General features: G+C 49.4%; 2 protein-coding genes across 2 annotated transcripts; one reads left to right on the top strand and one right to left on the bottom strand.

Moving 5' to 3' along the window:
- Positions 1 to 545: 545 nt before the first annotated feature.
- Positions 546 to 2,972, top strand: ELFN2 (extracellular leucine rich repeat and fibronectin type III domain containing 2; the record flags this gene model as incomplete). Its single annotated transcript, XM_082280455.1, has 1 exon — positions 546 to 2,972. One exon carries the CDS (start codon positions 546 to 548, stop codon positions 2,970 to 2,972), a length of 2,427 nt encoding a protein of 808 aa, XP_082136581.1.
- A 50,052-nt stretch (positions 2,973 to 53,024) lies between these two features.
- On the bottom strand, positions 53,025 to 69,986 carry CYTH4 (cytohesin 4; the record flags this gene model as incomplete). Its single annotated transcript, XM_082279602.1, has 13 exons — positions 53,025 to 53,097; positions 53,420 to 53,574; positions 54,389 to 54,460; positions 54,824 to 54,900; positions 55,305 to 55,416; positions 56,430 to 56,578; positions 57,132 to 57,244; positions 57,903 to 57,983; positions 58,350 to 58,468; positions 61,718 to 61,780; positions 62,035 to 62,139; positions 64,075 to 64,157; positions 69,968 to 69,986. The coding sequence occupies 13 exons, from the start codon at positions 69,984 to 69,986 to the stop codon at positions 53,025 to 53,027; spliced, it is 1,221 nt and encodes a 406-aa protein (XP_082135728.1).
- Positions 69,987 to 70,957: the final 971 nt, after the last annotated feature.

Below are 70,957 nucleotides of genomic sequence, written 5' to 3'. Positions count from 1 at the left end.
TCCAAAGCTCTGAAGCTTCTCAGAGGGAACCCAGGAAAGAAGGAAGAGAAGGAGTAGAAACCAAGGGAGCGTGAGCGACGCAGGAGGCAGCCCTGCCTTGTTCTTCCAAATCACATTGTGGAGGGTTGGGGGAAGACTACAGGGGGGAGGACTTGGGTTTATTTTGGGGTGGGTTTGGTGTGGGTGGGGGGTGGGTGGGGGGGACAAAAGTGGAAAAAGTGTGTGAGTTGCTCATGAGCATCAAAGAAGATTCATAATCCTGAACGTGAATTTTTGTTTAGAAAAGAAGCACAAGGTAGTTCTCTTCCAGACCAAACATCCGTGGTCATAGCTCTTGGGTGTTCCGCGAGAAGATTGCATGTGTTCCCCTTCCTCCATGCTCCTGGTTTGACCCAGAGGGCAAGAAGAAACAATGGTGATGACACCCAGTAGGACTGGGGTGCTCATTCCTTTCCATTGCTAAACCCCAGTTCCTGCCCCCTAGTTTCTTTTTTTGCTGTTGTCCTGCATTGGTTTTTGTTGAGGATTTTTTTTCCCCCATCCTGATGAGGGCACCACTGCAGACCATGCTGTGCCTGGGGTTGTGGGCAGCTGCCCTGCTCTGCTTGTTTTCCCCTGGCACCGTGCGAGGTGACTGCTGGCTGATTGAGGGGGACAAAGGGTATGTGTGGCTGGCCATCTGCAGCCAGAACCAGCCCCCGTATGAGACCATCCCCCAGCATATCAACAGCACGGTGCACGACTTGCGTCTGAATGAGAATAAGCTCAAAGTGGTGCTGTACTCCTCCCTCAACCGCTTCGGCAACCTGACTGATTTGAACCTGACCAAGAATGAGATCTCCTACATTGAGGATGGGGCTTTCATGGGTCAGTCAAACCTCCAGGTCTTACAGCTGGGCTACAACAAACTCACCAACCTGACAGAGGGCATGTTGCGGGGCATGGCCCGTCTCCAGTTCCTCTTTGTGCAGCATAACCTAATTGAGCTGGTCACCCCTACTGCCTTCTCCGAGTGCCCCAGCTTGATTAGCATTGACCTGTCATCCAACCGCCTCAGCCGTCTGGAGGGCAACACTTTCACCAGCCTGAGCAACCTGATGGTGTGCGAGCTGGCTGGCAACCCCTTCAACTGTGACTGTAGCCTCTACGGCTTTCTTAACTGGCTGGCTCTCTTCAACAACGTCACCAAGAACTATGACCGCCTCCAGTGTGAGACTCCACGGGAGTTTGCTGGGTATCCGCTTCTGGTGCCTCGGCCTCACCACAACCGCAATGCCATCACCATCTTCCAGTCCATGTGCAGAGGGGGCACCATCCCCTCCCTCTCCAGAGTCAACCCAACTCCTTACACCCCTGACTCCCAGCGAGACCTGGATGAGGGCTCAGCCATCAGCCCTGGGGATTTCCTCTCTGTCAAGCCTCCAGCCTCTTCCACCACTGACTCCTCCTTCAGTCCCAGCATCAAGCTACATGATGTCACCATCACTTCAGCCATCCTGATGGTCACCATCCCCATGCCCTACAGTAAGATGTATGTGCTGGTCCAATACAACAACAGCTACGTTTCTGACATAGCAACACTGAAGAGCAAGAAGGAATATGTCACTGTCAACAAGCTGAAGGCCCACACTGATTATACATTCTGTGTGGCCTCTATCCGCAACAACAGGCGTTACAACCATACTTGCCTGACCTTTGCAACTCGGAGCAAAGGCAGGGAGGACCCTATTTCCAGTACTTCCACCACTACACACTATATTATGACCACCCTGGGTTGCCTCTTTGGGATGGTCATTGTCCTGGGGGTGGTCTACTACTGCCTGCGGAAGCGGAGGATGCAGGAGGAGAAACAGAAATCGCTCAATGTCAAAAAGACCATTCTGGAAATGCGTTATGGATCAGATATTGATACCAGTACCATAGTCCATCCTTCCCAGAAGCTGGGTGAGCCACCTGTCATTCCTGTCTCACGGATGTCCTCCATCCCTTCCATGATTGGGGAGAAGTTGCCCCCATCAAAGTCAATGGAAGCTGGGATGGAGACTCCTAAAGTCACCACTAAAGGTAACTACATTGAAGTGCGGACTGGTGGTGGGGATGGGCTGGAGAGAACCCAGCGGGATGAGGACCTGAGGGAGCTTGACAATGGGCAAGGCTCAGCTGCTGAGATTTCTACTATAGCCAAGGAGGTAGACAAGGTCAACCAGATCATCAACAACTGTATTGATGCCCTCAAGCTGGACACAGCATCCTTCCTGGGTGGTGGGACTGGTGTTGACTCAGATATGGCCTTTGAGTGCCAGTCCATCCCAGCCGGGTCCTCGAGTGGGCTAGAGCGGCCCAGCTTTCTTTCCCCACCCTACAAGGAAAGCTCCCACCACCCTTTGCAGCGCCAGCTCAGTGCTGATGCTGCTGTGGCCAGGAAGACCTGCAGTGTCTCCTCTAGTGGCTCCATCAAGAGCGCCAAGGTCTTCAGCTTGGATGTGCCTGACCACCCACCACTCAGCAAGTCTGACTCCAAATACATTGAGAAGGGCAGCCCACTTAACAGCCCTTTGGATCGTCTTCCCTTGGTGTCTCCAAGCGCCATCCACCACTTGGAGGTCAAGCCTTCTTACCATTGCAGTGAGCACCGTCACTCCTTCCCGGCCCTCTACTATGAGGAAAGTGCTGACACCTTGAGCCAGCGGGTGTCATTCCTCAAGCCACTGTCCCGGTCCAAGCGAGACTCCACGTACTCCCAGCTCTCCCCCAGACACTACTTCTCGGGCTACTCCTCCAGCCCCGAGTACTCCTCAGAGAGCACCCACAAGATCTGGGAGCGATTCCGGCCTTACAAGAAGCATCACAGGGAGGAGGTTTACATGGCAGCTGGGCATGCCCTGCGGAAGAAAGTTCAATTTGCCAAGGACGAGGATCTGCATGACATCCTGGATTACTGGAAAGGAGTCTCTGCTCAGCAGAAGCTGTGACTCTTCCTCACAAGGAAACAATACAAACCAAGACCCCCTTCCAACAACCAGAAAAAAAAAGCCACTTGACTGTGAAAAATAAACCAACAACAAAATACTCCTGAGAAATACAAAACTGACAAAACCTTTTCTTAAAGTTTACAACAACTCTTACACACACAGACACACACACTGACACACACACACACACACACACACATGCCGAATTGTCTCTACTGTGTTACGGGGACCATTGTTCTGCCCGCAGATGGCTGGTAGGAGTGTCCTGCTCTGACACTGTGGTAACAACGTTGGAGTGTGGGTGGGTGGGAATGGCCTGGGAGTGGGTGGCAGGAGAAGGGCAGGGATGGACACTCACTGGGCATGAAACTCAGCTGTGAACTATTCATCTTTCTGTTCCTGTTGAAGGCTGATTTTTCTTTTGGGTGAGAGGGAAGGACTTTGGTTTAGAAAGCTTCCTTGTCCACCTTGTATACCTGCTATGCCAAATCTTCCATCACTAACGTTTTCCCTCATTTTCTTTAGCAGTGGAGGCTTTTCTCTCTCTCCCGTCCCCTTCCAAGACAGGTGGAATTGCTGGAAGAAGTTATTTTCCTTTGCCCTTCCCTATCCCTCTCTGTTAAGGGTCCCTGGGCTTGAACTTTCTGTCTAGATACTTCACGAACCTCCATCCTCCTCAGAGGAAGGAGAGGAGATGTGAAGGACCAAGGCGGGTAGGACCTGCCATATAACAGGCTCTGTGCCCTTGCTGCTCTTCCTTCTTCCCTTCTCCTGCCATGTTGCTGCTGATGAACACCAGCAATTCTGGAATGATAGACATTCTCCGCGCCTTCTCAGAGCCAGTTTTCTGCCAGTTGGTGGGGAGAAACGGGTTGTGAATGTTCTCTTTGTCATGGCAAGCCAGGTTGTCAAGGAGTGGTGGAGGAAAAGACAGGAAGGTCTGGTCTTTCAGAGGTGTATAGGGTTCCCATCTCTCCATGTTACAGGTCAGAGGTCCTCCCCTCCACACACGCCTATGCTCAGGCTGCCCTTGAGTAGTCAGTTTAATACTCTCTGTTTATGTCCTCCTTACTATGAGGAAGGGACCTGGAGAGGACCTCAGCAGAACAAGTTCTCCATGAAGCTTCTGCAGCTCTTCCCAACTGACTTCACCGTGGGCTGTGGGGTGGGTGTCCATGAGAAGAGCATCACCCAACCTCCTCACTTCCAGGTGTGTGTGAAGAACAGGATTTCAGTTGCTCATCTCACTGGGTTGGCCTCACAAAGAGTCTTTCTCTTGAATAGGCCGTGGACGTTCTGGCATGGATAGGGGACAGCCTAGGGCAAAGACAGGAGCATGGGAACAAATGGGGTGTGAGAATGGGGCCTGGGAGTAGCCCAAAAAGGATGGCCTGGAAGAAGCTCCCTTTGTGTGCACAGCTGCGCTGTGTGCGCTGGGATAGAAGAGGACACCAGCCTCTGGATGGCAGGGTTCCTTTGACTACTTAGAGGCCCTCATGAGAGTCAGAGCAACATATCACCTCCTAAATCCTCCACCTCCTCACAGGTGTGACAAACTTTTCTTAGGGATCCTTTCATGTCTTGGCAAAATCCCAGCTGCACTTGCTAGGTCTCAACCTCTGTCTCTTGGGTAGAAGATCTGTCACAGAGTTGGGAATGAGCCTACTGCCCTCTTCACCTAGCCCCATTTCTGAGCAGCCCAACAAAGCACAATCTTGGCACCATCTCCCCCAAAGTTTTTCTGTCAGGAAGGAGTGCTGCCTGCTGAACATGTCTTTATGCAGCACACTGAGCCTTCTCTCCACGATCTGCCCAAAACTTGACTGTTGTTCACCTCTACCAGGATGAGGGTGAGGGCCTATGTTGTGTTGGCTCTCCCTAAGTAGTTATTTCCTCTTTGAGGTGCTCCTTAGAAGACCCAGTGTTTTTGGGGGTCCTGGGAGAAGGATGAGGGTGTAGGAGCTTCTCTGGGAGGCACTTACATGCTGCATGCAGAGAACTTGCCTGTTATCTGCCAGGTAGTAGCACTGCTGTGAGAGCTGGCTTCTATGCCACAGATGACAATTTCACCTTCTGTAAGTGAGGGGGAGCAGTAGGCAGAGTCTGGTGCATGAAAACCAGAGCAGGTATCCCCAGAGTGTAAACCTATGAAGATCTGTGGAGTTTCTTCCTTGTAGGGATGCTGATGGTAACAATCCTAAGCCAGGTCATGACCCCATTGCCTCAGACTTTTCACTGTCAGCCTGCTTTCCCACAGTCAAAGCATTGCTTGCCTTGAGTCCAGAGGTGTTCATGGGACTGACTCCACATGGTAAGAGCCCGTCCCACCCAGAGGAAGGGGTGTGTGCGCACACACGTGTGTGCACTTGTGTGCAGGAGGATGAAGGGAAGATACGAAGGGAAGTCACATCACTGCTGGCAGGCGTCCCTCCACGTTGGGACCATGCGGCAAACCAAGACAGGTAAATGCTGTGAGAGATGCTTAGGCACAACAGAGACCTCCCCAGGTACCACATGGAGCAGGCTCAGTGGTCTTCCAGCATGGCAACCATCCAAGCAGAAAAGACTAATGGCTGGGGCACAGAATTGAACTGGAAAAAGGGGATGACAGGCAAGGGGGGATGGAGTCTTGTTCCTCTCCGCAGCTCTTTCCCCCCGTGCTTCTCTGCTGTATGGTCTTGTAAACAGTTCTGCTCAGTCAATACTTTAAGGAGGAGCATTAACCTGTAAAGGTTTCTGCTTTCTCCCCTCAACACCTCAAAGAGGCAGAAAAGAAAGGTCAGGGATACAGCTCTCATCAGGCCCTTCTTTTTTCTGTGGTGAGGGTAAGGCTGGAGAGGAGGGAAAAGCCATTTCTCTCCCAGCTGTAGCCCCCCACTCCAAACCATTGGATGAAGTTTGCACAAGATGGACTGTTCTGTGGGAGGAAGAGGGCAAGGAAGGGGAACAAAGTGTCTCACCTTCCTTCCTCCTCCCTTCTTCTTTGTCCTGCTCCCTCCCTCAGGAAGAGGGCTCACAAAGTGATGCCAGCCCTGTTGGAGGAAAGCAGATTTAACGTTCTATTTGCATGACAATTTTACTGTATTTTTCTGAGCAAACACCTGTTGTGTATGTGCCAGTTTGTTGGAATTTAACCTCCTCCCTCAAAGTCTCTCCTGTCCTTGTCCCTGTTTTCTCTGCTCCTTTCATTCATCCCTGATGTGATTTTATGAGAGACTCCTATCTCATAAAGAGATAGTTTTGAGTTTGAGAGGGAACATACCCCAAAGAGAACCCAAACCAATCACCCCATAAATGTCATTCCTTCTTCTTCCCAGTGTCCCCCTTGCCCTTACTCCAAATGCGGTCTCTCAGCTGCTTTTCACGGTCACCTGTGTAAAGGGGTATGTGTTATATACCAAAGGCCTGCTCTTCCTAGCGGCCGCCATTTCTCCTAGTTATTGAGGAACAGGAGTGAGGCCCGACAAGATGGATCTCGTAAGAGAAATGCTCACTACCCTCCCTTTGCCCTGGCTGCTGTTCCTCAAAAAGCAAGGTTGATCTTGCGGAAACATGGAGTGCTTTAGCTGAAGGGAAACCTCTGATACAGTGAAAACTTGATGTGGAGCTGGTTACAAACACTTAGAAGATCTCCCACCACCTTCCTCTCACTGATTGCATAGACCTCTGGATTAGGTCTGTCCTATGCATTCTCTCCCCTGGCTGGCCCTGCAGAGGGCAGGACATGATGAAACCTCAAAAGCTTCTTTGTTGGGAAAAAGTGTGGAGAGACTGCCTGAAGTTTCTAAGGCCTCTTTGGCTTGGCTTTGGCAAGTCCCTCAATGCTGCCTTCTCCCAGGGCAAAGTGGAGTTCTAGGGCTGAAGCAAGACCAAACCCTTTCACACTTTATTTCTGGCTTGGTGAGTATTGGCAGAGAAAACAGGGGTTTAATTCACCTCACTGGAAATTGTGGAGGGTGAGGGATGAGGCTGGGCACAGACCTGCCCTCTAGCCCCAGGGACAGCCTTGGGGAGAAGCCTGGGCTGGGGTCCTGCACCCAGGAGACTGAAGGTGAGACTCTAGGCATGCTGTTCCCATGAGACAGAGCTCTTTCCCGTATCTGCTGGTGCTGCCCCAGTTTATGCTGCGGTACCATGTTCCCTTCTCCCCTCCCCACTCTTCCATGCTGAATAAATCCCTCTTGAGGCAGGTGTGAAATATTCATGACTGACAAATGAAGAATTATGTCGGGCTGAGGAGGCCTCTGTGTGTTTGCAATGCTAATCAGCCTGCCTTGCTGGAGGAGGCTCTGCCTGGCAGGCTTGAAGGAAGGAGGGGAAGATGCAGGAGGAAGGTGGAAAAGGAGCCGAGACAGAGAGAGGAGGGGCAGACACAATAGGAGTGAATAAGGTATGGTGGGACCAAGGAGTCACCACTCCTTGGTAAGGAGGCAAGGAGGTAACAGGTAGAGGGAGATGGAGAAGGTGGAGGAAAGGGACAGGCTGGAAAGACCTGGAGAAGAGATGACCACAGTGGAAAGAATGGGATGATAAGGGACAAAGAGAACAGCAAGGAAAAGGGTTGAGTGCAGGGGTGAAGGCTCTCTGAGAGGAAGTGGGGAGTAAGTCAGCAGTGCCTGGAGAAAAAAATCTTGGCGGACTTCATGGTGAGCTGTGACCCCTCTCTGTAGGGCAGAGCTCAGTGCTGCAGGGTGGGTAGCTGCTGTATGGCCAGGAGCTGGACCCAGGGCACCAAAAGCACATTTGCCATGCTTGTTGCTGACTGGAAAGCTCAGCTGCGTCAGGAAGGACACACAGCTTCCAGGAGCCTGGAGAAATCCCTTCCACCGTCACCACCTCCTTCCTCACAAGCTGCAGTCAAGAAGAGCCTCATGGAGCCGTGTCCTCTTGCTGGAGCCAGCCTGCTGCTGTCCCACCACCTGAGCAGGAGGGAGCCTCCTCAGGGTGGCCTGGTGTGGGGCGGGCACTTTGTGCCACCCCCCACCAGGCTATGGGGGTTTCTTGTAGGGCTGGCGGAGGCCACGTCCTGCCCACCCTGTCTGAGCAAGTGTTTTTTGGGTCCTTCCCTGAAGAAGGGGCAGAGGGGAGCGTCTGTTGCGTCCCCCTACACACGCACGCATTCCCAACCCTGTCCCTCAGCCGCTTTGGCCTTGTGCTGTGAGGGGCGTTCTCGGTCTGCCTCCCCTTGACTGTCCCCCCACGCGCCCTGGAGAGGTGTCTCCGTACCTCTCCCTGGCCATCCTACTAGGGCAGCTCTCTGCAGGGCTGCCCCAACCCATGCGTTCCTGAGTGGAGAGAGGGCATCCCTCTGCCTGGCTTCTCCTTCTCCCTCTTCTCCCGCTCCTTCTCCTCCCTGCCCCACCCGGGGGTAAACTCCCTCTTCCCCCCCTTACGGTCCCCCTCCGTATGCCCCTTCCTCGCGCGTTCGGCTTGGCCTTTGCCTCCCCCATAACTACCACCGCCACTGTGAGGCCTTGCTCTTGGGTGGCCTGTCCCCGCCGCCTGCTCTCCGCCTTCCCTGGGGGGAAGAGGAAGAGTCTGTCCGGGTCAGGCCAGACCCTCCAGGGCTGGTACGGCTGGTCCATCCACAAGCACAGCGTCTGGGGTGAGGGGGTGGGAAGGGGCGGGCAGCTGCCAGGCACAGAGAAGGGGGTGTCAGCCCTTGAATGTAAGGAAGGGCCTGGGAGGCAGCTGCTGGGACTGGCTCCTTGTGGCCTCTTTGGTGTTCCTCCTTCCGTAACAACCCTGTGACCCCCCCGGTTGTGTATGGACAAATTTAAGTTGGAGTTATGTTCTTTACTTTCTTCTTTTTTCTTAATTTCCTTTCTTTTCTTCTTTTAGATTTGTATTTCTTTCTTGTTCTTTTCTTTCTCTTTTATTCTCTCTTTCCTTCTTTTCCTGTTTTAAAACTGAATGGCACGAAATCGTTTTTCCTCAACTCGGAGATTCCTGTATGGAGAAAATCAATTTCTATATTTGCAATAAATTTCTTATTTAAAAAAAAACAACAACAAAAAAACCTAAAAAAAAAAAATCAACAAGCAAAAACTATGAAAAGCTGCTTCTGAGTCCATTTGTTCTAGCCTTGTCTGGCAGAGGAGGTGGAATGGGGATGGGATGGGATGGGATGGGATGGGATGGGATGGGATGGGATGGGATGGGATGGGATGGGACGGGACGGGATGGGACGGGATGGGAAGGGATGGGATGGGATGGGAGGAATCTGGGGATGGGCAAAACTGAGAGAGTTGGGTCAGGGCATGGGAAGATTCTCCCAGGCACACAGTGGTCACCTGCTTCCCCCAAACACACTGTTTCTCTGCCCTTGGCTATTGCCTGTTTTGGACACAGCCTCATTTTTACCCAATCATGGGTAACAGTGTTATCAGTTCTGTTGTGATACCAGCCCTTTCCTGCACCAATCAGCACCAGGGTTCTGCCCCACCCAGGGCAGGCAGACAGCGCTCTCCGGGTGTAAGGCAGAGCTTCCTTGCCCATTACCTACACAGCAAATCCTCTGCCTGAGCTCCAGAGCTCTCTGGAGGAAGGCTATCCAAGGCAGGGGATCCAGCCGTGGGTAATGACTGAGCAATCTGTAGCCTAATCCACCAGCAGATATCCTGATCTCAGCTCTTCCTAAGCATCAATATTTAAAGTTAAGAATACAGCCAGCAAATCCATGCCTATTGGTGCATTTATACACATAATTAGGCCAATTTGTGTATGGTGTCATAGCAGCCATTCCCTTGTATGTCTTGTCTCTGCCTCCTGTTTCTTAATGTTTCTAGTTTCTCCTGAGAGTGGTATGGCTCCTTGGCTCTGAGGGTTTCTTTTTTTTTTTGCTCTTGCACATGCAGCTTTGATTAGACTGATTTAGCCATGGCTTCTAGGCTTCCTTATTGAGTGTGCTGAGCTCACAGTCTCTGCTCCTTGTGTAGCAAAGGACAGGAATAAATGGTTCTAGGGAGTTGTGAGTATGGACACAACAGCTCCTGGATATATATGCTGCAGTTGCTGATGACTCTTTATTAATGCTTGAATTGATTTGAGAGCAGTCCTAGGAGCAGATGCTACTACAGGCAGATGCTTCATAGTCTGACATGTTCTCCATTGGGCTTGGGAGGAACGATTGGGTGTGGGAAGGAATGGTGCTGGGCTGTGTATCTCTGGAGGATGGAGAATGGTTCATAACGAAGAGGAGCTCTTCTGGGGTTATTCAGAGCTTCATCTGCTTGGTGGAAAGCTGGATGTTTCAGTCAAAGTGATGTTCCTGGCATCTGCATCTCTGCAGTGCAGGGATACAGGCCTTCTGAGACAGGGCATTTCAGACCTTGGGAGGAATTAATGCATAAATTATAAAGAGGCGTAATCTAATCAGTAGAGAGCCCCCATGCTGTTTATTTTGTTGCTAAATTCGATTTTGTCTCCACAGTCCTTGCATTTCATTTGGTTGCTCTGCCACAGGGATGAGAAAGGACAAGATGTATTTGCAAATGCTGTCTAGGAGGAGCAGGAAGCTTTGGGAAGGGAAGACTGTCAGGGCTGAAGTCGTCATAAATGTCCTGAAGCCAGGTGAGGACTGTTGGGCTGAGGGGACATGGAGGCACTGTAGTCAGCCCTCTGGGCCAAAATGATTTGTGGTGAAAGAGTTAAGCAGTGCTTGTATTTGAGCAGCCTTTGGCTGATTCCAGTCAGAGACCTTAGAGTCCTCTGCTCTGCACACTGCTATGTGAGCTGGTGTGTGTCCAGGGAAGGGGTGAGGTGTGAGCTGTGTCTGTGAGTCTGCATTATTCTCTCGAGTGCCTCTGGACATAACTGTGCCCAACAGACTGCAGTTCCTGCAGCAAACCACACTGACCTCTGCCTCCAGAACCAGCTTGGTGGACCATGATGTCTGCATCATGGAGAGAGAGAAGGGGCCATGGCTGTGCTGTGGACAGTGAAGTGGCTGCAGTGGGCAGTGTGAGAGTGGCCAGAGTGAGCTGGCCTGCAAAGCAAACCCACCCTGGAGAGGAACAGGGGTTCTTTGCACAGCCTCATGCTTGGCTGGCTGCAGACTCGGGAAGACCATTTTGTGTTTCCTTGGGGTTGGTTCATGCTGACGTGGTTCTTTTCCACCCTTGTGAAGTTCAGTGACTTATCCAAGCCGTAATGTGCTGCAGCACAGAAAGACCTAACTTAGCCACAGAGCCTTTTGCCGGAAGTCATACGGGACAGTTGTCATCTCTTTGCCTATGTGTGCATGTGGAAGTGCCTCTGTGTTGTGGTACCGACAGGCAAGTAGGCAACATTGCCCTCTTCTGGACTGACTGTAAGCACTGGAAGAGCGTCTCTGATGGAACGGCAGATGAATCCTGTTTCCACTGCAAAGGTAACAACCTTTCTGGGTGTTGATTTCCCATCCAAATCTTGGTGGCTTTTGCAATAGCCAGCTTGGATTAGAGGATGCTTCTCTGCAGCACTAAGTGCCCAGGCATCCTGAGCAATCATGACTCCTCAGGGTCAGGGCAAGCCTAAGAGAGCAGAGTGAGGAATCTCTCCCCTCCAGGTCATGTTGACTGCAATGGAACCAGTGACCAACAGCTCTGAAGGGCAATGAACGAATGGTTGAGGGTGTGAGGGTCATGCTGCTGACCTTTGTCCCGAGGGATGTCTCTCAAGGGGATGAGAGCAGTGCAGGCTAGGGAATTGTCAGGCTAACATCTTTCCCCACGTCTTGGATGCACTTTCAATTAAAACAAAAAAGGTGTGTATTGTGCAGAGCTGGAGGACTGACTGAGAGCTACACAAAGCCCAAGGGGATTGGGGATTTTAAGTGCACAGGCCATGCTCACCCGTAGCAGGGAAGCAGATTATGTCACTGAACAACCTCTATGCCTCCCTCCTGACCCCTGAAGGAAACACAAATGGAGAGAAATAAAACCCAAACAGCCTGCAAGTGAAGTATTTAGGGGTGAAAGGGTAAGAAAGATGAAACACAGACTCAAATACTTTTATACAGGTTCACATACACTGTTAAAATGATGGATAGATCACTAGCACTGGTGCTCCCCTATAGGGACAAACTTGAGGTTCTGCCACAGGTTTGGTGGGAGCATGGCAGGGTGCAGAACTGCTCCATTCCTTGGCTTCCCGAATATTCAACAGGGATCTGTGTCTTCCCTTCCCTTGTCAGGCTCCCTTGGGACAGGGTCTGTCTCTCACAACATGGTTATGTGATACCTCTTACAGTAGGATTGCCAGGCTCTTCAGTACTGGCAGTTAACATGCATTCCCAAAGGAGAAAGGAATGGCATCTAAAATGAGTCCGAGGAGCTGTATTGGTGACTCCTGCTAAGCAAGGCAGAAGTAAGCAGGTGCCCAGCTAATGCTACTGTGGAAAATGAATCAAAAGCCTCATCACTTTTTCAATAAGAAACACTTCAAAAAAGAAAAGTATTCTGCTCCATTCCTCTGTATACATTGCCAGAAAGGGCATCATTAAGAATTCATTGCAACTTCTGCACCCAATTTTCCAGCCCAGTGCCTTGTCCCACTTGTCTTGCTCCAGCTCCAAAGACAGTGGAGACTCTGCCATGAGTATCAAGGGACAAACGGGACCTGACTAATAAGATGAAACTTTAAGAATGGGTGGGGGGGATCTGGGGACCTCTGGGGCAAAGTGGCTGAAGGGGGAAAAGCACAGCCAGGCAAGAACCATGAGGAAGAGCCAGACTTGCCCACAGATTTGCAAGCAAATAGGCACAAACCTGCCCCAACTGCCTGCTGTTGCCAGATCACAACATGGGCCTGGGGATTTCTTTCTACTCTGTTCTTCCCCTTCCTGAACCTCTGGAGTTGATGACTGGGGATTCCTAAGGTCTGAAAATGGCCTTGCCGGACCGAGGTGCTGAGCTGCAAGATGGTGATGCAGCTGACAAAAATGGCCAAGCCAAGCCAAACTGTCATAGGGTGGATTCATCAGGACAAGGAGGTGCAGGTTAAATCTACAAAGGCTGGAGTGGCTGTACCGCTGTGTATGAGCACCTTCAGATAAAGAAAGTGGCGGCTTAATGTCGTGATACCTGCTTGTCTGGAGGAAAAGGGGTTTCATTTTGGGCCTTGCTCAAACTGGGCATTGGGCCAGAAGATACATGAGATCCCAGGTTCTCATCCCTTTACAGTAAGGTGGGGAGAGAGCTGCTGCCTCTGTTTCTCTGCTGTACATTTTCCTTCTTATGTCACTGTCATCCACAAGATTTCCTACCTGTGACACCTGGTTCTCTTTCTCTCTGCTTCTCGAGTAGCAGCCGGGGAGATAATTGGTATTTTTGACACTGTCTGTTGAGCCCTTTGTGGCAGGAGCTGCCAGACGAAGCTGTGAATTATATAATGAGGGTTAATTAGAGGCTTTTCAGGGCTGTATTACCATAATCCATGAGGATGGTGCCCTCTTTTTTGGGCCATTGTAGGAAATGATGCCTATGGGGGAGAAGAGCAAGGAGGTGTCAGTGGCATTGATGGTGGTTGTGGTGGCCCAGAAAAGGATGTCCTGGCTCCTTAGTGGCACTAGAGGTGCTGGGGTGGAGCACATAACTCAGGAGAGTGAGGAGCAAGGTCGGACACAGACTGATGGGGTGGAGGTGAAGGGTTTTTTAATTCCTATAGAGCTGTGGTCTGATGCTGGGGGGGTAGCTGGGTGACAGATCCCTCACTGGTCCTCATTCCTCTCTCCGCTGCTGCAGGGAGCTGAGGTGGAAGGTAGAACTTGCCAGGGAAATGTCCAGAGAAACCAAGGCTTGAGTGACCTCTGTTAAGCCCTCAACCACCCACGGCTGCCAGGTGACAACTCTGCTCTTGGTTGAGTAGAGTGCTTCTCTAAGGAGGCATCATGGGCCCATCCTGCCTCTCTAAGAAGGTTGTCCTGCCTGTGACTGAGTATGCAGCTGGGAGAGAACACCAGTCCAGTGGTGGAGTGTGAGAAGGAGAGAGGGGATCCTCCAGGTTTTGCTGTTCCTATTGGCTCAGAGCTACTCTGTCTACACCTGCCTTCACTCTGCCTGTGCTGTGTTGTTTGACTTTGGGGTTGATGAGGAGACACTGCTCCCTTACCCCCACCTAGATCTTGTACAGAGAAGGGGGCACTGATTTCTCCTGCCCTGTTGTGCAGTGTGTGTGCCTGAAGGTGAAACTGCCTGAGGCACGTTAGCCAGCCCAGAAAGAAGGTTTAGATGACAGATCTCCTTCCTGCTTTCAATTGTTGCTATGCAGGGATGCTTTGAAGCAGTTGGATTTGCCAGCACAGCCTCTCTACACCCCCATGCCCTCTCAGAGGAATAAGAAACTCATTGTTTGAAGGCCTTGGAGCGATCACTTTGGCATAGTATGGAGTCTTTCCACTGAAAAGTATAAGCTGCAAGGTCATTATATCTGTGAATTCACACAGTTACAGCATAACACACCATCCTGGGTCTGAAGAAACTGAAGAATTTCAGTTTCTGCCTTCTGGCTCTGGAGGAGGAATGGACTTGCCTGGGTCTCTTGGAAAGTGACATCCCTTGTCCCCCAGACGGAGTTCATGAAACACCTTTGGGAAATGGAAGAGATTTATCTCCCTCACATCACTAAGTCCCAAATCTGGTCAGTGTGGTGGATAGAGGGAAACAGCACAGGATGGCAGCCAGACCTCTGGGCTTCTTCTGCCTGGCTACCTGTGAGGACCAACCAGTCACCCAAACACTGTCAGAGCAGAACACAGCTTCTCCTCTCACCTCTGCTTTATCTTCTAGGCCTCCTCCCTCCTCCTGTCTTGCAGATTATGCTTTCCTCACAATTTTTGACCACTCCCTTCATACTCTCCTTTTTTTCTTGTTTTCTCTGTTCTCCACCTTTCTTCACTGACCCTCACCTCTCTCTTCCCTAGGGAATAATGATTTTCTCTATCTCTTCTCCCCTTCATTTTCTTGATGTTTTCTTTCACCATATTCCATCTGTTATCCTTTTCCCATTTCTCCATTTCTTTCCTTCCATTCAATCCCCTCTGTCTCCTCCCAAGTCCACATATTTTCCCCTCTCATATACTGTCTAATGTAATTCCTCACATCTTGAGTCATCCAAACCTGCAAGGAAGTGGTTTCCTGCAGGGAAACAGAATGTGAAAAATATCTTTGTTCACCAAAAATTAAATATTGACCATATGGGGTGGAAAAAAAGCCAACAAACCAGGCAAAAAAAAAAAAAAAAAAAAAAAAAAAAGCCAGCTCATTGCTCAGAAAGGGATGAGGAAAGGAAAAACTTGTCCGAGTAATATTCATCACTGGGTTTAGAGCATTTCTGCATCAGTGTGCTAAGGTTCTCAGGCAGACAGGCACTGCACAGGGCCAGACAGAAGGTGGGATCTGGGGGGAAGCTGAGATACAGTTGGTGTGTGAAACAAACTTAGTGTGTGAGTCAGTTGGATGTTCTCTGCTGCAGTCATTTCTGAGATGATGTCTCTGCCCAAATCATTCCAGTTGTAACTTCCAGAAATGGCTGTGATTGAGGGGTAGGAAGGGCAGGGGGCCTCTTCTAACACGATGCCACACCATCAGACAGGAACCTGGTGAACACTCAAAGCATCCCTGGAAAGGACTTCCAGGAGGGATCAAGCACCTTGCCCTACAGACACATTTCCCTGCCAGATCCCCAGATCTCTCCTGGCTCCTTATTGAATATTTTCAGCTGTAACCAGCTTTTTCCACACCTTGACCCCAGAGATGACCTACTACAGTGCCTGAGCATCACCCACAGGCTGGAATTTCTTAACAAAGACCATAGTACAGAGGAAGTCAAATAGATTTGGGCAGGGGCATCACCTCAGAAATGACTGAAGGAGAGAAAGTAACATACTGTTCTTGCAGGCAGGGGACAGACTCAGCACCACACATAATGACTCAGAGAGCAGCTTTGGTGGGCAGAGAAAGAAAATCTCAATGAATCCCACAGACCTTTCTGTTTCAGTGAACTATTAAACAAACCATATCTCTATGTACAGCAAGTAGAGGCTTAATCCCATGTGATACTGATATTTTTAGCAGCTTGCACATGGATAGGATAACTGGGACTTTTTGCTTCAGTTACAGGAGCCCTGAAGCCAGACTCCAAATATTCCTAATAAATAGGTAGATCTCAGGTGAAAATCCAGGTCTGCAAGTGCTGCAGTGAGAGACACAAGATATTTGATTACAAGAAAAATGTCTTGGGATCTGGCTGAACCAGCTGTTCTACAGCTGGATCTTAGGCTAATTCACTGTGTGACCCTGTTGGGATCCATGAAGATGGGGAGAGGTTGGAGAGGCTGGCATCTGCTTCATCAGTGCTTGGGACAGACCGTTGTGCCGGGCTGGTGGGGCAGTGTTGGATCTTGATGCACAGTGCAGCTGCATACCAACGGGAGATTGGGAAAGGGACTGTGGCAGAGTGGTAGCAATGGAATGTGCCCTCTGACAGAGACCTTGGGAGTGTGTGGTGCTGCCCTGCAGGGCACCAGATCTCTCCCCTTTCCCAGTTTATCGCAGCCCAAGCTGAGTGGTCTGGTGTGGGGCAGAGTCTCCAAGCAGTGCAGAGGCTGTGATGCTGCTGCTGGTTTGTGATGGTCTGTACCATGACCAGGCTCTGTAGCTGCAGCCGGGCTCCTCTGCTGTGTGATGTGGAGCATGTGCTTCCCACCTGCTGTTATAAATGAGGGGGTTTGGTGGGCAGGAAAGGATTCCCCTTATGGGTCAGCTCCTTCTACTGACACCACCTGGAACCATCTGGACAGAAGAGACTCCTTGGATCTGCACCAGGGTTCCTTGGACAGCACACATGCAGAAGGCTCTTGCCAGAAACATTCCCTGCAGACAGCTATGGCATCAGGATTTCTCATCCTCCAGGTGGGGCAGCCCTTGTAGCTGGGATCTTCGGCAGGAAAAAGGCCCACTGGAAGAAGGCACATGTTTTCTGCTCTCTGTATGATCATCTCCAGGTGACCACCAGGCAGAAGCAGCAAATTTATCTTCCCAGGGATCATGGCCTTTCTTCCAAATGAAGGAAATATTTTGTGGAAAAGCAGCAGAAAAATTGCCATATCAGCATGAATCAAAGCAGTCTGCATCTTCTCCTCCGCTGAGGATTCTAAAATTACAAATGGTCTGAAGAAGGCAAGCAGGACAAAAGTACTGGCTATTCCTTTCAAAGTGAGAACACAGAGTACCCTTGAAATGATTAAGCATCTGGTTTAAGAGAAAATTCAAGAAAAAATATCATAGTAAAGAAATAACTGATGAAATTCCTTGCCAAAAGGTTTAAACCAAATTTCTGAGAGTCTTTAAACTGCTGTTGGCCAGTATTAAGGAGACAGACAAAGCACTGGGACAGATGGACCTTCATGACAATCCAGTACACCTGTTCTTCTGCATTATTTGACATCTTATCCAACCTCTGCCAGCCTTGTGCCAAGGTCTGCCCAGCAAGGCTGCTGCAATGGTCTGAAATGCCAGATAACTCTTAGCCTGATACTAAGATCATCTGACAGACCTGATGGGAAAAGAGCTGCATCTGAAACTTCCCAGCATTGCAGCAGTGAGACTCAGAACAGAGTTTCTGCAGCTGCTGTGTCCAGTCCTCCCAGCACACAGCGAGCACTTGCCTAAAATTCAGGTCTTATAACTATTTGGCATGGACTGAAAGGGCAAAGGGGATGAGCAGGTAGGAAAAAGCTTAAATGTACACAGCAGCAATGAGACAAATGAACAGGAGAAGGAACTACATTTAGCTTGGGTTTCTCATTGAATGAAAACATAAACATATAAGGCAGGACACCCCTGGAGACATGCTACCAGAGTGCTCATACAGGCAGGTGTTGTCACCAAGACCAGGCACATCAGATGACATGAGAGAGGGAGAGCCATGGCACCAGGGCGGTGGAATCCTTAAAGCAGCAAAATTCGCCTCATGACAAGAATGCTGATGTCAATGGTTGCTGACACAGGAGTGTGTATGGGAGGTGGTAGGATAGCAAAAACCCAGGATTTAGTCAGTGAAAATAGACAAGGAAAATGTTGAAACATATGGCTTCATGACGTAAAGCCCCTTCTGAACCAGGATAGGTCTTGAGACAGGAAAGTCCCTGTGGGATTGATCCTGGGAGGTGTAGGGCTGTACTAGACGTGCTAATGACCTTGGGGGCAGTTGGCTTCAGGTCCTCTCTGGAGCAGATGGTAGGTACACTCTACACTACTCACCTGTGGGACACAGTGCTGAGTGTCTCTGAGTTAACCTCCAGCTGAGTTCCCCATGACTGTTCAGAACCTTAAAGATCACAAAAATGCAAAAGTATGGAAGGCAAGAGGAAGACTTGGGAAATGCTGGCTGGCTGCTAAATGGGGCAGGTGCCCTGGTGAGACAGGGCATGGAAAACACTGAGGTGTTTGAGTGGCTTCTCCAGATGTCTTTGGTAACGATACTGGCCTTCAGAAATGCCAGGGCCCAGAAACTGGGGGAAAATAGGGAGCAACTTAGCCTGTGTGGAAGAGGATCAGAAAATACTTAAGCAAAACGGACATGTGTAAGTCCATGGGCCCTGATGGGATGCATCCAGCAGTGCTAAGGGAGCTGGCTGGTGTCATTTCAAGGTCAATCCAAATAATCTTTGAACACTCATGGTGAGTAGGAGAAGTGCCTGAGGACTGGAGGAATGCAAATGTCACTATGGAAGTCTCAGTTTATAGGAAGTCATGGGAAGGACTGTGCCAGCTGGAAAGGATGAAACCCCTCTGTGTTCTAGCAGCATGTTAGAACAGAGGGGTGATGCTGCTGTGAGGAATCCATGCATTTCTGATTCCTGCCGAGTTGGAACAATGTTGGTGAGGCAAGGTTTATAGAGGGAGATAAATTGCTTCTTTTGGACAAGCCAAATTAAATGTAAAAATGGACAAGCTCATTCTTGGACTTGCTGCGTTTACTTCCTCCTGTGGGCCTGACACCCTGTCCATTTATTTCTGCTTGTATCCTAGCTGATCTTTCACACAAACCTGGCCACTCCTACCATCTTCAGACATCACACTTAGAGCAGCCCTGAGCTTGAAATATGAATTCCTATTTTCACAAGGACCAAGCTGTAAAAGCAACATTCCCTACACTGATTGGTGAGCTGGGGAGAAAAGGAAGCCAAAGAGTAAGTATTTTCTTGATGATCTCTTTTCATATGAGTACCCTCTGTGATAATCCAGACCTGCAATAAGGAAGAAGAGGATCAGCTGTTCCTCCAGGTAGTTGAACTGCAGTTCAACAGTTAATCTTCCAGAGCTGATCTTTGCTATGGTGTAGCTTGTTCTCACAGTAAGCTCACAGGGTGTTCAGGCTGACTCATGAACCTGCCACACGCTGGAAACATCACTTTCTGACAGGTAATAGAGCCAAACAGAGCAGGGTCTAGAGCAAAACCCTCATGGATTTACCAGTGAAGGCACATCTTGGTGAATCCTGGGAACTGGGGTGTGTTCCTATGTTTCTGATAAGCCATGAGGGTTTGAGCTCCTTGAGGGGAGGGAGCTGAGTCCTGAGCAAAGCAAGTAGTAATAAAGCAAACCAAATATTAATATAGCAAAAAAAAGGGTACAGACTAGCAGGGAATGAGATACTGCAAACAGAGTGAATGACAGAGCCTTGTTCCCTGGAACTCCCACCAATGCCAAAAAGAAACAGACAGAAGAAAAAGAGATGTCTGCAAGCACAAGTGTGAGGGAGAGAGAGAGAGTGTGTGAAACAGACACTGAGGGAGCAGGATCCTATACAATGCTTGAGAGACATGTCCTGTAGCCTTTGTGTTTGTGTTAGAGCTTGTGAGTGTGAGACAGCCTGTGCGAGAGAGCCTGAGACAGCTCCCATGTGTGTGTGAGTGGGGGTGTGAGAGCCAGGCACGAGGAGGGGTGAGCCAAAGTGGAGCCTCTCCAACCTCCTCCCTGCCTGGGAAGCTGCTCAAAGGGCTTGGAGTTGTGGTGGGTTGGCACATCTCAGGTGAGGATGGGGAGCTGTAAGAGCTGAGCACTGACCCTTCTGGCTCAAGTCAATGATGCCACCACATTGTCGTGGGAGTCACCACAACCTCCTGTCTGTACAATGCCTTCCCTGTTGTGGTGCTTGCCCTCCATCCCCACCAAACCTGAAATAGCACCTGACTGGTCTGCAGGGGTGACGGTGGAAGTGAAGGAGACTGGTTGAATAAACCTTTTCCCTTCCATGTACACTGGGAAGCCAAGAAGGACTAGTAAAAATGCCCCGGCAGGTGGTAGCTGCTGTCCTGCTCCCACAGCCTGTCCTGCTGCCTTTGTGTTTGTGCTGTTTGAAAGCAGAGCAGGAGGCAGACAGCTTTCCTCTTGCTTGCAGGAGGCTCCTCCACAGAGCCAAATGGCCAGCACAGCATAGCCAGGTCCTGCAGCTGGCCAGACCCAGTCTGGTCTCACCACAACCTCCCAGTCTTGGAAAGATGGGAACAGTGTTCCTTCCCAGCACCTGTTTGGCTTGAACACGTCCTGCTCCTGCTGCCTCTGCAGAGGGGATTGCTTGCCATCCAGTGCTCAAAGACCCCTTAGTTTTGGTCAGGGCTCAGGCCTTCTCAAGCCTTGCAAGAGTGAGGGAAACATACGTGTGCTGGCAAAACAAGGGTTTCTGCAGTGCTCACGCAGTGTGAAATGCAGCTCAGCTCTCTGTCAGCTGGAGGGACAGCAACGTGGGCCAGGTGCTGGGAGCAGCCTTGCGTGTTTGAGAGGCTCTCCTTAGAGAGAGGAAAAGCTAGGAGAAAGGCATCCCAGCAAAAACTCTGGAGATGGGAAATGGCACCACTGCTGCAGGTCCTCAGGCATCTAGAGGGTGAGATTCTGGTTTCCAGAATCCAGAATCCTCATCCGTTTTTGGTGCCCTGGGTTATCCAAGATGTTAGCTGAGTGCTGGTGAATACTAAACAGGACCTGTGGGAGATATTCTGGAGGAGAACCTGAAGACAGGTGGGTGACCTTGCACCGTACACCAGTGTTCAGACCTCTGATTCACTCCTTGACTGACATAATTTGTGCTAACCCTTAAAACCCAGGACAGCATCAGCACTGCAGATTTTCAGAGGTACCCTGAGAAATCATCTGGCAGAGCTCTTCAAAGCCCTGGTGATGTCATCACTGCAAAGTTCTGATGCAGGGCTGTTGAGCCTGTTCTTTGCTGGTGAGAGAGCAGGTCTTCCCAGCACCTTTCAGCTGCAAATTCCCACCTACCTTAGCACTGCACAGCAATAGCACAAAGTGTCATTCGGTGCTAGCTGGGAATGTGTTTTGTGAGCTTTGACTGAGACTGTGATGACATATTCAGAGACACTGGTCCGCACCAGAGGTATCTTCTGTGTTGGCCAGGTGCAGGTCTTTTGAACATGCCAAGTGTCTGTCCCAGGCTTATGAGCTCTTGCAGGCTATTTATGGCCCGAGGGCTTTAGGACTCCCACCCTGGCCTTAGACAAAACAATGAGGTCATGTGTGGCAGCCCTGAGGGTGGCTGCAAAGACAGACCATCAGTATCAGCTTTTTAAGGAAATGAAAATATCGTGCTTTCCTTCTACATCGAGAGACTGTGAATAGTGACTTCTAACCAAAGGCAGTGATATTGCCCATGTGAGCCTCCAAAGAGACTGAATGATGTCACCAACTTGTGTAGTAGTAAATTGCAAAGTCAGTTCTAGACTCTGAATGCTGAACCACTTGAGCACAGTGTAATGCCCAGCTGACCACTCCTAATAAGTAGGATGTCCCTGCAGGCACAGATAAACACTTGTTGTGATTACTGAATCAGAGCTGGCTGGGGAATTTGAGCACAGCCTTCTCATTGTACTGCAGGGCAAGTGTCTGAATGCACTTACCAGCAGGAGGGCCTCGGGAGGGAGTTACGGTCCTGGATAAATGCCTGTTCAAAGCCTTCCAGAAATCACTGGTCTATGTTAGAGCCATGTGGCTGTAGCTCAGGCCCAGAGAGCCATGTCTCTGGGGCTACACCTCTTCATCCAAACAATCATGGAGTGAAGGAGTCTTTCTTCATCACTGCTTCTGTGAGAATGGACAAATATCCTTAACCTCTCAAGCTGGGCTGTGGGTGGATTCAGCTGGGTTGAGAACTTGAAGAGGCTCTAGGGGTGTGCAGATGCATCTGGAGTGCAAGCTGTGCCCAAACCCTGTGCACAAAAAGCAGGCTGTCTGCAGTCAATTCTGCACGGTGCACACAGGGAGGTGAGGTGCTCTTCTCACTCCCACCAGGCTCCGCTTGGGCAGCCCAGCACTGCCCGCGGTGCCTACTGGAGTAGTCTGCCTTCCACAGCAGCTTCCTGTTCTCAGAGCCAAAAAGCGAGGCAAGCTTCAAATGTTCCCTGTGTGTACTTGCTCTGTGGTGTCCTGCTCCACTACTTCTCCTTCAGTTCACTTCCTCCTCCTTGGTCACATTCCCATGCCCGTGACCTCCATCGGTATTACCTGTCCATGCCCATCAGCCTCTGAGAACTGAGACGACAAGCTGACAGCCACTCCTGATGGAAGGAGGAAGATAGTCCCCACAGCTCTCTCATCAAGAAGCCCCTCTAAAACCATCCTAATGAGATTCTCCTTAGGGCCCCTGTCAGCTCTGCCTTTCTTTGCAGGCTCCTTTGACAGACGGATGTCAGTTCGGGGAAAGCTGTTTGATGTTCTTCATCTTAATGAAAGTGATCCTCCGGCAGGCACTGTCTCCTCTGCCTCTAGGCAACTGTGGTCTAGCAGTGTCAGGCTACTCTGTGCTTTGTCATACTGGATCCTAATTAGTGGCTGGCTCCTGCTGCTTCTGAAGTCAACAGGGAAAACATCCCTCTGGCTGCAGTGGAGCAGGAGGTAGAGGATGGGAATGTCAGCATACAGAGAAATGGCGAGGGTCTGTGTGAGTTCCTTCCCATCCTCCTCAAATATTACTGTTGTCCCTTTTTCTCTCTTTCCTCTGCTCATCCGAAGACAGGGACAGATGTGTTGGCAGCTCTGTGTCTGCTCCCTGGCTGCCATTGACCTGTAGGGCACACACATGCTGCTTTGGGTCAGAGAGAAAGGACAGAGAACCTCCCAGGCCACTCACCTGGGGCTAGCTAAGTGCTGAGAAGAGGTGAAACTTATGGGAGATGCACTCTAGAGTGAGAAAACATAGATTACAGGATCCCTGCTCCAGACTTCTCCACCAATAATGTGTTGCACCCTTTTGATTCAAGTGGTTGGCTGATGTTCAAGCTCCTGTATTTTGTTTTCCGTTAAGGAGGCATATTAACAATAGATCTAGGAAGTTCTCTGTGTCTGTAAAGTGCTGCTTTGGTAAGTCAAAAACTAGGAGGCAATTTCTTTGCTGCCCAAACCCCTTTCTTCAGGCTTTTCTTAGTGGTCTTTTACTGCCTGCCTGCAGTTTCACTGTTTTATCAGAAAACACTGCTTGCTTTCCTCTGTCAAACACAGCTCTTTTATCCTATACCTCTTACTTTTGGGAAATGGTGAGTGCTTATGTTTAGATGATGACCATTAATAGGAGGTTGATTGTGTCCTGGAACCATCTTAAAGAAAGACAGAAGCTAAATTCATCTGATTAAAGGACATTCGATCGGTTTGTTGCAGAACTTATTCAAAATCCAGTCAGATCCTCCATCCTCATCCACAAGCAAATGCAATCTCCCAAGCAATCATTACACCTGCAGCATCTCTTTTATTCAGCGCTGTCAGACACTCACAGCCCTGTCCTGGATTCCTCCCTGCCTTCCCAGTGGGGATGTGTGTGTGGCTGCACAGTCCAGCATCTCTTTGTACTTGTGTACTGGGGCTTTTGAAGTGATCATTATATTGCTGTATGCAGCACAGTGCATGACTGGTTGTTTTCTGTGGCTCTCCCTATCATTTCTCTGGGATATCTGACAAAGCCTGGTCCCATTACAGCTTTGGAGGCAATGTGTACAGTGAGCTGCCTCACCCTTCTGCCCCTATCTTACAGGTCACTGTAAGGCACATTCAGGCTGCAAGAAGACCAAATCTGACTGTGTTGTGGGTATGTGGCCAGTCAATCAATAGGGAAGGCACTGCTCAGCTTTGGTAGGTCAGGGCTATAGCCTGGATAGCTGGAGGGATTTGGTAGCACTGCTGTAAAAGACCAGATTCCTGGAAGCTACTGGAAGGCATAGATAAATACCTTGGGAAGAGTGTGACGCCCCAAACACTGCAGTGTAATGAGAAGTCTTTGGGTTAATACAACTGAGATATGGTAATCAGAATGAATTTTAAATTGTATTTGGAATACTTGCTGGTTTTTGTCTTTGAGCTTTGTTTGTATATGGGCTTCTTAATTCAGCCACAACCTTCCTTTCATTTTACAGAAGCACATAAACTTCCATACATAATTCTCAAAACTCAAAATTGTCCCCTCTTCATCTGACACCAGTAAGTGGTTCTTTAAAGGGGAATGGCTGTTGAGAGACCTGGAGGCAAATTGCTAGGCTTAGCAAGGGTGCTAGAGAGGGGAAGGGTAGAGAAGATTACAGAACAAAATCCATAGCTGCTATTTGGAGGAGATGGAGGGAGCAGGGGGGAGTGGAGAGAGGAAAATGTCTGTCCTTAAAGAAGCACAGAGTCAGGGAGCTGCTGGCCCCTCTGTGGAGGGCTCTGCTTGGCTGGGCAGCTTATTAACTGAAATGGAAAGAAAATGGAGAAGATTCAGGGCAGAGCAGCAGATAGAGGGACAAAGGAAGGCCTGACTGATGAGGGAAGATTAAGCACTAAATGTGTTTATCTTTGCTAAGCGATGACTAAGAGGACGTGTGATAACCATCTTGCCATCTGAGAGACATGAATAACTATGTGCAAGTGTGTGTGGGCATGATTTAGGGTGGTGACAAGGACAAGGCATTTCAAAGAGCCAGACCCCAGTGGTTACCTTGCCCCTGCACAGGCTCAGGGGCAAGCAGAATCCCCTCACAGCACCAAAGAGGGGCCAGTCATGCTGGGAGTCAGAAGAGGTGAGGATAGTGGGTTTGAATCAGGTGGGAGATGGGGTGGAAAATAAGGACATCTTGCTGCTCCTCCTTCAGATACGGTGATCTCTCCTGCATGCCCCTCCATTTTTCATGTAACCATGAAAAACTGCCCTTTAGTTGCTCTGCCTCAATCTCCTCACCTCAGATTCTTCACACTCCTCACTCCCCTCTTTTCTTTGTGTTTCATGTCTTCATTCTTCCTCACTCTGTTCATAGTTTCTTCTCTCTGTTGCACATCCCTTTCTTCTCCTTGTTTTTCCCTACCTTTGTCCACTTCTCTCTCTCCCCCCCACCCCCACCCCTCTACCCTCTTCTTTTTCAGCAGGTAGATCTGCATCTGTGATTGAAGGTTCATTTTCCTTTCATTCTGTGGGTGACAAATTCTGACTTGGATAATGACTTGTGAAAAATCAAGAGAGAAGCCAGCTGCTCCAGTGGCACAGGAACTGGCTGTGATGTTCATGAGGACTGATGGCAGGCAGGGTGAGGGGTGGGAGGGTGCTGTGCAGGGCAGGGAGATGTTCTTCTTTCCCTTCACAGCATGGGAGGGTGGACCAGGAGGGGTGACATGGTTGCTGAACATATCTAGGGCACATGGGAAATTTCTTCCTCAGGCAATTTTGATCCAAGTGAGCAAAACCCGAATGTGTTTCCTGAGCTCTGACCTCACAAGGAAAACTGGGTTTTGACCTTCAAGTTGAGGAGGAAGGATGTAGGGGTTTGGCTGCTTTGAGAGGTGTGGGGCAGACTGTGTATGTCCATTTTACTGGCTCCAGCTTCAATTCATGTGCCCAGAGAGTGCTTAGACAGAGCCCCACCTCGGTGTTGCTGGTACACCATGTGGAAGCAGGCATTTGAAGAGGCCTTGCTCATCCCAGCTGTGTGGACCATGGGCCTGCTGAGTTGTCACCATGCCGGTGACATCCCTTCCACAGAACACCAGCAACCTCATAGCACTTGTGTGAGTAGTTCTGATGTGGGCAGTGGTTTGTATTCACTGAAGTGGCTTTGTCAGGGTTGCCCTCCCGTGGAGCTCATGATCACTCCCTCTGAGGAAATGGCTGGATGCAGAATGATCCTTCCTTCTGCCTTGCGGGAGCTGAGTCAGTGCTGTTTATGTGGGAGGGAACTCTCTGTGTCTCACGGCACAGCGGTGCTCACAAAAGCAGTCATGGCCATGACACTGGGGCTCCCTCAAACAGAAGATCTAGGTTTGCTGGTACACCACAGAGAGCCCCAGCACCATCAAATGTAAACACTTCTGCTTGCTTCTCTATTCGTGGAGCCCACATGGAGTCACCAGGAAGCTGCAAAGTTCTCAATGTGAGCTTATCCACTGAGGTGGAGTGTGCTTGTTTCTCCCACAGGGGTATCCCTTTTGCTTTTAGGCTTTTGTGCTTTCAATGCCGGAGATTCACCGTCTTGCTGTTGGTGAACAGGAAGAGTCAGGTCTGTGGCATTAGGAAACCACAGCAGATCCAGTTTGAAAGATGCCACTGGCCCACCCAGATGTTGTTTTGTTCTTGGCAGCTCAGTCCTTGGAGTTGTCAGCCTGCAGGCCCCAATGGCATGGTGGCACTTACACTCTCAGCACTTCTATTTCTGTCTGAGAAGGCATTCCCCTTTGCTCTGGAGGGAGCTTTCTTCCTGGGACACAGGGGAATGAGTAGTGGGTAAAGACAGATGGTAAGAACAGGCAGACCTTCGGGCTAACCTGCACTGTTCTACCTGGGCTTTCTAATGCTCCTCTCCAGTGCCGTGAAATTCACTATACGGAGAGGTGGGAGAAGAACAAAGGTGTTAGATAAAGAGAAAGAGGCATCTGAGAGTAGAAGGCAGCAGGACTGAAGGAGGTAGATAGAAAGCAGATCTGACTGGGGCCAGAGGTGACTGTGGGACTTGGGCTGGTATATGTGTGGCCAAGCAGAAGACAGAATTGAATGAAACATGGCCATGAGGGAGCCACAGGGGCAAAAACTATGGGAGGTAGAGACAAGCCTATCCTGCAAGGGAGACCACAGTTCCACTGACTTAAGAAATCATTCTCCTTGCTCCCCTACCTCCCTCTCACCTTAACTGCACTGCCATAGCTTCTGGACAGGTGCTGCCCAACTCTTCCAAGAGCAGCACATTTCATCAGCCCAAGCCTCTCCAGCTCTTCTAGGACACAGACTGAGGGAAGGAGCAACGATGCTGTGAAGTTATAAGGTGTGTTAGCACCTGTGGCAGTGAAAGTCACATGTTTGATGGATTCCTGGGGTCCTAATGAGAAATACCAGCACACAAAACACCTCCTGCAGGGGACAGAGGCTGGGGATAGGGGTGGGGGAAAAGGAGGGCTAGCTGATTGCTGAGGGTACCAGAGCTGCCCAGGCAGGGACCAGGGGGGAAGGGGTGGTGTGTGTGTGTACATATGTGATAGGGAAAAAGGCAAGAAAGAAATAACAAAAAAAAACCCAAAAAGGCTGTGTGTCTTTGTTCACTCTCCTTATTGCTTTATTAATGACGAATGACTTAATGCTGCTCTCCCACCCCACTGACTGCCTGGACCTCTGCTCAGCAGCTTCCACTGATGGGGTGGGACAGTGCCACTGAGGATGCCTCAGAAGGGACTGGATGGGCTGCCCTGGCTGTGTGGTTTTCCTTCACTCCTTCAGCCTCCCTTTTTCTCATTCACCAATATGGCTTTGATGCGGCTCAGCGAGAGTTTCCATTTATATTTCAGCCTTGCCTGTGACACCGTCCCTGAGTCCCTGCAGCTCTGACGCATGATTTCCCGCTCTCCCAAATGCTCTGCTTGGCTCAGCTGCTCGTTCCCCTCAGCCTCTTTGCCATTCCTCATCCCGCCATGCAATCTTCCCCTCTCCCTCCAACCGTCCCCTGATGCCGCCACTGACGCCTGCTCCTTCAGTCACTCCATCTTTCCCTGACATGTCTCTGCCCCTCTCCCTGTGCTCCCAATTAGCACAGTCACCAGGTTTAGCCAGGCAGCTGGTGCATCCAAGGCTGAAAAGGGAAAAGATGGGGATTTCTGCTTCAGAGCCAAGCCACATGCAGGCTCTCTGGTACCTGAGGCTGCTCTTACTAATACTCAGCCTTTGGCCTTGCCTTGCAGGGAAGAAGTCACAGCCCAGGCTCCTAGGGGATGGCAAAGTGACCCCCATGTCCCTATTTACACGTCCCCCCAAAAAGTCTGTCCTACGCAGCTACAAGGTGAAACATTTTGTGCCCCTTGCTCAGGCTGGCTGGCTGGGCAACTGGAAGAGCAGAAGATCCCCCCAAGAGACTTGAAGAGTGTAGCCGTGGTGTGTGTACTAAACCTGTGTCCCCCAGATTGAATAGGCCAAGCAGGCACATACTTCCGTGGGCTTTTAAAGTGTACTTTTTTAAAGTGGCTTTGGAATAACCTCTGGAGGATTAGTACGACAACCTGAGCATTAGGTCTCAAACACCCAGAGACTGGGGGCCAGATATTTCCAAGTGTCCTGCACAAGTAGCCCTGCTCCCACCCACGAGAGCCGTGGCAGTGATTCATCCTCTGCACCCAACATCTTGACAGGAGAACAATCTTCCAGTGGTGGCTACCTGCCCTTCTTTGCCAAGCTCCTGTGGTACTCCCTGGGGGAGGATGCTCAGGGATTCAGATGAGGCTGAGAAGCAGATGTTGTCCTCATTAGAAGAGAAAATGTAACATAGAAAAGGAGAGGAGGAGAGAGGGGGGAAGGGAGGTGCAAGACAAATACTCTTACTGTGAGCAGGAAAAATTATCTTGGTTTTGGGAAGAGGTGGTGCCTTCCTGCCCTGCTCCCCTCTTCATTGGGATTAGAGTGGAAAACAGTCCAGGGAGGCAGAGCCTTGAGAGGCAGAGGGGTGAAGCAGGCCGTGCCATCTGAGTGTGGCACTGATTACACATGGCCAAAGGGCATCAGGAGGCAAGGACTTGGAAGGACACGCTTGAGGGGGCAAGCGTGGCAGCATCTCTGACAGCTGGGGGAAGCAGGGGCCGCTTGCTATGTCTCTCCATCCAGCCCTCTGCCCTGCTCCTGCCCTGTTCCTTACAGTAGCCCCCCTGAAGCATACACTGAGGCAGTGCCCCCATCCTGCTCTCTGCACCTTAGAACACAGAAGCCACCTAAGGAGCCTCTGGGCAAGGTAAATGTGGCATCAGGGGGCTCCAGGAGTCCCTTCCTGCTTAAGAACCAGCTAGGGGTCATGCTGGTGTAAAGAAGGGAGAATATCCAACAAAAACAGAGCAAAAGGGAGGACACTGGCGGCCAACACCTTAGGAAGGCTGGGGTTCTTGGAAAATGTCAGAGAAGGTGGAACATGATGTAGTGGCAGACACTTGTCACAGATGGTTTAGCCTTGGATGGAAAGGCTTCCCTTGCCTCAGGGAGCAGTCCCAGCTCTGAGAGGGAGATATTTGGCTGAGAAGACCTGCTGAGCTCTCTACCCACAGGGACCATGCATGGTCCCTCCCTGTTCCCCGATCCCTCAAAGCAGCCACCCAAGCAGAGAAGATCAAAGTCTGCAGTGTTTCAAAATCAATTCTTTCTCCTGTCCTGAACTTGTTTCCCCTTCCCTTTCCCCTTTCCAGCCCCATGCACAGTCTGTCCAGAGGGTAAGCTCATTGGAGCAGCTCTGCTCATCAATGTAGTCAGCATTTAGAAAATAACACAGCTGAAATTACCTTGTGCTCAGGTCGCTTCATAGGAGGACTGATGCCACTGTGTCTGCCAGCAGCCAAGCAGGGAAGGTGTCCTCCCCAGGACCACTTCCACTTCCTTCCCACCTCCAGACCTCTTTTGGTATCTAGCACATCTCACTGCTCTTTTTTAGCCTACCTTCTATGAGGTCTCTAGGAGTCTTACATGTTCCTTTTATTTCAGCAGACCTCCCTTGAAGCACCTGAAGTGCAAGTTATATTCCAGTGCTTCCCTGGCACAGGAGGAGCCTCCCTTCCGCCCTCATGTTTGCATCCCAGTGACAGTAGAGGGCAGTGATTGTGGGAACCACATGGTAAAGATGCTGAACTCTAACTTTGTGTTTCCCCCAGAGAGCAAAAGAGGGAGCGGGAATGGCCACGCAGAGCTCCTGTGGCACAGGACAAGGCTGATGCTGAGTCAGATGCTGAAGGTGAAAGGAGAGAGGACTGGTGGCCACGTTGGGAGCTGGATACCAAAATCACAGCAGGCTTCTTTTGAAAGCCTCAGCCAAAACACTTCTGCAGCTCTGAAGGAGGCATTTGATTTACAGATTTTGACAGTTAAAGAGTAAACTTGGTACCTAATGAGTCCTGCACCTGCAGGAAAAATGATGTGAAGAACAGAAGAGGATTTCCCTGGGGAACGTCAAGAGGAAGAAAATGTGGTGGGAACAAACGGGAAAATACAGTGCCTGGCAGGGGAATTTGAAGTGGGGAATGTAAGGTAGAGAAGCAGTGGCAGAGCAGGGGATGGGGTTCTGGGACTGCAAGAAAAGGTGGATGGGGCACATGGGAGGAGTGGAAGACAGAGGTTCAAAGCAACAGCAGGTGCGAGGCAATTCACAGTGTTCGTGTTTGGTGCTGTGCAGACGTAGGTAGCAGTGTAGCCTGAATGCCAAAGGGTCTGGTCCCAGAGTGGCAGTAAAAAATTGATGTTCACAGGACTGTGGGATGTTCTGACATTGTTTTGCACTTAGATCACCACAGGATAGGAAATAACACCAAACCAGGCAGATACCTATAGAAACCCTTTCTCAGTAAATTAGGCTGAGAAGGGATGAAAATAGGGAGTCAAAGAAAGGCTCTGAGAAGGGCTTAACCTGAACCCAGCACTGGCTGCAGGAGGTTAGAGCCCTGCCTTGGAATAATCTCCCACAATCTTCACTGTGCTGGCCCAGGAGCCCACTCCTTTCTCTGGAAGGAGAGAACATCATTCTCTTCATTCATTTTAGAGGTGCCCTATTCCAAGAACCTCTATACTCATTTGTCTTCTGGCCAAGGGTGGCTTGGCATTGGGCTTCTCCAACAACTTGATGGGCTGTTGTTGACACCACTGACAGCTGAGGAAGCACAACCCTTCATGTATGAACACTGAACAACCTTGTGCTTTCCCTTCTTTTGTCGTCTCCTGACTGAAGAGTTCACAAGCTGAGCATTGCTGCCTGCAGGTCTCCCTGAAGAGTGCCTCTGAACGTTTCAGGCAGTAACCTGGAGAGCACTTGCTTCCTGATTAAAGACATGAGGCTCCATTAGTGGAGAGAGGGAGCAGAATGTGAAGGAGAGTGAGAGGCCTGCCATCAGGCAGGTCTCCTGCTCAGCGCTTTAGGCTGTCCCTCTCTCCGCGCCATCCATCAATTTAACCCAATACGATGCCATGGTTTTAAGTGACTCCAGCATTAGAAACTCTGTCAGGCATGAGATTTATGGGGTGATGTGCCACAAAGCTGCTTCCTCTGCCAAGTCACACGTTTTACTCTTTTTCTTTCCTTCCCAACACTTGTGGAGCTAGAAAATTAGGTCCTCACTGACTCCTCAAACTCATTTGTGAGATGGGAGAAAGAACCAGCCTTTCTGCAGTGGATTAAAGGAAGAAAGGGAGGTTGTGCAGAATGGATCAGTGTGGGGCATGACGGGGCCAGAAAGACTCAGAATAGGCTCAGGACATTTTTCAAGAGTAATTCAGAACACTTTTTTTTTCCCTCTCTTTTTCTTTGCTTGCTCCTAAAGCCCTCTGTAGCCAACATTTATCTACAAGGATGAATTTTATGCTGAGACATCACAGCCCTTTTGGATCTCCTCAGTGGGCTCAAAGCTGTTAGACTTTTCTCCCTTATTCATAGCGGGAGACTCACCAGTGCTGTCAGGAGCCTGTTGGCTCCAAGTTTTCTGTGGTAGCTGGCAACCTGCCTGGCTCTGGGTGTCCCAGGATGGCTAAGGCCATGCATGCTGATCAAAGTGTGGCATCAGCTGAGGATGACTGTAGTCGCCTCTCAGGTTTCCAGAGAGCTGGTCCCAATGACACTGGAAGCTCCAGCTTTCACAGTATTCTGACTGGGTGCTCAGTAGGGTCACAGAGGGAAGGTACTTTGGAGAAGGATGTGGTGGAGGTGGGGAGAAAGAGGAGGAGCAATGGAAGACAGACAGGAAGAGGGGCCCTGAGAAAAGCAGCAAGCATGACATGAGTGTGTATCAGTAGCGCATGAACCAAGAAGCGTGCAGCTCTCGAGTGCTTTGCTCTCTTGATGCTCTTCTGCTTAATGCACTTTGTGCTTGTCCCCTTAGATCCCATTTCTGTCGGATCTAGCAGTGGCCCTGTTAGCCTCACACTAGGTAACTAGTTTGTGGTGAAAACATGAAGACAGAAGCCCCCAACCACCCCTGGCAGAGCAGCTGTCAAAGTAGATTGGCTTCCAGCCCCTTGCCAGCTGCCCCCAGCACCGGCTGTCTGTGCAAGTTAAGAGCCTTCTCCTGAGTTGCTGAGAACTGCCACAGCTAGCCTGTATCATTCACAGCATCCATGAGCATGGAGCTGCTGTCCGGACATCGTGTGCCCTGCAGCTCCTTGGGCACTCAGCTGGTGCAGAGGGGGAGACGTTTGTGTGCACGTGTGCGCCCACACTCGGGGACAAACGCACGCTTCAGCTGCACAACTGTGCAACGGCAGCCCGGGCCAGCACCTCGCAGGCACAAACCCAAGCTGCCACTTAGACTTTCACAGGCTCACACTGAGCAAATGGGCACATGGGGAGGGTGGACAGAGACAGACACATGCACGGAGCCTGAGCACACGGGCGATGAGAGGCCTGAGTGTATAGGGGCACACGGCACGTGAGCACAAAGCCCTGTGCACACAGTGCATGGGCACACCACAAAGTGTCTTCCCCACCCCTCCACCCAGTCACTGTAAGTAAAGCTTGTTTTGTGTGGTATGACACTGTGTCTCCCCTTGCCACATGATGGTTTTTAACATCTACTCTTTCAGCTATATGAAATGGGTTGATTTGGCCCTCTCACACCAAACCTCCAGCCACCTCTGTATGCCCATGCACATGGCTCTGTTCCCCTTCCACACTTCTCATCCCCATCCTCTTACCTTCAGCCAGGTGTGTGCCATGGATGAGAAGACCTGGCTCTCTAGACCTGGATGGGGTTGTTTATTGTTATTCAATTCCTGAATTCATCTGAAAGGGCAAAAAAATCCTTATGTGCTCTGCTTCTCTCTCTGCCCCATAGCCCTGCATTTCTCACTGCCCCTCATGGGGTCTGGCTGCTGCTCTCGGCTTGAAGATGTTATTAACATTACAAAAATGGCTGTCAATTCACAGCAGCGAGGTGAAAACCAAAAAGATGCTGCAATTATGAATTTGTTAGGGAAGCCAGAGGGAGGATGCACCTATAGGGTGATGGAGAAGCAGTAGGCTGCCCTCATTGCCCTGCCTGTCTTCCCCCTTCCCCTCCTCTCCTGCCCTCCTTGTTCTCACACACATCTCTCTACCCTCTTCTCTTTTTATTCCCTGTCTGTTCACTCCCTGCTGATGTCCTGCCGTGGCACTACCTGCCACGGGCAGCATCGCTGCACGTTAATTAGGTCCTGCACAGTTGTGCGGATGAATGCCGCTATCAGCGGGAGAGCAGCTCCAGCCTCCCCCACCTCTGCTCACACAGGCTCCTGCTTCCTCCCCATCCCCTGCTGAACAGACCTGTCCAAGACCGTTTATCCATAATGGCCCTCTGTGATAATAAATTTTTGTTTATGGGTGCACCAAGGAAGAAAAGGCAACAAAAATGAAGATGGCCCTGTGGTGGTGGAAATTGCTGCATCAGGTGATGCCTGTGGGGGAGCTTTCTGGGAGAAAGAGCATGAGAGTAAGGGTGAGTGAAACACATGGAAGGCCCAATGGTTTATCTGCTGATCAAGACAAACCTCGACTGACTTTGTCAGGAAATGCAGCCTTCGCCCCCCAGACCCACTCTCACAGCTTGCCAGTGTCTTGCACAATGATGAAGGAGGGAGGGAGCAGGGCTGGAAGGTTGGGGGAGAACTCCCAGCGTAAACAGGAGGCAGGAGAAATTGTGGTTGTCACTAGATGAGAGGGTTGCACATGGAAGCAGATGTGAAAGGGCCAGGACCCTTTCTGGTGTGTTGGGCACCCACTGATTTTGCAAGGGAACTCCTACTTCTCTCTGGTCTTTCAGCCTGGCAATTGGTGAGGATACTCAGCAAAAAAAGGACTCTACTCAGCAGGTGCCAGGACAAGGACAACACCTCTCCCCATCTCTGGGAAAAGCCCTGGATGGCTCCAGCACCATCACAACAGCCTGCTCGACATTGTGGGTGCTTGTTCTTGCTCACAGGGGAGGCAGCCTGGGAAGATGGATTTCAGCTCTCCTTGTCTTGTCGCTTCCCCTCGCCTGCCCTGTTTTGACCCAGATCCATTACAGTGTAACGAATCTGTGACTTCCCTCGGGATTTCACAGTTGTTGCTGTGCTGCGTACCACAACTGCTCACAATTTCATGGTGGTGGCAAGGCTGCCGCTCATGCCCTCCGCCCCTGGAAGGGCCCCTGGGGACAAAAGAAAAACTCTCTAGGCTACATTAGAGCTTCAACACATGCCAGAACACATCTCAGCTCCTCTCTGCAGTGTGCACCTGTCCTGTGCTGAGCCCATGTGCAGTGAGACCCCATCAACTGTGCCTGCCTGATGTGGCAGGGCAGGGGCACAGGCGGGCGGGCAGCCGTGGCATGCTGCAGTCCCTGGCTCCGTCCATGTGGGATGCGGTTACCAAGGCATGGTGCTGCCTGTCTTTGCAGCTCAGTCTAGATGAAGGAGGGGGAGCAGAACTCCTTTGGATAGCACAACTGAGTCTCACAGGGGACACGGCCTTGAGCCTTCAGCAGAGGCTTATGATGCACAAAAAACCACAGCAGGTTTGCAGACCCTGTCTCTGCCTTTCTACTGAAACTTTCTGTCCCATGAGCTGGACACAGCATGGATGACTTTGTTCAGTTTAAGTTGGACTGTGAATGTGATCCCCTAAGTAAAACACAGCTGGTTAAGTCAGAGGTCAGCATGACCTAGCATAATTATGTGGGAGCACAACTTTTCTTTAGGGTTAAAGGATATCACTTCTGTACTTTGCTCTCCTTTGTCCTCATTTGCCTCCCAGAAAGGATCAGTTTCTCTTTTCAACCTCTGCATCCCTCCTTTCCCTAGATCCCCATCTCATCAAACTCTGCCTGCCTGGACCACATTTTTGAAGCAAGGTCTGACACCCTCCCCTGCCTGCTGCCCTGGTCAGACAGCCATTCACCTCTGGCTGAGGACAGCAGCCTTCACAGCCACACAGGAGTGCTTCCTCCTCATGAATTGTCGACACAACTCCTTGCCTTCACATACCTGTGGACTCCTCACACCTCTCACTGCCTTTCCTCATGCTGACTGTGTTTGGCAATTACCTCTTCATCTAGCCTTTCTTTTCAAAAATTCTTTTTCATCTTGCAGAAGCTTTTTATGTTTTCTTTTCTTCATGGGGAGGGGAGTAGGGAAAGAGGTGTGCAGGGAGGGCACTACCCCAACTATTGCTAGAAATACAAAGGCAGCTTGTGCACAGCCTGGCTCTTAATTGGCTGTACTCTGGGGCTTTGGGGCCCGTCCTCAGTGACGAAACAGAGATGTGCAGTTCCCTTACAGTGGAGAACATTGCAAAGGCAGAGATTCCTGTTTAAGTGGGGGGAGGCAGGGTTTGAGACAATTTGGCCAGAAGATGTAGAGTGACCCCAGACAAACCCAGCTCTCCTGTCCTCCTACTTCACTGGAACCAGCTGTTTGCCTTCCTGGGACTTTTCCCCGTCCACCCCATGCATCTGGTGAATTCTCCCAGGAGGCATCATCATTAAGTGTCAATGTGAGAATGAACAGAGAGCTGTAAATTGGCTTGCTTGTAAAAATAGCTTGCTTTCAGCTGTCAGGGGAGGTTGGACTCTGCATCTTGAGTGTCCAGCCCTGAATTTTGGTAAAGTTGTGGGGGGAGTGAGTCTGTGAGGCCCAGTTCCAGATATATCACTGGAGGGAGTCAGACTTGCCTCCTGCTGCACCTCAGCTTGACCAGAACTTCTAGTGACAGACAGAACTGCTCAGGTGCTGATGTACAGCAGGTATGGAAACCCCCAACCGCCACAGATGGCAAAAAGCTGTAGCAGGGCAGGGTTTAAGACTCCCCTGCCCCTTGCCATAGGTCCTGGATAAGGACAGCCCTGATAACTGACCTGTGTGACCAGCGTGACATAAAGCTCCCACTCGGCTGTGATGCAGCACATAAAAAGTTTATGACAGCTTCCTTCCTGCTTGTGAGAGACAGAGTTTCCCCTCAGTTCTACAAGTGTCCCTTTATCTGCTCTCCAAATTCCCAGACTGGAATTCCCTGTATGGGAGAAGAAGCTGCAACATACCCCTAAACCTCCTTTTTAGCAACATGTGCTACCTGATGGGTACTATGCCCACTGTGGCAGATCCACTATGTAGCTCCCTCAAACCTGTAGTAATTGTTTTTCAGGGAAGTGACTCCAGCATGAGACAACAGGCAAAGTGCTCTTTTGAGTCAGGTGCACACCTGAAATGGAAAAATGAGGATTGGAAAATATGGAGTGTGCCTTCCAGCTGAGGACAGGAGCAAGACAAGCTGTGGGGGTATTGTCTCCCAAGGAAGGTGAAGTTAATCTGTATGCTGATGATGGGGGGCAATTTCAAGTGGGAAAGGGGGAGGGGATGCCTCAGGAAGAGTGAGTCGAAATCTGTGAAAAAAAAAAAATGGGTGCAAAAAGCAGGTGGGACTTCACACCTCAAGGGCTCGAGGCTGGGGTGTTTATATCAGCCCATTTTGCCTGGATTTTATTCTGGTGATGAACGTGTTCTGAAAACAAACAGAACGTTGAGGAAGAAACTTGTGGAGCAAATGACTGTTTTTTTGGTTGCTAAGCCATCTGTTCTGCTCCAGCAGCTCACTGAGGGCTCTGCCGCCGCTCTCGATCTGCGTGTGTGTGTTTTTGCGGGGGTGGCTGGTGCTGGCTGGCGTGGCAGGAGGGAGTATCGGGGCGGAGGGGAGGATGTGTGTGTGCTGGGGAGCTCAAATGCTTCAAGCAAATTTGCTTGGGAGGGGAGGAGGGAAGTTGGCTGTGACAGTGTATGCAAACATATGTGGCAGAGGCCAAGCCTGGGAGTGCGTATGTGTGGCTGTGCCTTCTGTGTGCTGCAAGGTGTGTGAGCATGTGGCCGGGGGTCCAGAATCACAGCAGGGTGGGGTTTGCATCAGGATAAGGAACCACACCTCCACAGCTCTGCAGCTGTGAATTGCAAGCCTGCCCACAGGTGGGGGCAAAGGTGTGTCTTTGTGCACACCACGGAGGGACTGTGAAGTGACACGCACAGAGAACATATGCAGGTGGGCAACAGCAGCATGGAACCCCAGGAGGCCGAGGGATGTGAGGTGGAGGTGTGACCCACTGGGAGGGGATGTGTGGCACACACTGTGAATGATGTGGCTGAAATGCAGAAGGAGATGAAGCCCGTGCACGTGGAGTTTATGGCCAGCCCATCACTGTGCCGCAACCCAGCTCTCCTGTCCTTATGCCTGTCCATCCCACAGCAGTCTCCTCCCCTTCTGCCATGCAGCCTCATTTGTTTTGCAGTGATGAAGGATGATGAATGCATATTGATTATCTTGAACCAGGCTATGGACATCTCCTATCACCACACCCTTTCCCACCCTTGCCCTCATTCTCATCCTTCCCTGCTCCTTGCCAGACAAGGCAGGGTTGCCATAGCAGCTGACAACTTGACTCTCCTACCTCTCAGGAGGACAGGCAGCAGCAGTAAAAAAGATGAGTTGTATGAAGAAACCTATGGCCTGTTTGTGTTCCTGTCTCCTGGGAAAGGCAGCTGGGATGCCTTTGGTAACCTTCTGAGGCTGGTGGTTACCTCAGAGCATCCAGTTGCTGTGCTGGGGGAGAGCTGCTACTGTACTGGGTGTGCATGGTGCTCCTCCACCCACAGCCAGCCTTGTCCAGCTGCTGGATTGGATTTCATGGTGCCCCTTCTGAAAGCTAAACTGTGCTAGCACAGCACTGAATACAGAATGGGTCTCCAAGCTGTCAGTGCAGGCATCCTCCACACTGAGTTGTACCTCTTCAGGCATCTCATGTCACTCAGACAGGCTGCTGCACTGCAGGGGAGCACAGGGCAGCAGGTTCCACCCCAGAAGCAGCTGCATTAAAAAGTAAGCTGAATGTCTGCTCTAAGCAGCACCATTTAGGGAATGCACTCAATTGGTAGCAGTAAGAGACCTGTTTGTACAACAGCTGTATCTGAAAAGATGACATTCCATTTTGAGGATAATATTTTGTATTTATATGTTTTTAAGCATCTGTTCCTTATGACAAAATTCTAGATCTTTGGCTTTTTCAGGGTGTATCATTCCCACATTTTTACTGTGTGCTTATGTCCTGGTGCACCTTCTCACAAACACTTCTGTGGTTTTATTTGTGTGACTCATGGCCTTCATAAAGGATATTTTCCCTCTCCAATACCACAGACCTCACAACCTCCCATCCCCAACAAAAAATCCACCAAGATCTTAGCTCTGCTTGTGGGGCAAACCACACCCCATAGACATAGAATTAGATTTGAAAGAAAGCAGTAGGAGAAGAAAATAAGTGGGGTCTACTGACAGTGACAGGAGGGGAAAATGGAAAAAGAGTTTGGAAGAAGGAAAGTCATGTGAAGAGAGGGAGGTGAGGCATGCAAGTGTGATGGGTTCTTTGTTTAAATGGAAAGCGCAGTAATCTCTCCATATTTTGGTTGCTTTTGAGAGAACCTGATTGGGATTTATTAGAAAATAAAAATGCCCTAATTGAAAGCGAGTAGAGACAATTTGTATTAATAATGGTAGAAATCATCAAATAATGGAATTGTTTAAAATCTATTCGTTTGTTCCATGCAGTGAGTATCTCACAATAGAAAATATTAAAAGGAGAGCCCAGTCTGCTGGTCCTCCATGCAGATTAGAGATACAATTTATTGAAGCAATTTATTTTCTGTTGGGAAGAGGGGGAAAAAATGGAAAAATATGATAAGAGCTGCAATCAAGCCTTGGATTCTTAATTTGAAGACCTACCTCTTATCTGCCTTCTTTCAATCATTAGGAAAAAAATTACTCATTCCTTCATTGGGTTTAAAGCTGCAGGAGCAGAGAGGGTGGCTGGGGAAAAAACCAAGATCTCATGAGGGGGCCTGTTATTCACCTCTTGAGTTTTATGTTATTGACAGCAGTTGCTTCAAATCCAAGGCAAATCAACCTTGGGCTGTCTGGAGCAGCAGCAGGTTGAGCTTAGAGGTCAGCTGCGAGGTGTTGCCTGTCTAATCCTTCCCACGGACTAAAGGAACACGTTGCTAAACTAGAGATTAATTCAGAGCTGCTTCATTCATTCATTCTGTCTGTCTCTGTGCTACACTGGCCCTTACAAACCAGAGTGAAGGAGTGACAAATTACTTCAGTTTTCACAGTTACAGTCCCTTCCAATCAGTGGGAATTCAAGTGCCTGAATAGGAATTAGGCACTCACAGAATCACAGAATATGCTGATTCTGAACATCAAGTCCAGCTCCTGGCCTTGCACAGGACCATCCCCACGAGTCACATCATGTATCTGAGAGCATTGCCCAAATGCTTCCTGAACTCTGTCAGGCTTGGTGCTGTGACCACTGCCCTGGGGAGCTGTTCCAGTGCCCAACCACCCTCTGGGGGAAGAACCTTGGGAGAGGAAAATTTTTGGTCTGTCCCAGGGGACTTGAGCATATCCATATGCAGAAGTAGTAGTTCCAGAATTTTTGTAATCCCAGGGATTTTTCTGCTTGGTGCCTGAACACCATGTTGATAGGAGACATTGCAAATACTATCTCATGCTCCTAAGATAAATAGCTGGATTCCTTCTTTAAAAACAGTAGACAGGGTAAAATGAAGACATTGAATTGCAATTTCAAATATTTTAAGAAAGCTATCTGAGGGTGCAAGATGAATTTAGTACAGCAAAGACCATGGCTAAGAGTCTTGTCTATAAAGATCCATTACATCCTGTAGAGAGGATGAAAGCCATTAGAGAAGGTATAAAGGTAAAAACTAGAGGAGCAGGTTTAAAGCAAGGGAGCCAAAACTAAATGCACACTGCTAAGAGAGTCATGCTGGGTGAGAGTTTGTGGTGTGGATCAGAGGTGGGATCTTAGACCCAGCCTGAGCCAGAAAGTAGGGCTAGGGTTCATGGCAAGAGCCAGCCTAGAGCTGCCATGGTATTGGGGCTGGGATGGAGCTGCCAAAGCACCACCTGTTCTGCCAAGGAATTTCTGTATGAGACACTGATTTTTCACGCCTGGGCTTTGCTGTGGAATTATTTCTAAATAATAACACCTTGGAAAGACTTTGTCTGTCTAGGTGCTTATTTCCTGTGTGCTTGGTACCTTAACACACATTCATTTCTTCTCTTCATTTTGCCTCTTTCTTTTACCTCTGATCTACATAGGGACAAGGTGACAATGTCCTCTGCCGACAGGGAGGAAATTTTTATTTCCTCTATTTCTCACTGTGAGAACTCCCTAGTATATCCTATTAAAGTAGGTCTCAGACAAAAAAAAAGAGGTCTCCCCATCTTCAGGAAAACCCAGTCTTCTTTTCCCACTTCCTAGCATGGCTACAAACTCTTTAACCCCCTGCCCAGCATCTTTCTAAACAGGGGTCACTCAAGCATATTTGTCTATTCTACTACTTGTCTAGGTACAGTGACTAGCAGCTGCTTTGATTCAAACTCAGCCAAATACAACAGTTGAGACCAAGACATTAAAAGGCTAAGGCTTGTCTTGCTGAAAAAGATTATCCCATCATTAATTTATTTAAACTGGGACAATAGGAATGGTAAAAATAACTCACCCATGTTTTTGAGAGCAGACCAGGTTACTGGGGGAGTAGATTGAGCAGCTCTGTCATCTGCAGTTTGTTTTTGCTTTGGGTTCAGTAGTCACACAGCTTTTTATCAGTAATGCACAGATATACTGCGCACGTACAAACCTCTTCCTCATAAACACAGACCTGAATATAACAGTGTAACAGCTGCCCACGTACCCCTGGTGACACTTGCAGTCACCAACACACCCAGGGCATGGCATTCAGTGGTATTAAAAAGGGTCAGGGCCCTAAGTGCACTAGCGAGCCTTAACTGCTCTGGTCAGTCTTACCCGTGGCTCCCACTCACACACCCTGTGCCCAGGCCCCAGAGGTCTGTTTAAGCTCATGCCAAAAGCACCCACTTGTGGTGCACTGTACCTGTGTGGCTCCTGAATGGATCTGAGGTCTGCTTCACCCTCTTTGTTTGTTGGAGGTCATTAACAGTTCTTGGTGCTATCACTACACCTGCTTGGGTAGTGTGAGGTCATGGCCCTGCCCATGCTTACGTTACTGTTGGCTCCTGATCCATCCTTTTTCATGGACTGTTGTTCAGCCTGGAGAAGAGAAAGCTCCAGGGAGGCCTTATTGCAGCCTTTCAGTACCGAAGCAGGGATGACAAGAGAGCTGTAGAAGGACTTTTTACCAGGGCATGTAGTGATAGGAGAAGGGGGAATGGTGGTAAATGGAAAGAGGGCAGGTCTTCATCAGATATTAGGAAGAATTCCTCTGCTGTGAGGATGGTGAGGGACTGGAACAGGTTACCCAGAGAAAGCTGTGGATGCCCCATCCCTGGCAGTGTTCAAGACCAGGCTGGAAAGGACTACGAGCAATCCGCTCAGGTCTAGTGGGAAATGTCCCTGCCTATGGCAGAGGGGTTGGAATTAGTTAATCTGTAAGGTCCTTTCCCACCCAATTCTGTGTTTCTGTAATTCTATGATCCTGCTTTTGGATGCTCAGCAGCCCAAGCTAGTGGAGGCATGACAGGGGTGGCTTTGACAACTCATTTGCACAGTGCCTCAAAACCAAATCTTGGCAGAGGATTCTGCTGACTCCTGCAATACAGCCAAGAGGGAATGCCAGCATTTGTATTTCAAACTTTCTCCTTCCTTTGCTCCATTTAGTGCTTCATATCTGTTTCTTGGAGGCAGAAGGAAGGAAGTTTCGCCTTCTGTCCTTTTCTAGGTGTGTGTCTGGGTATTGGTCCATGTGCATTGTGCAGGGAGACACCTTCCTCAAGACACAAAAATCCTTGAAAATGAGTGGAGTGAAAGATGGAAATGACAGATTTGTTGAACAAGGGGGTCGGACCTGAGATGACTGATGTTGTCAGTACTGGGAAGAGCAGTCAGGCTGGGCTGGGGAGACAAAAGGAGGGATAGTAGGGGCTGAGGCTAGGGATCAGGGATTGAACAGTCCATGTATCTTAGCTAATGCTCTCTGGCAGAGTAGCAGAGCTAATGGATATTAAAAGTGTCAGCTTCAAGATTTAGCAAAATGGTACCTCTCCTGATGCATCTCATCCTGGCACATAGAGCCCAGAGCAGAGGAAAAATTAGGGCCAACAGGCTGTATGTGCTGAGTACAAGGTTGCCCTTTCCTCTTGTCAGGGACCTTACTCCTGTGACTCCACACCTCATGATGACAACCCTGTGCAGTGCTGCTTGCTAACAGCATGCCTGTTTCTATGTGGGGAGCCATTCTCCAACACCCACACAGATCTGCTCCCCTCCTCTATGCCCAGCGGTGCCTCTCCCTTGAGAGGAACAGAGGCAGACATGTCCATCCCTCAGAGGGAAGGAGGAAGCTTGTGTATGGAGCCATCTTCCCTGGCAGGAGTGGCTGGCTGCTGGCTGGAGCCCTGTTGGGTGTTTCCAGCCTGTTCTGGTGGCAGCACCATCCTCGGTCAGGTGTGACTTGCCTCTCTGCTCTGTGGCAGAATTCTGACAAAAAAACACTGTCATTCCCCAGCCCGTGGAGACCCTCTGTGGAGAGGTGGTGAGAGGGATTCACCTGCCTTTCCTCACTGAGCAGATGGGAAACCACTGCACATGGGGTACCAAAAGGAAAAAGGGAAAGAAAAGAGCATTCAGGAAGAGGTAGAGCAATGTAGCCTTCACTAGTTCCATGCACTCCCGTTAATCTGCTCTGCTGTCCCCTTGTATCTGTGGTGGGTCATTTTTGGCACAGCAATGATGGCAACTGGTGTCTGATTTGGGTGCCAGGATGGAAGGATAATGAAGGGGTAAGTAGGATGCCCCAACCCTTTCCTGCTCATAGGAACACTGGGTTTCACTCCCATTTACCCATACTCCTGCCTCACCCTCCAGAGTGCTGAAGAAACTGAGTTTTGTCCTTCTACTGCTTAGCAGACTCAGCCTGGCCTTACAGAGCTGGTCTCCATCTCCCTCTCAGGTTTTCCTTGGCTGCTTTCTGATTTGATCCATCTTTTCCTCGAGTGGCTGACTGCCACACTGCCAGCACTGGAGATGGAAGACCTTGTTACCCAGCCAGCGGGGAGCATTGCCCCTGGGGCAGACAAGTTGTCAGTGACCCAAGTAATGCAGGTTTTTTGCAGGCTTACTCACATCTGAGGAGCAAACCCTCAGGTCCCTTCCTGGCTTCCTCCGGGCCAGAAAAGAAAAATGTGCATAGAAATGTCTCACAGCTTCCTTGGGCTAATACCCACTGTGTCAGAGGTAGTCACCCTAAAACCTCTAAGTTACTAAATAATTGCAACTGACAAATCTTCCTTTATTTAACTCACATCTCTTTCATTTCCAGTCAGGCTCCTCCACACCTGAGCTGCACCCCAAAGTCAGCTCTGTGTGTGACAGAGACCACTGCAATGCCTGAGATCTTCTGATCAAAACCACAGAGAGTAAGGCAGAAACAGAGGTACTATTTGGGCTTCTCCTCAGTCATGCAAACCCTGACACCAGCTTTTGTCTCCTGATGCATAGAGTTCTCAGGCATTTGCCCTATGTGTTCCCCTGTTGCAAAGTCTGAGTCTCGCCAGTAGATTTGAGTGGCTGTGAGTTAGTCAGGACACAGGTTTGGGAGGGAGCCCCAGGCCTTCCCTGTCCTCACCCCTTCAGGGCAGCTGCAGAGCTGGGCAGGTAGCACAGTCCACCTGAGACTTTAGCACACAGACTTGGAGTCCCATGCAAGATGGGAGGGCTCACTCTTGCATCCACCTGTATTTCTCATCTTTTCTTCCTTCTGGGTATTAGAACCTGAACAGGGGAAGGAGGCAAGGGATTAAAGTCTCTGCAACAGTTTCCCAGACAGTGTCGCTGTGTTTGTCCCTCGGAAGGCATTTGACCTCCTCCAGGGCAGAGGATTTAACAAGATGAACTCTCTTAGATGCTTTGCAGAGGAGAAGCAGGTCCAACAGAGCAAATCCCAGATTCCAGATTCCAAAGTGGATTTTCATAAAGGGAATATACCTTGTGGGAAATGGTGCGTGTATCCCCTCTAAATGCCCACCACCCTCCTTGAGCTCACCTGACTGCAAACTCTTGTAGAAGCCCAGTGCCTGCCCTCCCACAACCCCATCTCTTGGGTACTTTTCCTCCCAGACCCCTGTCCACATCCTACTTATTCTGAAGGCATCCCTCCCCGAAACCATTCCCAGCTCTTTCCCTGGAGCATCCCTCTTCCTGGTTTTCCTCCATGCCCTTTGTTCTTGTCCCATCTGACCCTTGGTCTGTCTCTTCCCAAGTGTCCCTTCCACATACAGCTGACCCACTTTCCCAGAAACTCACTTCCTTGCTCCTCTTCCCTAGGGCCAATCCTGCCCTCTCTCCTTCTCTGCTGATGTATTCCCACCTATGAATGATGCTTTGCACATTCCTAAAAGCAGCAGATGAAGAAGCCAACAAGCCTGTGAGACTTGGGTGGTGTCAAGGGGTAAAGTCCCCCTTTCCTCCTGTACAGACAGACATTCCTCCAAAGCCTCAGTGGCTGGGACATGCCCTGAAGGAGCATGGAGAAGGGCTGGAGCAACAAGGAGGTATTGAGAGCATCCCTGATGAAGTGAGGTGCTGAGCTGGTGTGGGTATTCCAGTCACAGCAGCATGCAAAATCACATTATGGCTTTAGTATGGCGAGTTTAATACACTGAACCCTTCCTCGCTCCAGCTGCCCCTGCCAGGCATCTCTGAAATTCACAGCAACAAGTTTTCAATCTCTGAGCAATTCCCATCTCATAGGAGCAGCCTGTCCACTCTGAGGAGGGGAGATATGCAACAGCTTCCAGGCCTGCCTAGAGGACAGAGGCTTTCCTCTTCTCCTTCTTCCCTCATAGAAGAAACCCCCTGGGTTTGCAGAGGGTTCCCAGCACCTCATGGATTCGCCTGCAGTTCTGGCTGCTCAGGCCAACAAGCCTGGCTCTGAAGGGTGCAAGATAAATGTCACCATGGGAAAAGAGAAACATTGGCCTTTCCTTGAAAAAAACCACAAACCAGACCAAAACAAAAAGGTATTTCTGTGTGTGATTGCAAAGGACTAAACAGTGCTGCATGTGGTGCAGAGATGTTTGGGTCAGGTGCAGGGAAACATAGAAGGGCAAGCACTTGGGGGAAGAGATGAGCATAAGGTCACACCTAACAGCAGGAGTAGAGCTGTCTGATGAAAGGAGTGCATGGAAATGATACAGATTCTCACCATTTTGTCCTAAGCATCTTAAAAATGAATAATTTCCTTAAAGCCCCGGCACCTGGAGCCAAGGTAATGAAAAGATAACTTCAATTCTCAGACCAAATATGAAAAGGAATGAGGGAAACAAGATTCTTTCTCTTCTCCAGACAAACACTCTCAAAATATAACTAGGTACCATTGAAATAAAGTCTTGGGATTTTTTTTTTTTAAGTCCAGACTTATGTTTGGGGAAATTGATGATATTTTGATCTAACTTGGGAAAGATGGTGGTCAAATGGTAAATGGATATAACAAAGTACTGTAGTGGAAAAAGAATGTGTATGTATGTGCATGTGTTCATAGAATATTTTGGTTTGAAAGAGATCTTTGAAGATCATCTAATCCATCCCTTGCTACCATGGGCAGGGACATCTTCCATTAGACCAGGTTGCTGAAAGCCCTATCCCACCTGGCCTTGAACAATTCCAGTGATGGTGCATCCCCAGCTTCTCTGGGCAAACTGTTCCAGTGTCTCACCACCCTCATTACAAGAAGTTTCTTCCTTACATCCAATCTAAATCTACCTTCTTTCAGTTTAAATCTGCTGCCTGTAAAGATCCCTCTGGATGTCATTCCTTCCCATGAGTGTGTCAAATTCACCACTCCAGCTCAGTGTTATCTGCAAACTTGCTGAGGCTATACTTAATGCCATTCTCTCTGACATTAATGAAGATATTAAACAATGTGAGTCCCAGGACAAAGACACCACTCCATACTGGGTGTCCACATCCCCCAGTGTGTTGCCTACCATTACCTGCATTCTAACCACATCAGAGTAAAGGCAGCACTGTAGGGACACCAAGCCCTGAGATGTGAAGCTGTGCACATCTGGGGTTTAGGGTCAGCTGGCATTGCCAGGAACCTGGAAGACATGCACTGCTTCCCTGCAGCACGTGTCTCTGAGCTGCTTGCACCCCTCTGTCCCTTTCTGCTGTCTCCCTTGAAGTGTCTCTAGCCTCTCTGTGTGCAAAACACACTTTCTTCTGCTGAATGCCCTCTGGAGAGGGGACCAAGCAGGCTATTAGCTCCTGGATATTGAAATCACAGCTCCAGGTGCAACTGGTGAGGAAAGTGGAGGGCTGCAGCAAGGAAAACAGAATGCTACACAACAGAGCCCCTGTGCTCTGTGATTATGACTTCAGACTTGCCAACCCTCCCTTCTCTTCCCACCCTTCTCTTCCCTCCCCTGTTACCATGCTGTTTGTTCTGGGTCTCTTATTGGCTCCCACTTTTGGGGTTTTTTTTTTCCCCATCCTACCTATATTTGCTCAAGGCCAAGCATAATACCGTGAGAAGAAGGGGATATCTGCAATGCAAATTCTGAGGATCTTCTCCTGCCCAGGCACAAAAAAATCCCCAGGATACTTTCCAAGAAGGGAAAATGTGCAGAACCGTCTCTGTCCCTCTATCTCCACTGAGGGCTGGTTGTGGAAGCCCTGCCGGAATTTGGGGTGTTTTTCTCAGCCAGAAGGCAGCAGGCAACAGGCAAATCACTGTTATCTGTGTGTCTTCCTTTTCAGGGAGAGCCGTGTGTCTTTTTCATTTAGGTAATAACAGGCTTTTGGCAGCACCTCCAGCGCAAACCCAAGCTGCAGGTGAGCAGCAGGAGCAGAAGAGTTTGGCTGAGGTTTAACAGCTCACATTCCACTGATAATAGGGGGTTTTCCCAGAGCTCTGCCAAGGCAGGCTGAGTCTGTCCAGGGAGGAGGAGGGTAGGAGAGGCAGCATCAGGAAAAAGGGGTTTCGTTAAGGCAAGTTCATGGAGAGGGATGAGCAAAGCCCAGAAGGTGGAAGGTACCATGGGAAAGAGAAGCCAGAGGCAGAGGTGAGGTAAAAGCATTACAGCAGAGAGAAACTAAAGGAAGAGAATGGAGGATTCTGGAAAGCAGCATAAATTTGGACAAAGTTGGGAAGGGTCAAAATTTCTGATGAAATTTCTGATGACAGAAAGTCCCCATTGTAGTATTTTTTGAGGAAACAAAATGCTAGCTTTCTGCACACGTTATGCCATGATGGGGGAAGATCAATTACAAGCTCCAAGAAATTCCTGACTGCTATGTGAGTTTTCACACAATTGCAAGGGTTTATATTTCTCTCCCTTTTATTTTCTCTCCCATGTTGCAATAGAAGATAAATGAGAGCACACACACAAAAATGCCCCAACAAACAAAAAAGCAAACAACCAAATCCAACAAAACCAAAAGCAAATACCCAAGCTCAAACTCAGCCATGTGTTGTTTGTTAATATATTCAGACTGTTTCAAGGTGTCTCTCCCCAACAAGTCAATTTTAAAACCTCCAGTTTTCCACCTCTCCAAAAAAGGATTGAACACAATTTTCCACGTTCCCATTGCACATGTGCCTCCCATGTGCTGCTGGACGGTTATACTTTTGTGACCTTTTGCCCCACTGGGAGGTCTGTGACCCCCAAAGGAGGCTCTGACTTACCCGTGAATGTGATCCCAATCAGATGGGGCTTCACTGTCACTCAGAAGCTTGCTGACTAGCAATAAATATTCATAGAACTGATTAGATGTTAATTGCACAAATCACCACCTCTTCAGCCAACTCCGGGAACCTTGCTGCCACCCACCATAGTTAAAGAGGCAGCAGAAAACGTCTCTTCTGTAGGTCCCTTAAGGTCAGTCTGGCACCTCAGATGGAGGAGGTTAAATGACTCACCTTGCCACGTCCCTTAACACAGCCACAGCAGCCCTTCCCCAGTTCTGCCCCAGGTGAAGGGCTGTGCTCCTGCTAGCGTAGCCCCCAGGGGTCAGGAGCCCTGTGGTTCCTGTAGCCACCTCTGCAGTCTGTCCTGCCCCCTCTCCCCACACACTGCTTGCTGTCCCACCCCACAAGGACTGCCCTTCCCTGCTCCTCTGTTATCTCTGTTCTTCCCACCCAGACAGTTTTGCCAGGTCCCTTCAGCAAGGTACACGAGCAAAGCATGCTGTGCTGGCAGGACATATGGTCCTCTCCCTGCACAGGCTGTGCCTTTGAGGGCCCATATGCGATGGCCACCTTGCACCATCTCCACTGTCTCCCTGAAGTGTTGGGCTGGCATGCCTGGTGACGCGACTCTCCGTCCCACGGAAGGGGACAGCTGTGGGACACGAGGCGCCCCTCGCTGATGTGACACAGCGGCTGTGGCAGAGGTTGCAGGCTCCTCAGAGGGTGTTCATACCTTGCACCTTCCTGATATTTGTGCTGCCCCTGCTCTGGAGCTGAGGTGGAAGCCCCGTTCTTGTCAGTGCCAGCCCTTCTTCACTGACAACCCACACAGACCCCGACTCCTCCACCCTCCCTGACTCATTCCTGGCATCCCTCTGCCCCACCATGCAAACCCTCCTTGAACTTGGCCCAGTAGCACCAGCCTTCAGCAGCAAATGGCTGTGTGTATACAGGCTCACACACATGGGAATGTGATAACCTGGGACAGGCAACATTCATCTTCATTGCAGAGAGGCAGCAGGATTGGAAATGGCATGGCAAGATGAGACTGCTGCACGCCCCTGTCACAGGCACTTAGAGCAGAGACACTGCAGATGTGACAGCAGTGACACTCCAAGAAATCCTGGTCAGGTCTCAACCCCTGTCTGCCTGGGCTTCCTCCAGCTCCCCAAATGGGCCCTCTGCCAGGCTGGAGGCAGAAGTGATCCAGAGCAAGGCGCAGCAGAGAGGCCATGGCGCCTTTGAGAACCGTTGTGCTCTCTACCTTTGTGCTCTGGCCTTTCTGCGTGAAATGCATACTCAAAAAAAACTTGAAGAAGGAAGAAGTCCCTCAGTGGGTCCTCCACCCTCAGGTATCCAGTTGCTTTCCAACCACCAAACATAAGGGGTGGGAGACAGGAGGAACTGCTCCTGTTGGGCTCACAAATCTGACCATGCCATTCCAACCAGCTCCAATACAGAGGGGCTGTGCTTCTTTCCGTACAAATAACTGATCTCAGAGGGAGAAGACTGGCTCCCATCCCTCTGAGGCCATTGCAACAGCCTTCCATTCTTATGGATTTGTGGTACTTGCTGACGAAACTGTTTTCCGCTCTTGGTGTCAATCCCTACCCTGCTGTGGAGGGGTGAGGCACAAGTGCTCGCACAGAGGGAGTTAAAAGGCTGGCAGTCCCAGTGCATATAACCCTGTTTAGCTGGCAGAAAAGAGCTCCATGATTTTCCTGTTGTGCTGAAGGCTGTGTGACACACAGCTGAGGAGTTTCAGGCCTGACAGGAATAGTTTCTCTAATGGGTGCTCTCACCTTGCCACTGAACACCACCCCTGGCCAACTTGCATGCAGAGTCTTGCCTCCACTTGCTCCTGAGCCCCCATCACCAAGAGCATTCACCCCCTGGCAAAGGACAGGTTCAACTGATGTCCTTTGATTACTCTCAATCCAAAATTCAGTCCAGTCTGCCTCTATTTGTACGCTGTCCTTCCCCTCCACCTCACAGAGATTTTCTCTACCTAAGCTGTAGTGCATGAGGCTGCTGGCTCTCCTCACAGCTGCTCCATCTATGTCGCTGCAAACAATTTCTAGAATGCCTTTTAAAAATGTATTAGCCTTCCAAAAAGGAGCTGATAAACAGGGGACAGCAGGACAGGAAGGAGTGGGGAGGAGGCAGGATGCAGCAATGTGGTCTCTTCCACATATCTGCAGCATTCTCCTCCTCCCAGCCCTTTTATGAAAATAGATGGACATTTATTATGAAAAGGAACAGCTGTGTGTGTGCAGGAATCCTTAGGCAGGCAGGGAATAAGGGTCAGTCTTCTGTGTGTATGTCTGTGTGAGCCACACACGCTGCCTATGAGAAAGAGAAATGCCTCTACCATCCAGACAGCAATCTGTCAGACTGAGCACCTGAGGTGCTCTGTGTGTGCCTGTCTGTCTGTCCATGTGTCTGCACCTGTGTGAGCTGCTGCAGCTGCCCTCAGCAAAGAGAATGTGTGGTGGTGGTGGTCAGCAACACGTTCCCTGGTGGTGCCATTCGAGCTGCACAAGTTGTTCTGATCATAAATTTCTAAGGGCTCCAAGAGAGTCTGTCAAAGCACACAGACATGCATGGGTGGTTGGTTTTAGAGACCTGTCCTGAGACACCCGGGCCAATACCGAACACACACGTACTCAGCAGGCATGAGGTCAAGGACACCACTCAGAGAGAGCACATGTTGCATTGCTGGTGGGCAACACCATCGTGTTTGTGACACTGAGGAGACTGGACATCCTATAGCAAGGGCTTTAGAAATGCATTTTCTGTGCTGCAGAAACTCATACTGTCTATCTCCCTACCTCAGTTTCCAGGCGAGACAAAACATGGTCCAACCCTTCCTGACTCTTGTGGTTAGTTTGATGGATGGAAATTACACACTTGCCTGTCTCTGTGCATTGTTTTACCTCTCTCAAGTTGTACTTCCCACCCTGTCCCCACTAGGAGTAATTTCTCTCTGCAGTGTGTGGGTATCTAAGGGAAGAAGGGAGGAGAAAGGACATATGCAGCCTGAAGAGAATTAGAAGGGTTGGGGATGAGGAGGAATGGGGAAGAGCTTGGATAGACCCTGCTGTCACAGGAATGATCCAGGTAAACTATAGGGAGGGCTTAGCCTGGATTCCCTCACCCAACAGTAGACTGTGGGTAGAATAGAGATGCCAGACTACATTTTGATGGCTTTTGTCAGAGTATAAGCCTGAGAAGCACCTAGAACAGACATTTCCCACCCCAGTCCTAGGCTCTGGGGCATCTCTCACCAACCAGATGCATATTTGTATTTCTCTTACATATATGGGAGACGTTGCCAAGATAAGGGGCCATATCCTGACTTCTCTTCCACCTCTGGACACGAGCCTGCCTCCCTGCACTAAAGCCAAAGCAGGAGTGAATGTGTGTGTGTAAGCACGTGTGCTGCAGCGCAGTGGGCAGCAAACTCACTCTGTATCACATCAGTAACAAAGAGATTCAGCGCAGGAGACATTTGAAGGCATGAGCAGAAGAAAACCTTCACGTTCCTTCTCCAGGGTGAGTGCGTGCTTCAACTCTGAGATACGCTCCCTGCCTCTTGAAATTAATTCACCATTCCTGTGGCTTGGGCAAAAATAACCGGAATGAATAATGGGGCTGTGCTGGCCCTGCTGCAGACTGCCTGGTAAATACAGCCCTCTGCAGGAAGGAAAAGGCCAAGAGACTGCAGTGGTGCTCAGGCTGCTCTGCTGGGCACAGGAACATGACACTCTTATCTCACATCCTCTGACTTTATCACAAAAATGACCATGTTTCCCTGAGTTTTGGGCTTGTTTTAAGCACTTTTATTTCTTTCTTTACACAAGAGACAAAACACCCAGACTCCAGATGATACCATTGTGTGAAGATGGGAATGAATGCCTCTGTGTGTGTGTGTGCTGGCGTGGGGGAGGCGTATGTACCTCCATTTTTTCATGCCATCTGGCTGCAAAACTTCCAGATACAAAACCCAGGCCTCTGAGCTGCTCAAGGAACCAACCTTTGCTGGGGAGCCATCAGCTGGAAGGAGAGCAAGTGTTTGGGTTTCTTCCCTAAGGAAATCTGTGGTGGTCCATGAGTCTCAAAAAAGAGAGACAAAACACCCAGAGCTGCTTCCCTGGTCTGACAGCATCTCTGTGCTCAGTTAGCCCTTATGTTGAACAGGGACCTTTACCTTTTTCAAATCTATGACTCAGTCACAGAACGGGGACTTACCAGAATTACAGCCCTCACTACAGGCTTTGTGAAGGGGGAGAGAGGGATTTCTTCTGAACTGAGGGCTTCTTTTCTTACCTTGACCTCTGGTTTCACAGTGAGTTGCTAAATATCACTGGCCTCCACCCCACAACCACTACACATCTGTTAATGAAAGAGAAACCACTGGGGCCATTCTGCTCTGCAACTGACTAGACCATGCTCAGCTGGCCCAAGAGAATCTACATAGTCCCTCACAGAAAAATACCCTGACCTGGTGTGACGGCAGGAGGGGCTGGAGACACAGTGCAGACATTCCTGTCTCCTCTCAGATCCTGTCCCACATGTCTGGGGCTACATGGGAGAACCCAAAGGCCAGCTGCTGTTGAGCCTTTATGTTCAGACATGGGCAACCCCATGCCCACACTTCTGACAGTCCTCAGGGGATTTCATCCTGCGCCTCTGCCTTCAGTTTGGAAAGGGAAGAAGCAGAGAGGGCAAGCTGTCCTGTCAGTCATCTGCCTGCCAAGTGGGAGGCAGAGGGAACCAAAGCTCCCAAACTTCTTCACTGGAAGAGCCCAGCATGAGAGGGAAGCTGTCCAACAACCTACACCTTCCTGATGCCAGTGACCAGGTCACAGTTCAGTTTTTGCTGGCAATCTTTTTCTTACGGGCAGAGACCAGATCATAGAAAGGATCCTGTGTGATGCTGGTCCTGGAAATAAGAGGAAATGAGAGCAAAAGTGAGAGATTTAATGATGGAGAGCAGCACAGACAACTTAAATGAACTTGCACAGAGACACCACTTATCAAAATGTAGGACTGGAGACCTGCAGACTCACAGCAGAGAATTTAGCTGTGGCTATAGATTCTCCAGAAGGGACTTCGAAATTCTTTAAAGTCAAGGGGTACCACAGCTGTTAGACTGAAAACATTTCTTTCCACCCCCCTTTCCAAGCTCTGATAGCCAAATAAACTGTGTGACCATTTGTCCCTGGGGCTGAAAAAAGACAACTCAGGCCTCAAGTTCTCCTCACCGTATTGCCTCAATCCACTCATCACGCTCTGCTGGAGTGGCTGCTGAGATCTTGTAGGACTGATGCTTGCCTTCAACCACCTTCCCATCCCCATCTGTTTTGCAGGCTTTGATCTTCTGCCCTTTGCAGTTGGGATTGAAGAGTTCAAAGCAGTTCTGTCCAAAAGGAAACAAAATGGAGCAGTAGGATAAGACAAGGGGACCAAGGAGACTGCTGCCTTCAACCACAGGTGACAGGCTCAGAGAGCTTCCAATGGGGAGGAGTCTGTCTCCAAAATGCAGCAAACTCCATCCTTCCCCACCCCAAAAATTTCCTTATGAGTTAGATGACTGTCCTTCTTAGGTAAATACACCCTTCATGTGAAGGACTGGACACTAAAAAAGGCTTTATGGAGAGATGGAGCATCAGCACTTACCAAAACACACCTTCTGGGACCTGTCACTCTGCTCCATTCGTGAAAATCCCTCCCCCTTTTCAGTAGAGGCAACATCCTCTTTTTCTGCCTGCCACCACACAGATAGAAGGCACTTTTCCCAGAGCCATGACACATCGAAGAGTGGGTATCCACAAAAGACACACAGAAGAAATGTGTCACTTCCTGGGCAAGTTCCCTAACACCAACAGCTCTGTTTGGTCTACATGTGCTGTAACTCATTGTGGAGAGCCCCGAGGAGAGAAATTAAACCCACATCTCCGGGTGCAAATCAAGTAGGAAGTCAGCTGTGTGCCCCCCTACGCACACGTACACATGTGAAAACATACAATACAGTCAGCCAAAGGACAGCTCTCTACTCACACCAAAACCATAAATTAAAAACAGAGTTGTGTTGAGATGGGGGCACAAGGCAGTTTGGAATGGCACTTTCCCTCTGAGAAGCAAGTAGAGTAGGAGTGATTTGTGTGCATCTTCTCTTCCCTCCAACCATCTGACAGCCTGTGTTGGCAGAGTGCCAACCAATGGAGACTTACTGGCTTTTTGGGATCATTCACCTTCCGGACTGATAGGTTCTCCAAGGGGATAATGCCCAGAGGCTCTTTGTCCTGAAGGCAAGGAAACATGAATTAACACCCCAAATAGCTCCCCAAATCTATGCCACTGTTTAGAACCTCTCTGATTTCCCCTGTGTGGGCCTTTGTGGAGGTGACAAGGGCAGAGTATGGCTGGGGAGACCCCTTCCATTGACACAATGGGGAGTTCAGTCAGACCACAGCTGCAGCGTCCAGCCTCTCTCCTCCTCCAGACCGGAGGTGAGGATACAGCATAGGAGAGAGTGGAGCTGTGAGCTCAGTCTGGGAGCACGGGGTAAAAGGGAGAGACTTGCCCCCTACCCTCTGCTCCTCCCTGGCCCCTCAGAGGCTCATAACCACCCAGGACAGTTTCCCAGCCATGAGTTCAGCCTTTACCGTGGTATATTCAAAGTAATACAGGCAGTTATCGGTCAGAATGAACCAACGGCGTTTCCAGGTTTTCACACGTCCTCCTAAAGGCAGTGAGGTTCAGAAGCCATTAGTCACACATTTTTCTGTCCTTCCCCCAAGCCACGCACACCCAGTCACACCCTCCCCGCTCTCCCGTAGGTGAGCCCCAAGGAGACACCACTGAGGTGATGCCGTATGATAGACACACACACGGAGCCAAATTTGCTCGGATGGGGCTGGGAATGGGGAGGGATATGTTTCTGAGTCCCTTTTTGAGCAGACAGAGCCTGCAGGAGCTGGGACGAGGGAGCAGGCAGCCGGTTTCAACAGCAGGTGTCAGCCTCAGCCCATGGTAGCAGACAGGAGCGAAGGACAGCGGAGATGACGGTAGGTGCCCAGGGGAGATTTGTGGTGGGAGGTAGGCAAACCGGGAGATCAGAGGAGCTAGGGGAGTCTTCCCCCTCACCTAGTTTCAGCAGCCAGCCTTCACGGTTAGGGTTGAAGAAAGTGTGGGTGAGGTCGTTGCCATCGTCCTCTGGTATGGAGAACGGCTCGTTCTTTATGCTCTCAAACAGATTCTGCCCCAGAGCATTGGTGGGGAAGGAGAGAGAGAGAGCAGAGAGAGAGAGGGAGGAAGAAAGATTGATTTCTGACAAAGCTTGTACACAACTATCCTAGGTCCATCTGGTCCACCACTATTTTTACAAGGGAAGCTGGGTGAAGGGCAGGGGAGCACACAATGAGCACTGGGGGTAAAACAGTCCCCAGTCTGCACCTCACAGGGTCTCGGGGGGAAAGGGGGAGGTCACCAGCTCTTTTCTGCATCTCGTGTCATAAAAAGAGTCTCAGTTTGGAAAATCACAGCCACAAGATGGTGCTCCCATAGCTAGACAGGCTGCAGTGACCAAACCCAGCCTGTCACAAGTGCTGCTGTGGGTAGTATTAAGGCACTAGGATGGGACTCAACACGGCGGAGATGCAGCCCCATTTAGTCCCCGGGCTGGTGGTGCCAAACGCTGCCGGGCAGTGCAACGTAGAGACCAGCACGTAGAGCTACATGCCCACAAGGAGGCACATTTCACAGAGCCAAAGCTTTGGCATTGAGGGGCACAAAGGGTGGCATTCATAACAGCACAGTTACAGTAAGGCAGGTTACTGGCTTTCAAAGGACACTGAAATGTTGCTCACATCATTGTATTTGCCATCATTTATTACACAAAAACCGAGCCAAAGAAAAAAAAAAAAAAGACTACAGGCTCCTGCAACTTTCTTCAAATTGGCTACAAGAAATGACACTCTGGAGAAAGCTCTAAAGCCTCTACCCTGAGGGGATGCTGCTCAGCAAACACAGGTATGGGATGTATGCAGCCTCTCTGACACAAGACAGAAGTTATTCTGCCCAGGCTGGCTGGGTGAAGCCAGACACATAACCAGGCTGCCCACCTCTACTCTGCCTCCCAGGGGAGGTCCCATCCCTGCTGACCCTTTGGGAAAAAGCCAGCTGCAGCTTTGCTAATGGGTGCATCCCCTGTCTCTGCACCTTTGCTTCTCAGTGGACCCCAGGGGACGAGAAAATGGGAATTCTTCTTACCTTTAAAAGCTCTTCTGGCAGGTCCCCTCCATTGTCAATGCCTCTGTTGATGGACACAAACCTTTCAAAGTGGGGTTTGTCTTTCACATTGGGGTTGTGCAGGCTGGTGTTAAGCATGATGATAGAGAAGGAGAGTACATAACAGGTATCTAGCAATGAGAAAGAAAATCAGGATGGGTGGCACTTGTCTTAGAGCACAGATCAATCCACACCTAAGGTGGCTTGGTTTCTAGTCACTGAAGAAGAGAGTCATCCTCTCATTTGCAGGAGAAGGGACCTGTTCCCTCTGCTAGGAGAGAGAGGAACAGAGCCAATCTGCTGCGATAGAGGTGATTCCACGCCCTCAGGATAATGGGGCAAGTTGGGCAGATGCAGTCTAGTAACAGCTCTGCCAGCAGGAAAGTTTCTGCAGACCCACATTTGTCAGGGCTATCCTTGCTGTGATGACATAATACCTCATGTGAGGCTGGGAGCCCTTCTCCAGTCTCTTGCCCATCGGGAGGGCCTGGAGCACAGTAGCAAAAGGAAGACTGAAGGCGCTCAGTTTATTGAAAAGCTTCACAGGAACTGGGCTGCCTCCTTTAGCTCAAGGGGAAACACACTTCCAAGTGATGCTGCCTGTGCTCTGTGAATGGAAAAGGAGCACTCCTCTCCCTGGCAAACAGCACAGCTCAGCTTTACAGGCCTTCTCCCCATAAGCACCTGTGGACTGGAACACTCCCGGGTTACACTTGCAGTACCAGTTGGCAAAGGCCTCCATCATCCGGTCAATCTTCTGCGCCTCCCCAGGCAGCCGGAAGCTCCAGAGGAACTGTCTGTCAGGAGCAGAGTGCCAGAGAGTTAGTCAGGTTGGGCCCAAGGGACGCTGATGCCTCCCCTCAACCCACACAACACCATGAACTTAAGAGAAGTCATCCCATCACACTGGGGAGACAACACAGTGCACGGAGCAGGAGCTCTGCTCCTCCCTACAAACTGCCTGGATACATCAGCCTCAAACACCCCAAATGCAGGAAGCAGAACTAAGCCTCCCAGAAATCACGGCTCTGCTTCCCTAATGAGAGGCCTGCAAGGCAGCAGAGACCTCAGGAGAAAGAGTCCTGCCAGGAGGCGGCCTGTAATAAAACGAGGTGCCCTAAAACAGAGTCACTTTGTTATTGACGTAACGGGCACTGAGGAGAGACATGTTTCCTGCTGTGAAAAATAACTTGTACCATCCCCCCAGACACTGAAGCCACAGTGACCCACTTTTCTGCACATGGCCAGTCCAATCAACGGGCCATGAGAGTGTTTCCACCCCCCCGAGAAGTTGCTGACACCTCACAGAGTAACAGCCCTGGAACCAACACACACAGCAGGGCCTTGGGAAGCTCCCATTTCAGCCCAAGGGAGCTTCCTGACCTTCCTGGGTGGCCAGACCCAGTGGCTGAGCAGGTTCCAGCGCTGCCCCCTGCACCCAGCATGCTCACTCACCTCAGCGCCTGCACCAGGTTGAGGTTGGCAAACTGGTGACATGCCACAAAGGCCTGGAGGATCTGAATGTTTGTGGGGTCCCTGGGAGAGGATAGAGGGGAAAGGTCAGAAGAGAGCTTTGGCCCTGCTCAGTTTGGATGTCCCTTAGTGTGACAACATGCACCTGGCTCCACACCAGTCTCACTTCCCCTCTGACCAAGAAGAAGCCAAGGCGCACACTCCAGTCTGAGAAGACCGATCCCATTACAGGCAGGAGGAAAGGTAGCCCATACAGCCAGCCCTAGTCACACCCCAGAGACCCTGCCAGGGCTCTCCTGCCCACCCAGCCCACGGTGGTTGGAGATATCTTCAGTCCTGGCACCTGGCCACAGGTCATCCAAAATGGTGGTTCAGAGGGCCCAGGCAGGACAGGGCCTCCAAGGGGTCTCCTTACCCTGGGTTGCTCACCTGCCACCCAGGTAATCCCCAATGGCTGTCTTGTTCAGGCCTTCACCCTTGTGGAGGAATCTGGCGATCTCCTGCAGGTCTGAGGACAAAACCTGGTGCTCGATCAGGTACTGGATGCCCTGGGGAGAAGAAGTAGGACAGGGAAGTAAAACAGCTCTGTAGTCTAATGAGAAAGTAGGATCCCATCACTCTGATATCAGCCTTCCTTAGCTTTGATGGACTTGTCTCCTCTGTTACTACCCAGCCTCTTCATGGGTGTGAGAAATGAGACAACTCTTAAAAAGATTAATTTATTGAAAACAGAAAAATTGAAAAATTACAGAAATTAGAAAAATATAAAAATTTGGGATCCTATGGCTCAGTAAATGGTATGCCCCAGGAGCGCAGGGATTTGAGATCTTCTGGATGAGACAGCACTAGACCTCAGGTAGAGAAAAAGAACTTGCAGTGCTGGGCTGACTTTAAAAAAATTACTAAAAGCCCCTTAAAAGGGGTAAGGCTTTGAATGCCCAGCACTGACGTCTACCACAACTAGCCGGCAGAGAGCAAGAGGGGAAAAGAGGCCCCGCCTCTCTGCTTTGTTCTTTTTATAGTGTCTTTGCTCCGCCCCCCCCAGTCCACCCACAGCCCGCCCCTTCGGTCCAAAGTGATCGGTGCTTTCCCTTTGATGGATCATCTCCATCCACCAATGGCTCATCGTTGTCAGAGGGGCAGTATTAGTTGAGATAAGGGAGCTACAATGCCTTCATTAAAATTCAGGTATTCAGGTTGCCATGGAGCTTGCCTGCAGAGTAATGGCCGTGGCTAAAAATAGCTGCTGGCTATTAGAACTAGAACTGGGGTTTTTGGCCTTGGAATCAGAATGCAAGTGAAAACCACCTAAAAAGGTATTAAAATACATCCAACACATCTCAAAACACTTGTAAAAGTATACGCTAAACACAGGAAAGGTAACTCTTATGGTGTACAAGTGGTTTGAAGTTTGAAACGGGAGCATAAGTTGGTGATTTTAACTGGGGAATTTTAACTGGGAAGGGTGCAACTCTCTTAATAAACCACTTTGAACAATTGAAAACACTGATAATGGAACTGGATTTTTGTACCTGGGCTGATGGGTTAATTTTAAGATTCAATTTAAAATATTTAACTCAAAATTAATTAATTAAAGCACTTAATATGCAAAAACCAAGCACAAATAGGGATTTCATGTATGACAATGGGAAACCACAGCCATATTCTCATCTTTATTCAATTCCTTCATCCACTAAGGGTTGTCAGTCCCATTTTCATTTCATCCCTAGATTAGGCTAAATGTTTCACTGGGATGGAAACTCAAACAAACAAAATAGGGCAATGTAGATTACAAGTCAAAAAAAGGAAAAGTCAAAATAATTAATTTTAATATTTTCAATCAAAATGTCTTAGTGTTCTGTTCCTAAATGTCTTTTCTTTTCCTAAATTAACTTAACTTAAAAGAAAAATTGTTTGTTTAAAAGAAGGCATTAAAAAATGTACTCAGACAAAAAGATATGGACTTGAGACAACTTAAAACAATTTTTTCCCAGATTTTTCCTCTATGCCACAGAACAGAGAAATTCCAATGTTTTCAGCTCCATCCCTCCTAGACAATAAGGATGGAATATGCTTTTTAAGGAATATAGAGGGTGTGAATTGGGTTGTGCAAAGAGTCAACATCCTATTTTAGAGAGAATATCATGATTTTCAAAGCCAGAGAAAAAGCTGAGGCTTTTTTCAAAAGACTCTTGACAATATCTAACAACTCTGCAGTTCTCCAGACCACATTGCAATTCTCCTTGCAATATACAATAAAGGAATGAAAATTGTTTCAGATCCATCAAAATGTTCTACTTCAACAGAATCATTTCACTTTCCCTTGCAATATATATGAAACTATTTTTAAAATGCCCCAAAGAAAAAGCAGTTTTAAAAGAAGAAATTGAAATTTTTGTAAGATTTTTTTTCCACTCTATTTTCCTTTCTTTTTTTCCACAGATGGATTTTCAGTAAGATCAATTTAATTTTGAAAAGTATTGCAGTGATGCTGGGGCCCCATTTTCCAGAGGAAAATGTTTCTCCCCAAAGGTTTTTATCAGCCAGATTCCTAATGCTTACCTCCTCTAGCCTCAGGAACTTTCCATGGGATCTTGGAGATAGGAACTCATTTATAAGTGTCAGCATTGCATGGATGGAGTGTAACCTTAGAAAGGAGGGGCAAAGAAATTTCCTTGCATTGCAGCACCTCCCACTCTCTGGCATGTATCAAGAGGGGGGCAATAATCAGAGATCTGCATTATACAGGCACACAGTAGATAACATTTTGACCAGTCTGATTGGCATTGAACTCATAAAGCTAAACTGGTTTGGGGTTAGAATTAGTTCGGGTATTCCTGCACAGCGTGGCACAGCGCCACAGAGATGCCTTGGGGGCTTCGAACCAAGGTCAGGCAGAAAGGCAAAATAAAACCTACTCTCATGCAGGCTGTAAGTACTGATGTCGCTGCTATGGACAGCTCCCACTGGCTGGGGTGTGGACACAGGGGAAGGCATCTTCACACTCTCAACAGGACAGAGGAGGCATGAAAAGCTGTCACGCAGAGCAGCAGCCAGCTGAGGTGTCAGCTGTGGTCGCCAGCTGATGATCAGCGACCGTTTGATCACAGCTTGTGGTTTCCCTTGAAGAGCTCAAAAAGTGCTCCACCAGTCAGGAGGAAGGAAGAGGGAACTGTTTCTCTCACATCTTCTCTACTTAATCATGATGGTTTTAGAGCTTTCTGCAGAGGGCTGAAGGCTATGGAGTCTTCACATCACTGGTCAGTGCCTCAGAAAGTGGAAAAGCTGTGTTTAATCCCCAGTTCAACCAAAACCAAAACTGCTTCCAAACTGACAGAGGCAGCTTGTCCTCTTCTGTTCTGAATGAGCCAAGGAACCCGACACACTCTCAAAACTTCTCACCTTCCTCTTACTTCATCCCCCTCTATCACACTATAGCAAATTCCTAGACTCTCACAGTCAAGAAGGGCAGTGCTGAAGGAAATCTGGCTCTCATGGCATGCTGGCAGTGTTCAACCATCCTCCCTTTACTTCTCCTAGGTTTGGGTTGAATTGTGTGGCGTGGCCTCTAAGCACATGACTGGGAGGGAGGCAACACAGCTTGATCACATCAGAAGACCTCACTCAGGGGCAGCAGGGTGGAGGCTGCTCCTAATGGGGGCCCTAGTGAGGTAGGAACCCATCCCCACAGTCCCCTGCCATAGCTCCTTCCACATTGGTGGCTGCAACTGGAACGGCAGCCAGCAGAGGCTCTTCCTCCCAGCTTTATCCTCAAAGGTGGAATGAACAAATCCTACCTTTTCAGGATCCATGTTGAATTTCTTCCTGCCCAGGGACAGAATTTTATCCCTCTGTGACAGCTTGCTGCAAACACAAAAAAAGATAGGAAAAGTCAAACTTAGAATAAAAGACCATGTCATTTCACTCACAAGGTAACTTAGAGATCTCAAGGACAGGTGTCTGACTACCCAGGAATAAAGAGAAATCTAAGAGGAGAGAAGGGTATTCCTGGCCTCATTTCCCTGTCCTTGTTGTGAGCTGAATCCCAGCAGTGTTTTTGTTTTCTCTTCAAAAGAGAGACTTTGTAAGCAAAGGAATACTCATTTTATTCCACTTGCCTGGTCTGCTCTCCAGGATTATCCTCTGTCTCTTGCCTCTCCTCTGCATGTTGGAAACACTCGATCTCTGCAAACACCTCAGCAATCTCTTCCTTCAGCCTCTGCAAAAGAAATATCAGGAAGATGAAGGCAGTGGAGGGAAAAACAGCAGACACACAGAGCATGTCTTACTCATGTCTATTGTCACTCAAGACTGGAAAAATCAACCTTAATCAGTGTGGTGAGTGTCAGAGAACTGACCCCACTGTTGATTTCAGTTCCTCAAACAATGTCAGATGCAAGAATCCTTCCACTGTGCCCATTTCTTTTGAGCTTTTATTTTGCATAGCCCTGCTACACATCCAGGAAAGGAGAAGTGGAACTGGTATCTGTGAGATCAATATGAACCTGAAGTGGCTGTATTGTCAAACACAGAGTTTTTAATGTACCTGTCATTTAAATACCATTGAAGAGATACCTCTCTTCAGGTGACAGGCAGGGGAAGAAGGGTTATTTTATGACAGATCCTTTCTCATCAAGGAATGAGGATGTGGATGGAGCACATAATCAGACAGAGAAACTGAATTTCTGCAATATCCCATAATTTAAAAGATCATCTGGGTTTCAGTTTTGCTCTGGCCAACTTCTGTTGTCCTTCATTGGTCCACAGAGCTATGAGTGTTCCTTACTAAGTTTTAGGTGTTGCACAAATGTAACAGAGCCATGATCTCAGATCATGAATTTCAAATGATTCTCAGTTTTGTTATTTATTCACTGCTGTCTTTTGCAGTGTTACTGGCAAGCCGAGACCCATCCTCTTTCCTCCTCCCCTGACCCCTTCCCCCAGATATGCCCCCAAGTCTTTGTGTTTAAGGGTACTGATAGATATTTTCTTAAAAAATCCCCTGGGGAAAATATCTCTTTTCACCTAAACTCATTCTGCTCCACTGGACAATGTGTACCCCATTGCTTAACAGTTTTGGGTTCTAAAGTATGAGTTTGTGCAGCCTAGCAACCTTTTGCTGTCCATAGTGGGCAAAAAAATGTAGTATTCCTATTCAAGTGTCCTGCTTCTTACAGTGCCCATCGCCTGTTCTGAAAATTGTCAAGAGAAGAACCACACACAAGCAAATCACAGGCACACACACTCATAACCTGTTTTGTTAGAGGGGACAAGAGACCATTCTGGTTTTCAGCAGAGAGAGGAGGTCTGGAAGCCTGAGAAGTAATATATAGTTTGGCTTAATCCTTTACTCTATGCCAGGAAATATTGCAGCTATTCCCTAGGCATCTGGACAGCTTCATGTTGTGGGAAAATCAGTCCAAGTCCAATGATTCAGTGCAATAAGCTCTCTCAAATGGGAAACCACATTTCAGGGTGGAGGCAGAACGGAATAGAAAGGGCACAGCACTATGCAGGACTGCGATGCAGTCTTAGTGACTGATTTTGAATCTGTTACTTTCAGACATTTTAGGAGGCACTGGAGAAATGGTTGGGTCTGCTAAAAGAAATGAAGAAAAGCAAGTTCAGCCACAGAAACTTGTGTGGAAGGTCCTGCCATGAGACGTCTTCGAAGAGACAGGATCCTTCATGGAGGACTTGTTAGAGGTCCCCAAAGCAAACAAAAGTTTGATAAACACAGGGGGATGCTGCAGGTAACCAGGACTGATATGTCATTAGCAGGTAATCAGTAATTAAAAAGAATCATAAATGCTGAGCCTGATGCCTGCCAGTACGACTTACTGAAGACATTTCTTTAACCCCAAGTATGCAATCCCAGCTCATCCCTGCTCATAATCTGATCAGCCTTTCTCAAGTATCCCATTAGGGCAGCTGATGATTCCTGCAGCAGAGAGCACCACAGGCTGGATGCACCCTGGTGGCAAATAGGCCAGGGCAGCCTGAAGTTTAAAACTGAAGTTGGATCATGACAGAGAAAATGTCTCCTGTGCAAGAGCGCTTCTGCATGGCCTGGACTGTTGTTATGTGAGGATGCTCCTTGGTGAAGACAGATTTGGGAAGGCTAGGCAGGCACGAGGGACCAGATGGTCCTTACCTTAATATCATCCAAAAGTTCCTGTTTGTGCTTCCTGATTGTCTCTATTTCAGCCTCTTCAGCCCCACTCAAGTCAGTTGACTCTGGAAGAATAAAGATGCCTGTGAAAACACTGCTGGGGCCAACATATCATGGACAAAGCTGTCCCAACCTCTCAACACTTACACTCTCCCAGGGTCATGCCACAGCGGCTTCGATTTCTGTGTTTCAGCATCTGTCCTCTCTGCTGTTGCAACCACTGCACCTCACCTTTGCCTTGAAAATGGTTCTCAGTCCAGAGTGTGCAGCACAGACCATACCCCACTCCTCGCAGCCAGAGGCTGTGCACAGCCCTCTCAGCTGACCCTGCAGACACCCACTACCTGCTCAGCCAATTCTACTCAACCTGAGCACAGTAAGTCTCACCAAATGCTCTCCTGTGGTTTTTATGTCAGTCATCTTTAGGTACCGAAAATCTGTGACCTAAATACTTCATCTACATCCAAACATCCCAAGAAAACCACTGGCTTCATGAGTTGATCTGCCATAGCCAGAGTCAGAAATGGCTTAAGTGAGAAAATCGAGGTCTTTCAAGTGTGAGGGCAGGATCTGGGGGATGAAAGCCTTGCTGAGGAAGGAATGTCTTTGGGAGGCTGTTGTTCTGTGGACAGCAGAAAATGCAGAAATATGAGTAGGCTTCCTTGTAATGTACAGGAACTTAAATAGCAGCAAAGCCAAGGAAACCACAATATGATTCATAAAAAGCCTAAAAGAATTGGGGTGACAGCATTACCGCTAAATATAATCCAGGTGAAACACAGCCTCCTCAGCAAGCAGAATGAGAAGGCTGCAGCCCTAGAGAGGACACAAAGCAGAAGGTGAGGCCCCAGGAAAATAGCAGAGCTCGCAGAAGGCTGAGAGCTCTGGAGGTCACTGCTGAACTTGCAAACGGGATCCTTGCTGCACCTAAACACTGCAAGATAAAGCCTACCCAGGAAGCCAGCTCAAGTCACTGGATGCCCTGCTCCACTGTTTCATAAGACAAAATCCCCTGGGCCTCCCATCTTCCCAGAAAAAGGGGAAGTAGCACCAGTTGCATTGGAAATTCTTTTAGTGTGGATCTCACATGCAAAACAACTGCTATAAATGTGAGTGGAAGAAAAAAAGGGAAGGAAGCAGCCACGACAGACAGAAGGAAAAGCGACAAGGGCAATCATCTTCGTATGCTTCTTTCCTGTCATGGCCACAACAGCTCAGAAAGACCCGCCTTTCCCAATCCTAATCTCTCCCCCATCCTCCTGGCTGGTTGGGTTTCCATGCGCTAAGTATGTTCCTGTTACTTTTCTCAGGCTGCAGCCTCTCTCCTGTCACTCCTTCTGCTGGTTTCAAGCATTGCATTCCCTGAGGAGAAGCTGCTGAGTCTGTGGGAGTAAAGCACTGGACAAGGAGCCAGCACGAAGCCAGGCTGGGAAGGACCCACGTGCCCTCCCAGCCCTGCAAGCAGCCCTTGTGAGGAGCTGCAAGAAGCTGACTGATTGCTGAAGCCAGTCAAGAGGGAAGGAAAACCTGTGGCATCCAGAAGCTTGTGACAGCCAAATCTGTAGGTGAGGGGAAAACCAAAGCAGGCAGGCAGGTTAGCAAACAAAAGATAAACAACGAAAAGAAACCACAAAGAAAACCAACCAAAAACATGCAGTGGCTCTCCTACTTGTTAGGTGGGTTGCTGACTTCCCTTTGAATGTCAGCCCTGCGCCTCTGAGCAATGCCCAGCTCCTTCAGCTTAATTAGTGTATGCTGCAGTTGTGGTGTCTGCAGGAGATGAGGCCATCCTCTCCGTCTCTCCAGTTGTATCTCTCTCACTCCTGTCGGGGCTTGTAACTGTGGAATCACTGGGGTTATTCTTTGACAAATTACCAGAGTCCTTTTGCCCTGTATTTCTTTCCACAAAAGCACTGTAGGAGGACATACCTGAGGAACCTTGCCTTCCCCTGCCCCATCAGCAAACTCTGTGGTGCGGCTGGTTGCTTTGCTTCAGTTGTTCTGTGTCTACTAAAGCAGCCTAAAGCATCTCAAAGAGTCATGAGGCTCCCAGAGGATGCCATCTCACCCACACGACCCCCAACAAGCCTGTAAATAACACAGTCCCCCTTCCTCCTGAACGTCTGAAAACCCCAACTCCCAACTGCCCAGTTTGTCAGAATGAGAAAAGTGTGGGAAGGATTGCGTGTGTGGGGAGGGCAGGGGAGAAAAAGAATGAGTCATGGAGAAGGGGAAGGAATCAAGGGGTAAGAAAGCAGGAAAGGGTGACATAGTTTGGAAGAAAACCAGATGGATGAAACTTGCAGGGCAATTTAGACTGAGCTGCAGATAGAGTCCTTGTTAGGTTTCCTGTACAGCTTAAGTCCTTGACTGCTTCAGAAAAGAATTCTGAGGTCCATGCCTGCACATTACTCCGCTTCCCTAACAGGAGGCCTGATGCTCTGCTCTTTGGAGGGCATTCATCACTGCTACTGCACACTCCGGGGTCTGCACTTGGGGGAAGTGAACACAGAAGGCTTGTCTGGGGAACCTTCTGCAGAAAGGCAGTGAAGGCAGCAGAGGCAGCTAGGCAAGCAGCAGGTGAGATAATAGAGCTGCTTTGCCTTTGCTTCCCCTCTCTCCCCATGTTGAGAACAAGCTGAGCTGACAGGAGAGGGACATTCAGAGGGAAGCACTGCCTGGCTCACTCTGGACACTTGCAGAAGCAGAGGGAATCCAGCCCTATACCAAGGGATTGAGGAATGGCTTCAGCCTTGTCAGAGTCCTCAGCACCACCTCAGTTCCACTTCCCTCTAGGACTAGGTCAGCACACAGACAAAGCACAGCCCTGGTCAGGGTCCCCTGCACAGGGGGAAATTTCACCCTGATGAAGAACACACCACAAAAACACCCGCAGATTTCAGAAGGATGCTGTCAGCCCAACCAACACTGAAGTCTTCCAGTTCAGACACACAGAAACCCTGTCCAGAGAGGACATTAGGTTGTTGTTTGGAAAGTGAGCAAGTGTTGAAAGGAAAGTGTCTCAGCATCACATTTGTGGGTCTTACACCTGCTCCTGAGGTTGTTTCCCCACTCTCAGGGCAGACCCAGACTCCACGAACTGACCAGGATTGTGTTTTCAGTGCTGTCACTCAAAACAGTACACAGACTGCAATTCCTGTTGTGGGGACTTATGCCTTCAGCCTCCCCATCTAAAGGGCACGTCGGAGTTACCCAAACATCTGGGTACTTGTGTGGCCAGCAGAGAGTTCTGTGTGCGCTGGTTTCACTTCCCATTGCGAAGGGTTCTGCTGAACCACCAGGTGCTAACCGAGGCTTTCAGTCCCATGGAAAATTACAGGAACAGGGAGATGGCTTTTGAAGCACAGAGGTAAGTGGGAAGTGACCACCCAGAAGAGCTGGAAGGAAGGACTGCAGAAGCAGCAGGGGAAGGTACAAAGAATGACTGTATCTGTAGCACTGCTACCGACCATCCATGTGTTACACACCCACGGTAGGACAGCAAAGGTTCATCAGGCCCATTTGTAAGGCAATGGAGGGCTTTGAGTGTAGCTGCTAAAGGGTTTGGGCACCTCCACCCATGGCAGCACACAAGCAGAGCAGCCTGATGGGCAGCTTCTGCCTGAAGGAGGCTCTCTGGTAGAAAAACTTCACCTGAAATTCCTTTTCTATTTTGATATGGCTGCTGTGTCATCTCCTGCACAGACCACCACCTCCACAGCCAGGTGTTAGCCTAATAGCAGAGAGATGACAGAAAGCCTTCCAGCTCCTCAGTTCCCTCCAGCCATGTGTGTCTCCCTCCAGCAGCCACTCCACAGGTCTCTGCCAGCTTGTGTCAGAAGAAATTCAACATAAATCCCAACAGGTTTAATTTGCACATTTCAGCTATGGGGGGAAAGGTGGGAAGAAAAATTTATGTTGTCTCCTGGTCCCCTTATCCCACATGACAACTTACATCCATCCTTCAGGATAACTTCCAGTGACTTTTGACTACAGCTCTTACCCCACACATCCCAGCACAGGATACCACAGTACTAGTCTGCTCTCCCATGTTTCACACATCCAGCTCAAGGGCTTGGCACACCAGCTCTGTGGCCTCAGCCAGACAGTCCTGAGAGGGTTCTGAAGGAAGCTGGAGGAGGACACACAGTGCAGGGAGAGCAGCCTCCCCAAGGTATCAAGTCTCACCTGCAAACAGATGTGTACCTAACAGGACCATTGCCTCTCCAGGTAGGAGTGGCCCCAGTGAAAGGTGTACACACACTTCTGACCTCCAGGACAATCATGCCTCAACTGAGCAATTCCAAGTGCATTCAGTACTCTAAAGCTCACTGGAAAACTGTTGCTGGTGGCAGCCTTGGCTCCCAAGGGAGTTCAGCATCAAACAAACCCACTTTCTCACCCAGCTGTGGAATGACAGGATGGGATTGAGCAAAAACATCACTCAGAGCCAGCACATGTCTCCAGGCATTGCCTGTCTCCAGGCTCTGCCTCTACCCAGAACTGAGCAAACCCACACTGTGCCTGAATAGGATCTCATTGTGCTACTTCAGGGTGTACACTTGCTTGAAAGTATGCTCACTTGAATGTGTAACTCTCAAGACATAATTAACTCACTAACACCTAACTTGAGTGAATGACTGTGTCAGACCTTTGGTTAGGAGACCCCCAGTTTCTGTTGAAGGCACACCTCAAAATAAATAGAAAAATATGAGTTATCCCTCCTCCTGTCCAGTTTGTCCTGCAGAAGCTTTGTCCACAGTTGCTTTCAGGTAGTGAGGGCTGGGTGATCAGAAGAGCCCCATTTTCACCAACATTCAACACCAGACAGATGCTGGCAAGAACTCAGCTCCCAAAGGTACCACCAATTTCCCTGACAAGCAAGGCTGGTATGTGGTTTGAGCAAGCCCTTTCCTTGGCTACACACCTCAGAGCTAAAAAGTGCACAACAGCTGTTGAAACTGGGCACTTCTTTCTGCTTTCACTCTGTGCTCCATATCCCATACACAAAAGCCTGAGGGGACAGAGTCAAAATGAGAATAGACATTGCAAGGTGATCCTTTTTCTTCCTGGCCTTTGTTCAGCCTGTTCCCATTCATCTCTCCCACTTTGTTGGCTTTGTGCAGACACACACTCAGAGCTTCCTCAGCCAGAAGCTGGAAATGTTCAGTCTGGTGGTGTGCCTTTCCTTGCTGAATCCCAAGCACTTTATCCACCACCTGCCAAAGCAGGAAATAAAAGCTAAGATCTCTCAGTTCCTCAGATGTGGCTTATTTCCCCTCACCCACATCTGCCCACTGAGATGGTTTCAGGCAGGCCCACCTGTAGATCACTTGGAGCTTCTAGAAGCCTATTACAGTGGTTTACCTCTAACATGGACAGAAGCACAAGAGGCCCCAGTACCAAAAGCCTTGCAAGGGCATTACACTGGGATACCCAACTGCATGAGAGGCTCCACAAAGGCAAACCAGATCCTGGGATCTGTAGGGAAACACCACTGAGGAGCTTCCCAGAGTTGCATGAAGAGCAGCCAAAGCCTGCAAGTGCTCACCCCAGGTGTCACATACACCATTGACACCGAGGAGTCAGTTCCCAGCTCAGCCCAAGCAAACAGAGCAGTAACACTCTCAGCACAAAGGCCCATTCAAACCAGTGAGAAAATTTCTCTTGATGTGAAAGGAGAGCGAGTAAAATGCCCAATGCTGAAGACTGACAAGCAATTAACTGTACCACCAGCGACCTCCCAGCATGTCATTCCTCCAGCCACCAGCCGCAGCATCCACTCTGGCTGCTGGGATCTCATGGTGTGCTCTGCTCCATCAAACTGAGTGCACAGCCCTCACCCCATGAAAGGCACACAATGATTGAGGCTTACCAGCAGGACAAAGATCCATCCTGAAGAGCACGATATATTTTCAACACAAGGGTTGTTCCTCCTTGTATTTGGCTTGTTCAGATGCTTCACAGAACCGAAACTTGGAGCCAGCGAACAAGACCGCAGAGGCTTTAGGGGGGGCGGGTTTCCCTGTGACTCCTCCCTTTCCCTCCTCATCCTCCCCCCCCCCAGCCACCCCCCCACGATCACATGTCACAAGCTTGTAGCAGTGGAGGAAAGTGTGTGTGCATGTTTCGATGAGCTAACAGGGGCTCATTGGCTACTTCGGAAATAAAAATGCACAAATGTATTTCCATCCCAGCGGCTTTTTGGGGATCTCTGTTTGAGGAGACTAAAGTGAGCAGTGAGAGGCTTTCGTCCGAGATCCTCGGGGGGAGGGGGGGAAGGAAAGGAAGTTCTGGATTCAGAAAACCCGTCTGATTGGGGAAGTGGTTTCATTTTAAAGGGAAGATTCTTCCGTGTTAATTCTGCAGCAGGTTGGGGTGGGGGCAGGGATGGGGATGAACACTCCAGAATTGGGGAATTGTTGATGGAGGGGAAAATAAAGTCGTCAGACTCTTCTGCCTCTCTCACTGCTCATTAAGGCACTTTAATTGTAGCTCCTTCCCCCACTCACCCCCCAACAAACTGTTTTTCTCGTGAAACCTTGTAAGTAAGAATAGAGCGAACTAAGAAGAAATGCAGTCCTCTCTCAGGTTTACCAATACTGCTCTGGTGAGAGAGCTGGCATTAGCAGGACTGTTGTGAAGGCACTTGTGCTGCTCTGTTCTCCTGTGAGGCACAGAGGTGCTCTTTCTTCTCCAAGCCCTCCACACAGCTCCAGGAGGCTGTACACACCACATCCCCTTGGGTTGTTTTTGGTTGCTGTGTGATTTATGCGGTAGACCTGTGCTGTAGGCAATGTGGGGAAAAAATCCTCATGCAGGAGAGGACCATGTCAAGAGCTGTAAGAACTGATGATTGAATAAA

Source organism: Coloeus monedula (assembly GCF_965178545.1).
Source record: "Coloeus monedula genome assembly, chromosome: 4".
In the NCBI taxonomy this organism is placed as follows: domain Eukaryota; kingdom Metazoa; phylum Chordata; class Aves; order Passeriformes; family Corvidae; genus Coloeus; species Coloeus monedula.
This window is presented reverse-complemented; position numbering and strand designations above follow the sequence as displayed.